Consider the following 62,484-nt stretch of genomic DNA (forward strand, 5'->3'; position numbering starts at 1 on the left):
ACCTTCACCTCCTGGGTTCAAGCGATTCTCCTGCCTCAGCCTCCCAAATAGCTGGGATTATAGGCACGTGTCACCATGCCCAGCTAATTTTTGTATTTTCAGTAGGGACGGGGTTTCACCATGTTGGCCAGGCTGGTCTCAAACTCCTGACCTCAAATGATCTGCCCACCTCAGCCTCCCAAAATGCTGGGATTACAGGCATGGGGCACTGCACCCTGCCCAGATGTGATTAACTTCTAACCCCTGGTATCTTTGCATGTGACTTTATTTGGAAATAAGGTGGGTTTTTTCTTGTTTTTTGTTTTTGTTTTTGTTTTTGAGACAGTTTCACTTTGTCGCTCAGGCTGGAGTTCAGTTGCACAATCTCAGCTCACTGAAACCTCTGCCTCCGAGGCTCAAGCGATCCTCCCACCTCAGTCTCCCGAGTCACTGGGACTACGGGCAAGCGCCACCACACCCGGCTAATTGTTGCAGTTTTTGTAGAGATGGGGTTTTGCCATGTTGCCCAGGCGGTCTCCAATTGCCACCCTCAAGCAATTCATCCGCCTCGGCCTCCCAGAGTGCTGGAATTATAGGTGTGAGCCATGGCGCCCGGCCAGAAAGTCTTTGCAGATTTAGTTGAATTAATGACTAAATGTTTCCATGCTGAGTTACAGTGGGCTCTAAATCCAATGACTGATATGGGGTTATAAGGAGAGATATTTGGAGACATAGCCACAGTCCCAGGGAAGGTGGACATTGGAAGACAGAGGTAGGGATTAGAGTGATGCAGCTACAAGCCAAGGAATGGCAAAGATTGCTGGCAGTCCCTCAGAAGCAAAGGAGAGGCAAGGAAGGGTTCTTCCCCCGATACTTTTTTTTTTTTTTTTTTTTTTTTTTTTGAGACTGAGTCTCACTGCTGTCAGCCTCAGCTGGAGTGCAATGGCGCAATCTCGGCTCACTGCAACCTCTGCCTCCCAGGTTCCAGCAATTCTCCTGCCTCAGCCTCCCGAGTAACTGAGATTACAGGCACCCGCCACCATGCCTGGCTAGTTTTTGCATTTTTAGTAGAGATGGGATTTCACCCTGTTGGCCAGGCTGGTCTCGAACTCCTGACCTCAGGTGATCCACCCGCCTCGGCCTCCCAAAGTGCTGGGATTACAGGTGTCAGCCCCGGAGACTTTAAAAGCATGGCTCTTCCCCTGACACTAAAAGCGTGGCTCTTCCCCTGAGACTTCAACACCTTGGTTTTGGACATTTAGCATTCAGAACTGTGAGAGAACAAGTTTCTAGTGTGTGTGTGTGTGTGTGTGTGTGTGTGTGTGTGTGTGTGTGTGTGTTTGTTTGTTTTTTAGACAGAGGCTCACTCTGTTGCCCAGGCTGGAGTGCAGTGGTTCAATCTCAGCTCACTGCAAACTCCGCTTCTCAGATTCAAGTGATTCTTATGCCTCAGCCTCCCGAGTAGCTGGGATTACAGAGGAGCGCCATCACAGCCGGCTTTTTCTTTTTTTTTTTTTTTTTGTACTTTTAGTAGAGACAGGGTTTCACCGTGTTGGCCAGGCTGGTCTCAAATTCCTGGCCTCAAGTGATACGCCTGCCTTGGCCTCCCAAAGTGCTGGGATTACAGGTGTAAGCCACCACACCTGGCCTAAGTTTCTCTGTGTGTGTGTGTGTTGTGTGTGTGTGTGTGTGTGTGTGTGTGTGTGTGTGTGTATGTGTGTTTGTTTGAGTGGAGTCTCACTCTGTTGCCCAGGCTGGAGTGCAGTGGCATGATCTCGACTCACTGCAAGCTCCGCCTCCCGGGTTCACGCCATTCTCCTGCCTCAGCCTCCCGAGTAGCTGGGACTACAGGCACCCACCACCACGCCCGGTTAATTTTTTGTATTTTTAATAGTGACGGGGTTTCATCATGTTAGCCAGGATGGTCTCGATCTCCTGACCTTGTGATCTGCCCGCCTCAGCCTCCCGAATTGCTGGGATTACAGGCATGAGCCACCGAACCCGGCCAAGTTTCTGTGGTTTTAAGCCACCTTGCTTGTAAGATTTGTGTGTGTTTTTAATTTTTTATTTTTAATTATTATGAATACATAATAGTTGTGTATATTTACAGGACATATGTAATATGGTTTTGGGTTTTAGTGTTTTTTTTTTTTTTTTTGGAGACAGAGTCTGGCTCTGTTGCCCAGGCTGGAGTACAGTGGTGGGATCATGGCTCACTGCAGCCTTGACCTCCTGGGCTCAAGGGATCCTCCTGCCTCAGCCTCCCATGTAACTAGGACCACAGGCATGCCCCACCACATCCAGCCAATTTTTTTTAATTTTTAGTGGAGATGAGGTCTCACTGTGTTGCCCAGGCTGATCTTGAACTCCTGAGCTCAAGAGATCTTCCTTTCTCACCCTCCCAAAGTGCTAGGACTACAGGCGTGAGCCACTGTGCCTGTCCTTCCATGATGTTTTGATATAGGCACACAATGTGTTAGTTTATAAAGTTTGTAATAATTTATCACAGGCAGCCCTAGGAAACTAATATAGCCAAATTTCCTGTTTCTTCTCTATATCACATCTGCTGGGGCTACATGTCCAAAGTGGCTTCTTCACCCACTTGTCTGGTGCCTGGGCTGAAATGGCTGAAACATCTGGGGCTCTATCTCCACATGGCATTTATACATGAGTAGCTTGGGCTTCCTCACAGCATGGTGGTCTCAGGGCAGTAGTACTTTTACAGGGCAACCAGCTTCCCCAGAGTGAGCGTTCTAAGATTCAGAAAGTGAAAAATGAAAGTTTCTTAAAGCTTGGTTCCAGAACATAGCACAGCAAAACTTCCACCACATTCTACTGGTCAAAGCAGTCACAGAGTCACTCATATTCAAGAGGCAGAAGTACAGACCTCACTTCTTTAAGCCACCACAGTGACAGGTGGTGATATGTCATTAGAGAAAGCCCTAAACAAGAACCTTGTCCCTCACCTGCCCCCAAATACCATGGAAGATGTCTTTTTTTTTTTTGGGGGGGGGGGGATAGTCTCGCCGTGTCATGCAGTGGTGTGATCTTGGCTCACTACAACCTCCTCCTCCTGGGTTCAAGCGATTCTCCTGCCTCAGCCTTCCAAGTAGCTGGAGTTACAGGCACCCACCACCTTACCCGGTTAATTTTTGTAATTTTAGTAGAGACGGGGTTTTGCCAAATTGGCCAGGCTGGTCTCAAACTCCTGGCCTCAAGTGATCTGCCCACCTCGGCCTCCCAAAGTGCTGGGATTACAGGCGTGAACCACCACAGCCGGCCGAAGATATCTTATTTTTTCTTCATTAGCCACAAGATTTTATGGGGAATGTAATTTTTGTCTCCATGGGTTGCCTTAGCAAATGATGAGAAGAACATGAATTTTTCAATATTGTGCTCCTAGAGTGCCATTGAAATGGTAGTTCTGTCTCTTTTTCTGACAGTCCTGAGGCATCCCGGGAAATAGAGCCCAGCCTTTATCCCCTGTCCCCAGCACATCAGGGGAAGTGCACTCCTGTCCTTATTCCTCACTGCAGTGCATGCAGGGAGTTCTGGCCATCAGGTTATCTTCTATCCGTCTCCTTTCCCAAAGCATACTGGGAAATGTGGGGATGTCTCCTTAGAACAACAAAAGAGTTGCAACCTTTGAAGTTTAGGAGAAGACTAGAAGGTTAGTGTTCAGTGTGTGATCTGGAAGCTTGCATTTGTAAGAATTAAAGAAAGAGGAGGCCAGGCACGGTGGCTCATGCCTGTAATCCTAGCACTTTGGGAGGCCAAGGTGGGCAGATCACCTGAGGTTGGGAGTTTGAGACCAGCCTGACCAACATGGAGAAACCCTGTCTCTACTAAAAATACAAAATTAGCCGGGTGTGGTGGTGCATGCCTGTAATCCCAGCTACTTGGGAGGCTGAGGCAGGAGAATCCCTTGAACTAGGAGGTGGAGGTTGTGGTGAGCTGAGATTGTGTCATTGCACTCCAGCCTGGGCAACAAGAGTGAAACTCCATCTCAAAAAAAGAAAAGAAAAGAAAAGAAAAGAAAAAGAAAAAGGAAAGAAACATGAAATGTGGCTTGACAGTGAAGGACAGGTTTATTTTAGAGAAAACCAACCTGAGGGGGGCTTTTGGCTGAGTTAGGTTAGAGAGCCCTTTTTTTTTTTTTTTTTAACAGACTAAGGATATTTAAGAGTTTTGGAAGGGGGTGCTTATCTAGGTTCAGAATGTTTTCATGTGAGGAAAAGTTTATTGTGGGGTTGGAAAGTCTCTGGTCAGAGGGGAGGCTATCTGGGGGTTGGCATGTTTCTGGTCAGAGAGGGGTTTATCTTAGGGTTGGAATGTTTCTGGTTATGCTGATGGTAGCCATTAGGCTGATGTTTTGGGGCTGGATTTAGCCGATTTTTTTTTGAGACAGAGTCTTGCTCTGTCGCCCAGGCTGGAGTGCAGTGGTGCAATCTCGGCTCACTGCAAGCTCTGCCTCCCGGATTCACGCCATTCTCCTGCCTCAGCCTCCTGAGTAGCTGGGACTACAGGCGCCCGCCACCACGTCCAGATTTAGCCGATTTTTAATCAAGAGGCGCTAAGAATGGTGGTGTTTGTTCAAGATGGCAGTGCTCCTGCTCTGTCAGCATTTGGAGTCAGTCAGATGTGGAGGCAGCCCCCAGAAGGACTTCCAACCTAGGCAGGGGCCTCAAACATGACCCCTGATTCCAGGAGCCTGTGAAAAGGTGTCCCCCACCATTTATCCTCCCAAAGATAGACACTACAAAGAAGGGCATACCTGGCCTTGTCCACTGGTACAAAATCTTTATGTAAGTATAAAATAAATAATATGAATATTAATTAATAACAACAACAACACAACAGTGGCAACAATATTAATAATAACAAGAGCTCTCCCATTGGCCCACGGCCTTCCTCCAGCTTTTCTCTTCTGCTTCACACAACTTTGTGAGATAGCTGTTTTCATAGCTGGGAAAACTGAGGCCCAGAGAGGTTGGCACACTGGCCTGAGGTCACACAGCAAGTCTGTAGGGCTGGGAGCCGAGGGAAGGGCAAAGGGGTCCCCTGGATCCAGCCAGGGCAGAGAGGGGGATTTCAGGTTTAGGTCCAGAGGAGAGTGCCTCCCCACAGTCTGGCGGTCATTAGCAGGGTGATGGTGAGGCTGAGATGGGCAGGGCCAGGCTGGGGAGCAGCCCCCCTGCGGTACTGGACATCCAGGTCTGGGTGGTTACAGCCACTTTTAGTACAGCAGGAGACATCAATGTGGTTCATGCTGAAGGCGTCACCCAGGTGGGCATGTTGGCACATTGAGGCGGTTGCACAGCCTCTTACCATATAGCTTTGGTTTTTCAGTTCTGAGGAAAGAGAAGATGGAGTGAGACTTCCAGCTCCTGGGCCCAGGACTGGAATTCTCCAGTAGGTGACCTGCCACCTTGCAGTGGGTGCCACCTTCACTACCACCTAGAGAAAGAAAGCAGCAGTTCTCAGGGCCAGGTGTGGTGGCTCATGCCTGTAATCTCAACACCTTGGGAAGCCAAGGAGAGAGGATAGCTTGAGCCCAGGAGTTCCAGACCAGCCTGGACAACATAACAAAACTCTGTTTCTACAAACATAAAAAAGAAAAAAAAAGCTGTAGTCCCAGCTACTTGGGAGGCTGAGATGAGAGGATCACTTGAGCTCAGGAGATGGAGGCTGTGGTGAGTTATGATCACGCCACTGCACTCCAGCCTGGGTAACAGAGTGAGACCCTGTTTCAAAAAACAAACAAAAAGAAAGAAAGAAAGGAAGGAAGGGAGGGAGGGAGGGAGGGAAGAAGGAAGGGAGGAAAGGAAAGAAAAGAAAGAGAGAGAGAGGGAGGAAGGAAGGAAGGAGAAGGGAAAGAAGGAAGGAAGGGAGGAAGGAAGGAAGAAAGAAAGAGGGAAAGAGAGACAGAGAAAGAAAAGGAAAGAAAAAGAAAGAAAGAAAGGAAGCGAGCAGCGGTTCTTAAAGTGTGGCTCAGGGACCCCAGAGACCCTTTCAGGAGATCTGTGATTTCACATGGCTTTTTCACTCTCATAAGTGTACAATGGGCTTTTCCAAAAACTCCAGGACATGTGATATTGCAACAGACTGAAAGCAGAAGCTTCCATGAGGACCCAGCTGTCTTCTATTAAGCTGGACATTAAAGAGATGTGCAACACAGCAAAATAATGCCAGTTTTCTCATTACGTTTTTTTTTTTTTTTTTTTTTTTTTTGAGATGGAGTCTCACTCTGTCACCCAGGCTGGAGTGCAGTGGCACGATCTCGGCTCACTGAAACCTCTGCCTCCCGGGTTCAAGCAATTCTTCTGCCTCAGCCTCCCAAGTAGCTGGGACTACAGGTGCGCACCACCATGCCTGGCTAATTTTTGTATTTCTAGTAGAGATGGGGTTTCACCATATTGGCCAGGCTGGTCTCGAACTCCTGACCTTGTGATCTGCCCGCCTTGGCCTCCCAAAGTGCTGGTACTACAGGCATGAGCCACCGCGCCTGGCTGGTTTTTTTTTGTTGTTTCTTTGTTTGTTTTTTTAAGACAGGGTCTCGCTCTGTTGCCCAGGCTGCAGTGCAGTGGTGTAATCTCGGTTCACTGCAACCTCCACCTCCCAGGCTCAAGCGACCCTCCCACCTCAGCCTCCCAAGCAGCTGGGACTACAGGCATGCACCACCATGCCCAGCTAACTTCTGTATTTTCTGTAGAGACAGGATCTTGCTATGTTGCCCAGGCTGGTCTCAAATCCCTAGGCTTAAGTGACCCGCCCACCTTGGCCTCCCAAAGTATTGGGATTATAGGCATGAGCCACCATGCCTGGCTGTCATTACATTTTTTCTTTGGAAACTATAGTTATTTTTCATTAAAATGTTATTTATCTTAATGTGTAATGAGTTTTTATTGTTATAAGATGAATTCATAAATAAACCTTTAAAGATTTCTCAGTTTTGGCTGGGCACGGTGGCTCACATCTGTAATCCCAGCACTTTGGGAGGCCGAGGCAGGCAGATCATGAGGTCAGGAGATCGAGACCATCCTGGCCAACATGGTGAAACCCCGTCTCTACTAAAATTACAAAAATAAGCTGGGCATGGTGGCTCATGCCTGTAATCCCAGCTATTCAGGAAGCTGAGGCAGGAGGATTGCTTGAACCCAGGAGGGGGAGGTTGCAGTGAGCTGAGACCATGCCACTGCACTCTAGCCTGGCGACAGAGCAAGACTCCATTTCAAAAAAAAAAAAAAAAAGGATTTCTCAGTTTTAATTTTAATTTAATTTAATTTTATTTTTGGGGACGGAGTTTCACTCTTGTTGCCCAGGCTGGAGTGCAATGGCACAATCTTGGCTCACAGCAACCTCTGCCTCCCGGGTTCAAGTGATTCTCCTGCCTCAGCCTCCTGAGTAGCTGGGATTATAGGCATGTGCCACCACGGCCGACTAATTTGTATTTTTAGTAGAGATGGGGTTTCACCATGTTGGTCAGGCTGGTCTTGAACTCCCGACCTCAGGTGATCTACCCACCTCGGCCTCCCAAAGTGCTAGGATTACAGGCGTGAGCCACCACTCCTGGTCCTCAGTTTTAATTTTAATGTGGCATTTATCTATAGAAATCACTGATATAAACAATAAACAGTTTTGTTTTTTTTTTTTGAGACAAAGTCTCCCTCTGTCATCCAGGCTGGAGTGCAGTGGGGTGATCCCCACTCACTGCAACCTCCTCCTCCTGGGTTCAAGTGATTCTTGTGCTTCAGCCCCCTGAGTAGCTGGGGTTATAGGTGCACGCCACCACACCCAGCTAATTTTTGTAATTTTTTGTAGAGACAGGGTTTCACCATGGTGGCCAGGCTGCTCTCATACTCCTGACCTCAAGTGGTTCTCCGCCTTGCCCTCCCAAAGTGTTGCGATTACAGGCGTGAGCCACCACACCTGGCCAAATATAATTTTTAAAAGCATGAAGAAGTTGAGACCAAAAAGTTTGAGAACCACTGGAATACAGAGACCTTTCCAGGACGCCACAGGATGAAAGCCCAAGATGTCTTCAGCAAATCCCCACAACCCACGAGAAATCCACCAAAGAATTCCATTTTTCTTTTTGTAGAGATGGGGGTCTTGCTATGTTGCCCAGGCTGGTCTCAAACTCCTGGCCTCAAGAGATCCTCCGGCCTCAGCCTCCCAAAGTACTGAGAGTACAGGCTTCAGCCACCGCACCCAGCCGGAATTCCACTTTTCTATGGCAAAAATGTCCACATCCTGATGGACAAGTCCTAATTCCTTACAATAATATTCACCCACCTGAAGGAAATCCCACCTTTTCCACAGGGAGACCCACCACGGTTAACTCCAGCTTAACTGGAAGTCAATCTCTTGCGGAACTCTCCACCCCCAATAAGTGTTCCCTCCCAGCCTCGGAGAGGGCCTCACCGTGAGTGCCGGTGGCCACCAGACATTGATTCATGGGGCCTCGGCAGTCAATGAGGAAAGTCTCTTCAGAGGAGCATCCATGGGTGCTGTTCCCCTTGCAGCTGTAACACTGGCGGCCATTCTGCGGCAGATTTTCAAGCTCCAGGACTTAGGAGAAGACCAGAGACACAGAGACCAAAAAAATTAGTGCTTGGATCTCCACTTCCTTGAATGACCTCCCCAGGACTTCCACTCCGAGCCAGAGATGTCATGGAGCCACCTTGTGGTCAGGCGTCTGAATGGCATTTGGAGGGGGATGATTTTCGAGGGCTTGAGAGAAACCCCAACTTTCAACTCCCCATGAGTCCCATTTCTGGCCAGGCACCGTGCTGGGTGCTGGGTAAAACTATGTAAGATGAAACCATCCTTGCTCTCACAGAAGTTACAACTTATTTATTTATTTTTGATACAGGGTCTCACTTTGTTGCCCAGGCTGGAGTGCAGTGGCGCAATTGTAGCTCACTGCAGTCTCAACCACCCCGGCTCAAGAGATTCTTCCACATCAGCCTCCAGAGTAGCTGGGGCTACAGGCGTGCACCATCATGCCTAGCCAATTTTTCAGTTTTTTGTAGAGATGGGGTTTTGACACATTACTCAGGCTGGTCTCAAACTCCTGGGATCAAGCAATCTGCCTGCCTCAGCCTCCCAATGTTCTTGGATTACAGGTGTGAGCCACTGTACCTGGCCAGAACTTACAAGTTATTACTATTATTATTACTAAAAAATTTTTTTTGAGACGGGGTCTTGCTATGTTGCCTAGGCTTATCTCAAACTCCTGGCCTCAGGCGACCCTCCCGCCTCCGCCTCCAAAAGTGCTGGGATTACAGATGTGAGCCACTGTGCCCAGCCAGAATTTACAATTTAGAGCTACACTACCCAATCTGGTAGCCACTGGCCACATGTGGTTGTTTACATTTAAATAAATTAATATTAAATTGCATCTTAAAATTCAGTTCACATTTCAAGTGCTCACTGACCACATACAGTGGTGGCTGTAATACTGGACAGCACAGATAGGGAACATTTCTATCTGTTGACAGTGCTGGGTAATAGAGACAGGGATCTAGATTACACTGGAGGGGAGGGACAGTGAAAGCATCCCTGAAGATGATACATTAAAGCTGAGGCCTAATGGATGAGAAGTTGCCAGCAGGGTGAATTCTTGGGGAAGATGTGTTCTAAGGGAGGATACTGCACGTGCAAGGGCCATGAGACCAGATGGGCTTTGGTGATTATAGAAACCAAATGAACGTCAGCACAGCGGCTCATGCCTGTAATCCCAGCACTTTGGGAGGCCGAGGCAGGAGAATCGCTTGAACCTGGGAGGCGGAGGTTGCAGTGAGCCAAGATCACGCCACTGCACTCCAGCCTGACTGACAGAGCGAGACTCCATCTAAAAAAAGAAAGAAAGGAAGAAAGAAAGAAACTAAATGAAGGCCAGGCGCAGCGGCTCATGCCTATAATCCCAGCACTTTGGGAGGTCAAGGCAGAAGGATTGCTTGAGCCTGGGAGTTTGATACCAGCCCCGGCAACATAGTGAGACCCCATCTCTACAAAAGTTTTAAAAATTTAGCTGGGTGCAGCCGGGCGTGGTGGCTCACGCCTGTAATCCCAGCACTTTGGGAGGCTGAGTCAGGCGGATCATGAGGTCAGGAGATCGAGATCATCCTGGCTAACACAGTGAAATCCTGTCTCTACTAAAAATACAAAAATTAGCCAGGCATGGTGGTGGGTGCCTGTAGTCCCAGCCACTCGGGAGGCTGAGGCAGGAGAATGGCGTGAACCCGGGAGGCAGAGCTTGCAGTGAGCCAAGATCGCGCCACTGCACTCCAGCCTGGGCGACAGCACAAGACTCCATCTCAGAAAAAAAAAAAAAAAAAACGTAGCTGGGTGCAATGATGCGCATCTGTAGTCCCAGCTACTTGGGAAGCTGAGGTGGGAGGATCACTGGAGCCCAGGAGTTTGAGGTGGCAGTGAGCCGTGATTGTGCCACTGCACCCCAGCCTGGGCGGCAGAGCAAGACCCTGTGTCTAAAGAAAACACAAAACCCCAAAAACGAATCTAAACAAAGACTGTGAGGCAGACAGTTGCCAGATTACATAGGCCAACAGAATAAGGTCTTTGGATCTTATTCTAAGAGGAAGGGGAAGTCATTGAAGTGCCTGAGAAAGGAGGGTGACATGATCTGATTTACATTAAAAAATAAAAAATTGGTGGTGCATGGTGGCTCAGCCTGTAATCCTAACACTTTGGGAGGCCAAGCCCAGGAGTTCGAGACCAGCCTGGGCAACAAAGCAAGACCCCATCTCTACCAAAAATACAAAATTAGCTGGGTACGGTGGCATGCACCTGTAGTCGCAGCTACTCCAGTAGCTTAGGTGGGAGGAATTCCTGAGCCCAGGAGTTTGAGGCTGCAGTGAGCCATGATCATGCCAGTGCACTCCAGCCTGGGTGACAGAGCGAGACCCTGTCCCCCCAATACCCCCCAAAAAATCACTCGCTGCTGGGTTGAGTCTTGGCTGTAGGGTGGCAGGAGTGGAAGCAGGGAGACCAGAGAGGAGGTCATTGCAACAACCTGGGCAAGAAATCAGCGTGGCTCAGCCCAGGTGGTGGCAGTGGAGCAGGGGAGGAGTGGGAAAATTTGAGAGAGACAAAAGAGACAGGAAGCACAGGTCTTGGTGAGGGCTGATAGTATCATTGAATCCTTACAAAGTTCTTCTTTGAAGAAAGGCCTGGCTGGGTGCAGTGGCTCACGCCTGTTACCCCAGCACTTTGTGAGGCTGAGGCAGACAGATCACTTGAGGTCAGGAGTTCGAGACCAGCCTGGCCAACATGGTGAAACCCCCCCATCTCTACTAAAAATAGAAAAATTAGCCAGGCGTGATGGTGGGCACCTGTAATCCCAGCTACTCAGGAGGCTGAAGCAGGAGAATCGCTTGAACTCGTGAGGCGAAGGTTGCAGTGAGCGGAGATCACACCATTGCACTCCAGCCTGGGCAACAGAGTGAGACTCCATCTCAAAAAAAAAAAAAAAAAAAAAGGCCTGATACTCCCATTTTTCAGAAAAGCAAACAGAGGCCCAGGGAGGACTCGATTGCCGGAGAGTGACTGCGCAGCTGTCTGCCTGAGTGCATGCCCCTGCCCGACCCCAGGCCTTGCCTGTGTCTCCTGTTCCTTACTTGGGCCCTCGTTGCATTTGGTGGTGTTGCAGCATTTCAGGAAGTGGAAGGTGTCGTTGCTGTGGAAACCATTGGAGCCCGGGCAGCCGGGAAGGTAGCCACAGCCACGGAGGTGGCGGTCATCCTTTGGACGCCCTGTGGGGGCCAGGGGACAGAGGTCAGATGTCAGATTGTGAATGAGGGACTAATGGGATTTGCCCGAAATAGCAGGCATTCAACCATTCTGTACTTCACCCTTCATCATAAGACCCTCATTTTATCTAGAACAGTCATAGATCTTGTCGAAAACTACATATTCCAGCCTCTCCAGGTAGTCATGTGATGAAGTTCGGACTAATGTGATATAAATAGAAGTGCTTTATGGGACTTCCAGAAAGGAGAACCCTTACAAAAGGAGGAGTGCCCCCTTTTTTGTCCCTTCTTTCCTTCTTCCTCCTTCCTGGAACTTAGATGTGAGACCCGGAGCTCTGGCAGCCATTTTAGACTATGAGGCATTTTGAGAATAGAAGTAATGTGTAAGAAACAAGAGGGTGGCTGGGCGTGGTGGCTCACACTTGTAATCCCAGCACTTTGGGAGGCTGAGGCGGGTGGATCACAAGGTCAGGAGTTCGAGACCAGCCTGACCAACATGGTGAAACCCCATCTCTACTAAAAATACAAAAATTAGCAAGGCGTGGTGATGCACACCTGTAATTCCAGCTATTCAGGAGGCTGAGGCAGGAGAATCACTTGAACCTGGGAGGTGGAGGTTGCAGCCAGCCAAGATCACGCCATTGCACTCCAGCCTGGGTGACAGAGAGCAAGAAGACTCTGTCTCAAAAAAAAAAGAAAAAAAGAAAGAAAGAAATGAGAAGGCATCTGGGTTCCTGGTGACTCTGGACCTGTCCTTGTGGCCCTGGACTTCCTATCACTGGACCTCTTGTGTATGAGAGAACTTAGTCCCTTGCTGACATCCCTGTTACTTGGGGGTTGTTTGTTAAGTGCAGTCTTGGGGAGGAGCAGAGCAGGGAGGAGGAGTTGCCAGCAGGTTGGGGCTCACCTTCTTCACCTTCCTGCATCCAGTGGGTCACCACATCCAGGCACTGTTCTTCAGGGCTGCGGCACTGCAGGCTCTGGTGCCGGCCCCTCTCACAGCTCATGTCTGATGAGCCACAGGAAATGCATTCGAGGTAACGGCTTCGGGAATAGGTGACAGCCCGGCCTGTTTGGAAGAGGGGGAGGGCAGTGAGACTCCATGGGGACAGTCCTGGAGCCCCAGCTCTGCAAGGACTCACTCGAAATCAATTCCTCCTTATCCCACTCTGCAGCCAGTCATTGAGCCCTGCCTATTCTGCCTGCTGAATCTTTCTAGAATCCACCCCCTCCTTTCCAGCCCCATGGACCAATCCAGCTCAGACCTCCTTCAACTCCAGCTACCTCCCTAGCCTCTGGGTTTCCATTCTTGTCACCCCCTACTCACCCCAGTGCAGCATCTCCACATGGCCCTAGATACATTTCTTTCCTTTTTTTTTTTTTTTTCCCGAGACAGAGTCTCACTCCGTCACCCAGGCTGGAACGCAGTGGCACCATCTTGGCTCACTGCAACCTCCACTCCCCGGGTTCAAGTGATTCTCCTGCCTCAGCCTCCCGAGTAGCTGGGACTACAGGCGTGCACCATCACGCTGGGCTAATTTTTGTATTTTTAGTAGATACAGGGTTTCACCATGTTGGCCAGGCTGGTCTCGAACTCCTAACCTCAAGTGATCTACATGCCTTGGCCTCCCAAAGTGCTGGGATTACAGGCATGAGCCACCGCACTCGGGCCCTTAGAAGGATATTTCTAATACTCATATCTGACCCTGTCTCTCCTCTGCTCAAGACTCTTCCATAGCTCCCTACTGCCCTGAAAATAAAATCCAAGATCCTCAGCATGGGATTCAAAGCCTATCAAATACTGGGGCCTGAGCACCTCTCCTGCCTCATCTCCCTCCACTACACCCTCAGACTCTGCTCCACACTGACTTCCCACAGTCTGCGACGACACATGTTCCCTGGCGTCCAGGCCTTTGCATATGCCGTTGTTTCTGTCTAGAACACCTTTCCTTTGCTCTCTGCCTTCCCTAACTCCTACTCATTCTTCAGGTGTCAGCTCTGATTTAACCTCCTCTAGGAAGCCCTTCCTGATCCACCAGGCTGGAGTAGCTCCCACACACCCCTGCACTCCCCCATCCCACTCTGGGTGGTCACTGTCTGGTGACAGGTATGTCTCCTCTACTGGACTGTGAGCCCCCAGGAGGGCAGGGCCGGGGGCTGTCTTGATCACTACTGTGTCCCGACACCACCTGGCACATGGCCAGGGACAGATAAGATATTCAATGCATATTTGTTAAATGAATGAATGAATGAATGAGCAATTACTTAAAACCCTTCTATTGTTCCCTGTGGTAGCCTGTCTCCAAAATGGCCCCCAATAATCTCTGCTCCCTGGTATTCATGCCCTTAAAGAATAGGGCTGGCTGGGTGCAGCGGCCCATGCCTGTAATCCCAGCACTTTGGGAGGCCGAGGTGGGAGGATTGCTTGAGTCCGGGAGTTTGAGACTAGGCTGGGCAACATAGCAAGACTCTGTCTTTAAATTTAAAAAAAAAAAAGAAGAAAAGAGTAAGGATGCCCTATGTAGTCAACCGGATATTATGGAAATGATGGTGTATGCCTTCTGTGGCTAGATCATAGAACACGTGGCAATTTCTGCCTGGCTCTCTCCCTTTGATCACTTTTTCTGGGGCAAGCAGCAGCCATGTTGTGAGGACACTCAAGTAGCACCATGGGAAAGTTCACGTGGCAGAACTGAGGCCTGTGCCAAAGCCATGGGAGGGAAGCATTCATGTGAGTGAAGCTACCTTAGGAGGCTTCAGATGACTGCAGCCCCAGCTGACATCTCGACTGCAGGCTCATGAAGGATCCTGAGCCAGAACCACCTAGCTAAGCCACTCCAGGGTTTTTGACCTTCAGAAACTTTGTGAAATAACACATACTTATTTTATTGCTGCAATCTGTAATGCAGCAATAGATAATAGATAAGCAATAGATAATACACTACCTAATTGTCCCAGGGATCAAAGACTCACTTGACTGATTCCTGATCACTTTGCCTTTTGCACGAACCTTGTGGTGTTGGCCAACTGGATCCGTTACTTTTCCCTGGAAACACCAGAGTCATTCCTCTACCCAGCCCTTGGCTCACACCATTTCCTATGCTTGGCATGCCCTCCCCGTCCTGACCCAAGACACATCTAAGCTGAGTCCAGGCCAAGTCTTAAAAAAGTGAGAGGACCATGTCAGCCAAGGCTCTCAACTGGCAGGCCGCTAGCTGTAATTAGGCGAATCATTTACATCCAGTGCCCAATCGTCCCCCTCAAAGAAAAATAACTACAAGGCCACCCACGTCTTCTCACACAAACTTCCATGAAAATGAAAACACAAATTCTCACCATTGCCAACATAGCTGTTCACACCTAGAACACCTTTTCCTTGAGCCCTACTTTCTCTAACTCCTACTCATTCTTCAGCTGTCATCTTCAATTTCACCTCCTCTAGGAAGCCCTCCCTGACCCATCAGCCTGGAACGGGTACCTGCTCTGAACTCCCACTGCCCCTTGAATTCCCCATTTCTAGTTCTGCCCACTCTGGGTGGTCACTCATGGGTCTCCGGTGTGAACTCTTGTAAATGCCAATGATCCTTAGGGCTATTTTCCTTTTTCTTTTCTTTTCTTTTCTTTCTTTTTTTTTTTTTTTTTTTGAGATAGGGTCTTGCTCTGTCCCAAGGCTGGAGTGCAGTGGCTCACTGCCACCTCGACCTCCCTGAGCTCAGGTGATTCTCCCATCTCAGCCTACTGAGTAGCTGAGACTACAGGCATGTGCCAGTTCACCTGGCTAATTCTTGTATTTTTGTAGAGACAAGGTCTTGCTATGTTACCCAGGCTAGTCTCGAACTCCTGGACTCAAATGATCCTGCCGCTTTGGCCTCCTAAAGTGCTGGGATTACAGACGTGAGTACGGCACCTGGCCAGGGCTCTGTTTTAAGCCCTTTTTATCTCTCACAGTATAGACTCTCTCATGGGGTAAATATTGACATGACTTCATTTCCATCTATCTGCTCATCACTCACAAATCTCTCTCTAGTCTAGACTTCTCTCTGAGCTCCAGACACGCAGCTGTCTCTTCGAGGCCCCATGGCTATACCTCAAACACCTGTCCTAAACAAAACTCCCCATCTTCTCCCACAACTGCTCTTTTTCTTGAAGTCCACGCATCCAAGGCGGCCCCATCCAGTCCCCGGGGCAGAAACCTGGCAGACCCCTTTATCTTCCACATCTGTGCATCAGCCCACATGCTTCTACTGTTCTGTCTTCTAGCTCTTTAATCCTTTTGCTCTGCTGTTTCTGACCTCTATCAAGCATAACTGCCGCATTCTTCATTTGAGTCACTGTTCTATATTTTCTGTTGGACTCTTTTAAAAAATGGATTCCAGGTGCTAAAACATAACCTTTCTTCTGTTTTCCTGAATATATCGATTGTAGCAATTTCCATGTTTCCTGTCCTATAATCCAATATCTGAGTTACTACAATTCTGTTTCTACAGTTGGATTTTTCTCTTGGTTTCTGGTCAATTGGTCCTTTTTATTTTCTTCAGGATACCTTGTAAGGTTTTTTGTTATTGTTTTTTATTTTTTGTTTTTTGTTTTGTTTTGTTTTGAGACAGAGTCTTGCGTTTTGTTTTGTTTTGTTTTGAGACAGAGTCTTGCCCTCTCGCTCAGGCTGGAGTGCAATGGTGTGATCTCGGCTCACTGCAACCTCCACCTCCCTGGTTCAAGCGATTCTTCTGCCTCAGCCTCCCAAGTAGCTGGTATTACAGGTGTGTGCCACCATACCCGGCTAATTTTTTTTTTGTATCTTTAGTAGAGAAGGGGTTTCACCATGTTGGCCAGTGTGGTCATGAATTCCCGACCTCGTAATCCTCCCACCTCGGCCTCCCAAAGTGCTGGGATTACAGGCTTGAGCCACCATGCCCGGCCTGGTTTTTTTTTTTTTTTTTAAAGATGGGGTCTTGCTATGTTGTCCAGGCTGGTTTGCAGTGGCTATTCATAGGCATAATCCTGCTACTGATCATCACAGGAGTTTTGACCTGCTCCATTTCTGACCTGGGCTGCTTCAACCCCTCCTTAGACAACCTGGTGGTCCCCTGCTCCTGGGAGATCACCATATTGATGCCAAACTTAGTGCAGACACCCGGTTGATATAGCACACTACAGCCCAGAACTCTCAGGCTCAAGAAATCCTTCCAAGTAGTTGGGACTACAGACGCATGCCACCATGCCTAGCTATCTTGTAAATTTTGATCAGATGCCACACATTCTAGATAAAAATCTGTCAAGGGCCTAAATGATGTTTTCTTCTTCCACAGAGAGTCAGGTTTTCATTCCTGTCAAGGACTGGACCTAGGCTTGTTTAGGGCTGGTCTATTTCACTTTGGCCCTTACCCCTAGGGTGGTCTTAGGGGGAAAGCCTGAGATGCTTACCAAGGCCTCTTCAGCTTGGCAACCTGTGTCCCCAGCATCACATGTCTGCTGGAAGCCTTGTTCGCTTTTGTAGCTTCCCAGTTGCTATTTTTCTCTTCCAAGTTTCTTGGACTCTCACCCTGTGCATGTAGAGCTTGCCAATGACTTGAGGGAGATTTGTTTGCAGGTTGGGAACTCCCTTTTCTGTGGTCCCATCCATTCCAGGATTTTAACTCTCATCTTCCAGACATTCTGGCAGCCCCAAACTCCAACCTCCGTCTTCTCAGTCTAGCGACTCTCTTTCCGTCTGGGCTCTATTTCCCTTCCACAGCAGCAGATTGGCAAGTGCACTCCAGGAAAAAGCCAGGTTGTCTGTGGAACCCAAATTCTACACTTCTGTTATTTCAGAGGTTGTAGCGCCTCAAGTTTCTCCTTTCTTTCTTTTTTCTTTTTTTTTTTTTGAAACGGAGTCTCGTGCTGTCGCCCAGGCTGGAGTGCAGTCGTGTGATCTTGGCTCACTGTAACCTCTACCTCCCGGGTTCAAGCAATTCTTGTGCCTCAGCCACCCAAGTAGCTGGGACCACAGGCATGTGCCACCACGCCTGGCTAACTTTTGTATTTTTAGTAGAGACGGGGTTTCGCCATGTTGCCCAGGCTGCTCTTGAACTCATGAGCTCAAGCAATTCACCTGTCTTGGCCTCCCAAAGTGCTGGGATTACAGGCATGAGCCACTTCGCCCAGCCAAGTTTCTCCTTTCATTTGCTGCTCTCCAGTGACTTCCAATAACTGTTTATTATTTGTCCAGCATTTGCAACTGTCATTGGCAGAAGGGTTGGTCTGATACAAGTGACTCCATCATGACCAGAATTTCAGGTCCCCTCCCACATCTAATCCACCACTAAGGCCTGCTTCTAAATAGCTCTTGTTTGGCTTTTGTTGAGACAGGGTTTTGCTCTGCCGCCTAGGCTGGAGTGCAGTGGCGTGATCACTGCAGCCTCCAACTCCTGGGATCAAGCTGTCCTCCTGCCTTGGCCTTCCAAAGTGCTGGGATTACAGGCGTGAGCCACTGTGCCTAGCCTGAATAGCTCTTAAATCTATCCACTTCTCTTCCTCTGCACACCTGACACCCTAGTCCTGCTGCCCTCTTCTCCACCTGGACAACCTCGCCCACCCCCAAGTTGGTTTCCCCTCATCTACTCTTGCTTCCTTTCAGTCTATCTTCTGTCCTGAGGTCAGAATAATTTGTTAAAAATATAAATGGGGGCCGGGCACGGTGGCTCACGTCTGTAATCCCAGCACTTTGGGAGGCCGAGGTGGGCGGATCACGAGGTCAAGAGTTCGAGACCAGCCTGGCCAACATGGTGAAACCCCATCTCTACTAAAAATTCAAAAAAATTAGCCGGGCATGGTGGCGGGTGCCTGTAATCTCAGTTTCTTGGGAGGCTGAGGAAGGAGAATCACTTGAACCTAGGAGGCGGAGGTTGCAGTGAGCTGAGATCGCACCATTGCACTCCAGCCTGGGCAAAAAGAGCGAAACTCCATCTCAAAAATAAATAAATAAATAATTGCGATCATGACATTCGCTGTTTAAAATCTTCTGTGATGCCCCAGTGCTCCCAGGACAATGTCTAGAAGCCCCTGTGTAACATGCCCCTGCCAAGCTTTCCAGCTCATCTCGCCCCACTGTACTGTTTGCTTTGTCCAGCCACACTGCTTTTGGCCACCTTTGCATCTGCTGCTCCCTCTGCTGGAAAACCCTTTCCATTGCTTTTTTTTTTTTTTTACAGGATCTCGCTCTGTCACCCAGGCTGGGGTACAGTGGTGCGATCATAGCTCACTGCAGCCTCCACCACCTGGGCTATAGTGATCCTCCCGCCTCAACCTCCCAAGGAGCTGGGATCACAGGCATGTACCATCACATCTGGCTAATTTTTTAATTTTTTTGTAGAGTCATGTTGCCTAGGCTGGTCTGAAACAATCCTCCCACCTGGGCCTCCCAAAGTGTTGGGATTACAGGCGTGAGCCACTGCACCCAGCCTCCATTAGCTGTTTAATAGTCTGATTCCTACTCATCCTTCAAGATCCAGCTTAGCTGTTGCTTCCCCTAGGAAACCTTCCCTGACCTGAGTCAGGTATCTCCTTTGGGGTCCCACAGCTCCTACTCTTCCCTCATCCCAGCCCTGACCCCTCTGCCTGTGTTTCCCCCTTCATAGCCTAGACTAATCTATTAGGTTGGTGCAAAAGTAATTGTGGTTTCTGCCATTGCTTTTAATGGCAAAAGCCACAATTACTTTTGCATTAACCTAATAATCAGTCACTGTCTGGTGATGGATGGGTCTGTCACCCCTACACACACACACACACACACACACACACACACACACACACACACACACACACTGGACTGTGAGTCCCATGGAGTCAGGCAGGGCACAAGGCTGTCTTGATCCCTGCTGTGTTCCCAGCATCATGTAAGTACTGAGTGCAGTTTAACCAACTATTCAAGTTGCCACAAGCAGGGTACAATGGCATTAGAAATGGGGAGGATGAGGCCGGGCCCGGTGGCTCACGCCTGTAATCCCAGCACTTTGGGAGGCTGAGGCGGGCAGATCACCTGAGGTCAGGAGTTCAAGATCAGCTTGACCAACATGGAGAAACCTCATCTCTACTAAAAATACAAAATTAGCTGGGCGTGGTGGCGCATGCCTGTAATCCCAGCTACTTGGGAGGCTGAGGCAGAAGAATCGCTCGAGCCTAGGAGGCGGAGGTTGCAGAGAGCCGAGATCGTGGCATTGCACTCCAGCCTGGGCAAGAAGAGTGAAACTCCATCTCAAACAAACAAACAAACAAAAACAAAAGGAAACCAAAAAAAAAAGAAAGAAAAAAGAAAAGAAAAAGGGATGATATAGGTATCTCAGTTATTAGATTACTGAATTGATAGCTGCTGCTCTAAGCTCCTGGTGGATCCCTGACCACTGCCAACTCTCTCCCCAGGACCCTTCATGTCCCTGTGACCCATCATGGAAAGGGGCAACACCAAGCCCAGCAGCGGACTCCAGGAGTTTGTCCCGGCACTGACCAATATTGTTAAATATTTTCGCTATCATCTCTGATTGAATGCACTACTTAGACCCAAGTATTGGTGCTTTCCTTAAGCACATCTCACCGAGACAGGAAGCCCACATCCTCTCGTCACTTCCTCAAAACAAACATCTGATTTGGCCCCACCAGCGGATTAGTGTTTGAGGTCAGGATGGATGAAAACCAGGCAGAATCAGGATGAATGAAGAACAAAGAAAACCCAGTGCAAACGCAGCACTCTGCTCACTGATGCCACCAACCATGACTAGACTGGCCTTACCCTATTTCCTTCCTCACCAGGTCCAGAAAGAGGAATCTCTTTCACGGATGGATCCATGCACCATGGACCCATTCCTTCCCCACCCTTCCTCTCCTGTGGGAATTTAGGAAAATTTGACCTTTTCTAAGTCTTTTTCTTAAAATGATCAGAGCCTGAAGCCATGAAATTCGACAAAGGGACTTATGGATGTTTCTCTTTTTCTTTCTTTTCTTTCTTTCTTTTCTTTTCTTTTCTTTCCTTTCTTTCTTTCTTTCCTTTCCTTTCTTTCTTTCCTTTCTTTCTTTCGACAGGGCTTATGTCTCTTTCTCTGTTTCTCTTTCTTTCTCCTTCCTTCTTTCCTTCCTTCCTATTTTTCTTTCTTCTTTCTTTCTTCTCTTTCTTTCTCTCTCTTCTTTCTTTCTCTTTCTTTCTTTCTCCCTCCCTTTTTCTTTCCTTCTTTATGTCCCTTCCTTCCCTTCTCTTTCTTTCTTTTTCTTTCTATCTATCCTTTCTTTCTTTCTTTCTTTCTGTCTTTCTTTCTTTCTCTTTCTCTCTCTTTCTTTCTCTCTCTCGCTCTCTCTCTCCTTTCCTTTCTGATAGGGTCTCACTCTATTGCCCAGGCTGGAGTGCAATGGCATGATCACAGCTCACTGCAGCCTTGATCTGCCAGGCTCAAGTAATCCTCCCACCTTAGCCTCCTGAATAGTTAGGACTACAAGTGTGCACCCCCACGTCCGGCTACTGTTTGTTTATTTTTTGCAGAAACCAGGTCTCGCTATGTTGCCCAGGCTGGTCTTAAACTATTGGGCTCAAGCGGTTCTCCCGCCTTGGTCTCCCAAAGTGCTTGGATTACAGGCATGAGCCACCACACCCAGCCTATTATGGACATTTCCTCACATTTGTTTTTTCACTGCCCAAGTCAGAGACCATCTATTGCAGAGGATTCTCCCAGCCTACTGCGGCCCATTTAATCTTCCCCTCTTTCGACTTCCCTTAAGAACGTCAAGTCTTTGCTTGAATCCTGGCCCCTCAGTATCTATTGCTTGGACCATCTCCCGTCCCAATGGATTGGGCAGGACCATCTCCTGCCCAGTCAGATGGACAAACATCACTGAGACATCTCATCTATGTCTCATGCATGCGTGTGAACTTGTTAAGGGCAGAGTTGCAAGTTATACATAACAACCATACATACAAACATGCAGGATGGGGATTGGGTTAAGGATGAAAGTAATTGTGTTGTTGGGGTGGGGATTTGGGTAGTCTGAGATAAGGATGGGGTTGATTTGGGGATGGGGTTGGAACTGTGCTTGGAACAGGGCTGGGTTTGAGTTGGGAACAGTGTTAGGGTAACATGAAGTTGAGCATAGGATTGGAGGTGAAGTTGAGTTGGGGTTGGATATGGGGTCAAGAATGAGTTGGGGATGGGGCTGAGCTAGAGATGGGTTGGGTTGGAGTTGGGACTTGGATAAGGCATGGAGTTGGGGTTCAGCTGATGTAAAGTTAAGAATAGGATTGGGATGATGATGAGGTTGAGCTGGGGATGGCTTGGGGTTGGGGATGGCAAGGGCTGCTCTACTCACCAGAGTTGCCCTGGTTGCACAAGTCTAACCCACACACAACCTCGGTAAGGCTGGTGATCTTCAAGCCAGTCCGATAGCTCAGGGTCCTATTGGTCTTCTCTGAGTGGGTACAGCTTTTCTCCACCAGCTCCAGCTCTTCTCCTTCTGCAAGGAGGGGATCTTCATTACCCCAGAGGCTCCTCTCAGCTCAACCAGCCTCTGACACTCCTGGTCTCAAGGTCATCCACTCCCAGGGCTGACCTCTGCTAGGCCTCTTCTGTTATTTGAGTCCAACTCTGTCTTTTTCTAGAGTTAACCTTGCCTCCACCCCCACCCCAACAAGGAGCCTGCTCTCTTTTATTTTAATTAATTAATTAATTTTTTTTTTTCCCGGGAGACAGGGTCTTGCTCTGTCACCCAGGCTGGAGTGGAGTGGCACTATCTCAGCTCACTACAACCGCTGCCTCATGGGTTCAGGTGATTCTCCTGCCTCAGCCTCCCAAGCAGCTGGGACTACAGGCACATGCCATCACACTTGGCTAATAATTAATTAATGTTTTAAGAGACAAGGTATTGGCTGGGTGCGGTGGCTCACGCCTGTAATCCCAGCACTGGGAGGCCAAGGCAGGCAGATCATGAGGTCAGGAGCTCGAGATCATCCTGGCTAACACGGTGAAACCCAGTCTTTACTAAAAGTACAAAAAAATCACTGGGTGTGGTGGCATGCGCCTGTAGTCCCAACTACTCAGGAGGCTGAGGCAGGAGAATCACTTGAACCTGGGAGGCAGAGGTTGCAGTGGGCTGAGATTGTACCACTGTACTCCAGCCTGGGCGACAGAGCAAGACTCCATCTCAAAAAAAAAAAAAGAAAAGAAAAAAAAAAAAGAGACAGGGTATCACTCTGTCACTCAGGCTGGAGTGGTGCAATCATAGCTCACTGCAGCCTTGACCTCCCAGGCTCAAGCAGTCCTGCTTTGGCCTCCCGAGTAGCTGGAACCACAGGCTTACATCACCACACCCTGCTAATTTTTAAATTTTTTATACAGATGGCATCTCACTATGTTGCCCAGGCTGATCTCAAACTCCTGGCCTCAAGTGATCCTCCCACCTTGGCCTCCTAAAGTGCTGGAATTACAGGTGTGAGCCACTGTGTCCCACTCCTGCTCTTGTAGTGACAGCACTACAACTGGGACTTTCTGGATCCATCTATCCCTCCCCCACACCCTCAGCTTAGTGATCTCAGTACTGAGATGCCTCAAATGTAACTTTATTTTATTTATTTATTTATTAGAAACAGGGTCTCTGTTGTCCCAGCTGGGGCAATCATAGCTCACCGCAACCTCGAACTTCTGGGCTCAAGGAATCCTTCTGCCTTAGCCTCCTGAGTAGCTAGGGGTACAAATGTGAGCTACTGTGCTTGGCTTCATATACTGTTGTTTCATGTGTTCTTAAAGCTTATAAAAAACGTATCATATTCTGCAACATTTTTTTCCCTCTCAACCTTAGGTTTCTGAGATGTGTCCACATTGGTATCTGCAGCTCTATTTCCTTCTTTAAGCTGCAGTAGAGCGCTCCATTATGTAATTATTACCACAGTGTTTCTCTTCTGCTGCTGACTTGCTGACTGACTTAAAGTCGTTTCCATTTTCTTCTTTTCTTTCTTTCTCCCCTTCCTTCCTCCTTCCTCCCTCCCTCCCTCCCTGCCTCTCTCCATCCCTCCCTCCCTTCCTCTCTCTCTTTCTGTCTCTCTCTCTTCCTTTCCTTTCTTTCTTTCTTTTTTTCTTGAGATGGAGTTTTGCTCTTGTCGCCCAGGCTGGAGTGCAATGGCACAATCTCAGCTCACTGCAACCTCCGCCTCCCGGGTTCAAGCAATTCTCCTGTCTCAGCCTCCCGAGTAGCTGGGATAACTGGTGCCTGCCACCAAGCCCGGCTAATTTTTGTATTTTTTAGTAGAGACAGGGTTTCACCATGTTGGCCAGGCTGGTCCTGAACTCCTGACCTCAGGTAATCCACCTGCCTCAGCCTCCCAAAGTGCTGGGATTACAGGTGTGAGCCACCACGCCCGGCCCACCTTTCTCTCTTTCGTTCATTTTTTTGACAGGATCTCGCTCTGTTGCCCAGGCCGGAGTGCAGTAGCATGATCTCAGCTCACTGCAACCTCCACCTCCCAGGTTCAAGCAATTCTCCTGCCTCAGCCTCCCAAGTAGCTGAGATTACAGGTGCGTGCCACCACACTCGGCTAATTTTTCCTTTTTCTTTTTTTTTTTTTTTTGTGGAGACGGGTGTTTCACCATGTTGGCCAGCCTGGTCTTGAACTCCTGACCTCAAGCAATTCATCTGCCTCTGCCTCCCAAAGTGCTGGAAATACAGGTGTGAGCCAGTGCCCAGCCTGTTTCCAATTTTCTATGTCACAAACATTGCAGCTAAGAACATTCTTATACATGTGTCCCTGGGTATATGTGGCCAAGGTTCTTTGGCATTTCTGCATGGCGAGGAGTTGAGCTGTAGCATATGTTAATCTTCATCTGGACTAGATATTGCCGAATAGCTCTAAGTGGTTGATGTGCCAATTTACTCCCCCACGACAGACACGGTCTGCAACTCCACATCCTTACTAACCCGGGTATTGTCAGATTTTTAAATGCTTGCCAATCTGGTGGGTGTGAAATGGGCTCTCCTTGTTTGTTTGTTTTTAGTTTGCACGTCCCAGTTACTGGTGAGGAAGGTTTCTCAATCACTCGCGTTCCATGCTGCGCTGGAGGGGTGTGTGTGCTGGGGGAAAGCTCACCTTCCCACATGCGCACGATCGTGGTCCTGCAGAGGTCCTGTCCCAGGGCGCACTCTTCCACACGGCAATCCCCGTTGGTCTTACACTGCATGCACCGCAGGCCCCAAGAGGCTGGGGGAAGGAGGGAGAGGAGAGGAGAGGTTAACTACGCTTAGCTCCAAGACCCCCGCTCACCCCTGCATGTCCCAATACCAACACCAAGTCTCCAGGCCCCGTCCATTCAGATTCGTGTTCCATGTTCTGCTGGGTTCCGGCCGGCGGTACTTCCAGTCTGTCCGTTGTCCACGTTCTGCCTCCACCCCACTAACTGAACGTTCTATCCCTGCCCACAAGTCCTTTCCCAAAGTCCTGCCTTGGCCCGTTTTTCCTTTCATTCTGTTCTCGTGAGGCGTATATCCTGACAGTCGTATCCCCGCCCTCTCTATCAGTACGTTCTATTCCTGCTCCTATTAGGTCCTTCTCACCGCACCGGCCCTCGGTCGATTACGCCTCTCCAGTTCTGCTGGGGACGTTCTAGCCTCGCCCCACCCGCGTCGATCTTTATGTTATACCGTCACTCCCAGTGCCCTAATGGAACTATCCCTCCACTCACTCCCCCTGGTTCTACCCGGCTCCAGAGCCTCTCCCGGCCCACTAATTTATTCCCAAATTCTAGCCCCGGCCCCATCAGCCCTCCGGAGTTTCCATTGTTAGATACTCTAGTTTCCCGCGAAGTTCTGTCTCCGCCCTCCAGCTCTCCAGCTAGGTTTTGGCCCCGCCCCAGACTCATCGTCAAGGTTCTAGCCCCGCCCTCTAGCTCTTCCTGACCTTATCTTCCCGCCCCCTAGCTCCTCCCCGATGCCATAACCCCGCCCCTAGCTCCTCCTCGAGGCTTTAGTCCCGCCCTCTAGCTCCTCCTTGAGGTTCTAACTTCGCCCTTTAGCTCTCCCCGCCCCTAGTTTTTCCCTGAGGTCATAACTCCGCCCCAGTCCCTCCTTGAGGTTTCAGCCCCACCCTGTAGCTCCTCCCCGAGGCCGTAACCCCCGCCCCTTGGCCCCTTGAGGTCCTAGTCCAGCCCCGTAGCTCCTCCCCAAGCTTATAACCCCGCCCCCAGCTCCTTCCCAAGCTTATAACCCCACCCCTAGCCCCCTCCTTGAGGTTCCAGCCCCGCCCTCTAGCTCCTCCCCGAGGTTATAATCCTGCACCTCAAGAGTCTAGTCCCACCTTCTAGCTCCTCCCGAGGTTATAACTCCGCCCTCTGGTTACGCCTCGAGGTTATAACCCCGCCCTCTGGCTCCGCCTCGAGGTTCTAGCCCCGCTCCTAGCTCTTCCTCGGTCTATAACCTCTCCCGTAGCTCTTCCTTGTGGTTCCAGCCCCGCCCTCTGGCTCCTCCCCGACACTCTCTCCCCGCCCCAGGCTCCGCCCCGAGATTGTAGCCCAGTTCCTAGGCCCGGTCCCCGACCTCCGGGTCTTCCCGGACATCCCTTTCCAGCTGCGCGTTCGGAGTATCCCGGAGCTGTTACTCATTCCCGGCCTCCCGCGGTCTCGAGCGCTTTCCGGGTTATTCATCGCGGCCCCAACACCCTGTGGCCACCCGCCCTGACTCAGTTCCTTCTCTAATTTCTCGACCCAGAGCCCCCCACATTTTCCGGGGAAGTAAGTGAGAGTCGCCTCAGTGAGAGGGAAAGGTCCTGAGGGACAGTCCCGGGTCTCCAGCACTGGCTCTGCGCCGCTCAGTCAGCCTCCCTTTGGGCCTTTTGTAAAAGGGGGTCCTGTCCCCCCGTTTCTCAGAGGGGGAGACCCAGCAGCGTGGAGAGCGCTGAGGGGCGCTGCAGGGTCAGATCCTGCGTATTCAAGCACTGGCTGTGTGATTTTAGGCCAGTTATCTAACCTCTCTGTGCCCTAGTTTCCTCTGCGAAACGAAATTAATAAAGTCCCATCGCCTAGTTTGAAATTGCAAGGAAGAGGCTTCGAAGAACTCCATTAAAAAAAGAACACTTGGGCCGGGCGCGGTGGCTCACGCCTGTAATCCCAGCAGTTTGGGAGGCCGAGGCAGGTGGATCATCTGAGGTCAGGAGATTGAGACCATCCTGGCTAACAGAGTGAAACCCGGTCTCCACTAAAAATACAGAAATTAGCCGGGCGCGATGGCAGGCGCCTGTAATCCCAGCTACCCAGGAGGCTGAGGCAGGAGAATCGCTTGAACCTGGGCGGCAGAGGTTGCAGTGAGCCGAGATCGCGCCACTGCACTCCAGCCTGGGCGACAGAGTGAGACTCCGTCAAAAAAAAAAAAAAAAAAAAAAAAAAAAAGCACTCACTAAATTATGTAAAGCTAAATGCCTTTGCTCCACTAATATTTCCTTAGCTACTGAGTGCCAGGTACTGCGCCGCGTGGCGTTGCACAAAGCACGAGAATTACTATTATTTGATTAGGGAGGATGCTGAGGACTGAACCCCATTCCTCCAACTCATCCTCTGACAACCCCCAACCCCCTCAATTAGACCCTGTTCCAGGCGCAGGCGTTCGGGACCCAGCCCCTACCTGGGACGCAGGTGTGGAGCAGCAGCAGCAGCAGCAGCAGCGGCGGGTGACCCATGTCGCGGGGGCAGCTCCTGTGCGCGGGGTCCCTGCACGTCTTCTCTCCTTCTGGCCTCAGGAAGGAGGCAGTTTTGTGGCCCCAGGGACTCCTCCCAGACGTTTTGCGAAAGAGCGAGTCAGCCCCAGATGCGTGGGCGCCTCCCCCTCCTCCCGTACGAACCTCCTCCGCCACAAACTTCCCTTCCCGGGGCGCGGCCGGCTGGTGGTGAAGGGGCTGGCTCGGCCCTGACTCATGGAGTTGTGATCACAGCTCTGTCCCCAGACTGCCTGGGTGCAAATCCCAGTTCTCTCTCTTCCTAACGTGGGACCCGGGGCAATCGCTCTCCACTGCTGTAAAATGAGGATAAAAACTTTGACGGTAAATATGAATGTGGCTGATTATTAGCTAACAGGATTTTTGTTAGTTTTGTCAGGAGGGATACTGGTATTTTGGAAAATGTCCTTATCTAGAGATGCATCCTGAAATATGCATCTCTTAAACACTTAAAACACTTAACCCTTGCTTTGCTTCCTGCTGTGCCCCCAGCTCCTGGACCAGTGCCCAGCACGAAGTAGGTCCTTGGTAAATGTTAAAGGAATGTGTTGAGCCCTCCATTTTGGCCAGCAGCTATTCCAGGCATTGCACCTACATTAAAATACTTAACGGTGAAACCCCGTCTCTACCAAAAATACAAAAATTAGCCGGGCGTAGTGGCGTGTGCTGTAATCCTAGTTACTTAGGAGGCTGAGGCAGGAGAATCGCTTGAACCCGGGAGGCGGAGGTTGGGTTGCAGTGAGCCGAGATCGTGCCACTGCACTCCAGCCTGGCAACAGAACAAGACTCCGTCTCACAAAAAAAAAAAAAAAAAAAGACACTTCAGCCAAAAAAAGTAGATATCACTGTTACGACAATGGCTGTATGCTTAGGTGGGATTCTGGTTTTTGTTTGTTTGTTTTTGCAGATGCTTACTATTTAGTGGTGAATGTTATTGATATCTGCATTTTTTGTTGTTGTTGTTTTGGGGATTTTTGTTTTGTTTTTTCTTTTTCTTTTGTTTTCATTTTGATGTCTGTATTTATTTTATAATATTTTAGAAGAGGTCAGATGAGGTGGCTCATGCCTGTAACACCAATGCTTTGAGAAGCCAAGGCAGGAGGATCACTTGGGGCCAGGAGTTCAAGATCAGCTTGGGAAACATAAAGAGACCTCATCTTTCCAAAAGAAATTAAAAATAAAATAAAATTAGCTGGGTGCAGTGGCCCGTACTGTACTTGTAGTCCTAGGTAGTTGGGAGGCTAAGGTGGGAGGACCGCTTGAACCTGGGAACTGGAAGCTGCAGTGAGCTATGATTGCACCACTGCACTCCAACCTGGGCAACAAAGCGAGACCCTGTCTCAAAAAAATAATAAATAAATAAATACTTGAGTAGAAAATAAAGGCAAAATAGCCAAATGATTGTATCAATTATATAAAGGTAATCGGTATATAAGGGCATATTATGCCATTCTGTCTTCTTTTCTGTGGGTTTGAAAAGGCTTATAATAAGTTTTTTCTTTCTTTTTATTATTTATTTATTTATTTATTGAGACGAAGTCTCACTCTGTCACCCAGGCTGGAGTGCAGTGGTGCAATCTCGGCTCACTGCAATCTCCACCTCCTGGGTTCATGCAATTCTCCTGCCTCAGCCTCCTGAGTAGCTGGGATTACAGACGCACGCCAGCACACCCGGCTAATTTTTGTATTTTTAGTAGAGATGGGGTTTCACCATGTTGGTCAGGGTGGTCTCGAACTCCTGACCTCAGGTGATCCACCTGCCTTGTCCTTCCAAAGTGCTGGGATTACAGGCATGAGCCACTGCACCTGGCCAAGTGTTTTTTTTTTTTTTTTAAGTAAAATAAAATACTAAAGATAAAATTGTCTCCCCGTCTTAGGATGCATCTAACTAAACAGAACAATTTAATGTAGGTGCAATGCCTGGAATAGCTGCTGGCCGAAATGGAGGGCTCAACACATTCCTTTAACATCTACCAAGGACCTACTTTGTGCTGGGCACTGGTCCAGGAGCTGGGGGCACAGCAGGAAGCAAAGCAAAGTTCCCACCTTTTGTGGTGTTGACAGTGGGGAGCAGATATGTGTTATCTAATCTTTCACTGTCTGAGAGGGATAAGCAAACTGGAGAAAACAAAGCAGGCTGAAGGAAGTATCTGGGTGCAAGTGAGGTGTGAGCTGTTTTAGGTGGGTGATCCAGGAGGGGTTCCCTAAGCAAGCGGCATTCAAGCAGAGGCTGAATGCAGTGAGGGAAGAAGTAGGGCAGATTGGCAGGGAACCTTTCCAAGGAGCAGGAACAACCAGTGCAAAGGCCTTGAGGTGGAAGCCTGATGAGATTCTAGGAACAGAAGAGATGTCAGTGTGGCTGGAACAGAGTAGGAGAGGAAGAGAGTCGTAGGGGATGAGTAAGTGGTAGCTACTTCTACTGCTGTAATAATGATTATACTATGTGATTTGTTGTCGTTGTTGTTGTTGTTTTTGAGACAGAGTCTCACTTTGTCTCCCAGGCTGGATGCAATGGCGTGGTCTCGGCTCACTGCAACTTCCACCTCCCGGCTTCAAGGGATTCTCATGCATCAGCTTCCTGAGTAGTTGGGATTACAGGCATGCCTGGCTATTTTTTTTTTTTCTCTTTTTGAGTCGGAGTTTCTTTCTTGTTACCCAGGCTGGAGTGCAATGGCACGGTCTCGGCTCACTGCAACTTCTGCCTCCCAGGTTCAAGAGGTTCTCCTGCCTCAGCCTCCTGAGTAGCTGAGATTACAGGCATTCTCCACCATGTCTGGCGAATTTTTTGCATTTTTAGTAGAGATGGGGTTTCACCATGCTGGCCAGACTGGTCTTGAACTCCTGACTTCAGGTGATCCACCCGCCTCAGCCTCCCAAAATGCTGGGATTACAGGCTTGAACTACTGCACCCAGCCCTAATTTTTGTATTCTTAGTAGAGATGGGGTTTCGCCATGTCAGCTAGGCTGGTCTCGAACTCCTGACTTCAGATGATCAACCTGCCTCAGCCTCCCAAAGTGCTGGGATTACAGGGGTGAGCACCCGGTCCTAATTTTTGTATTGTTAGTAGAGATGGGGTTTCACCATGTCTGCCAGGCTGGTCTCTAACTCCTGACTACAGGTGATCCACCCACCTTGGCCTCCCAAATTGCTGAAATTACAGACATGAGCTACCACTTCCAGCCTGTACTATGTGATTCTTACTAACTCATTGAAGCTGTAAGCTAATGATTTTAAGATAAGGTTAGAAAACAAAAAACAAAAAAACTCCCAATGGTGAGCACGGTGGTTCACGTCTGTAATCTCAGCACTTTGGGAGGCGAAGGCTGGAGGATTGCTTGAGCTCAGGGGTTCGAGACCACCCTGGGCAACATAGTAAGAACTTGTCTCTATAAAAAAATAAAATTACAGCCTGGACAACATAGCGAGACCTTGTCTCTATGAAAAATAGAAAAATTAGCCAGGTGCCGTGGTGCACACTTGTGGTCTCAGCTACTCAGAAGGTTGAGGTGGGAGGATCACTTGAGCCCCAGGGGTTTGAGGCTGCAGTGAGCCAAAATCGAGCTACTGAACTCGAGCCTGGGCAACAAAAGCGAGACTGAAAAAAAAAAAAAAAGAACTCCCAAAGAATTTCCTAAGAGGTAGTATAGCCCAGTGGTTAAGAGTGTGGGACCTGGTCTCGGATTGTGAAAATCTAAATTTCATCTACATATTGGCTGTGTCACCTCTAGCAGGTTACTTAATCTCTCTCTGTGCCCAAGCCCCTTAACTGGAAAGTAGAGATAGCAAGTATCACCCTCCCAGGGCTGGTGTACTGCGGAGGTAAAAGAATCCACCTAAAATGACTGAGCATGGTGGCTCACGTCTATAATACCAGTGCTTTGGGAGACCAAGGCAGGTGGATCACTTGAGGTCAGGAGTTCAAGACCAGCCTGGCAAAACCCTCTCTCTACTAAAAAATACAAAAAAATTAGCTAGATGTGGTGGCATGCACCTGTAGTCCCAGCTACTCAGGAGGCTGAGGCACGAGAGTTGCTTGAACCTGGGAGACAGAGATTGCAGTGAGCCGAGATCGCACCAGTCCACTCCGGCCTGTGCAACAGAGCTAGACTCCATCTAAAACAAACAAACAAAAAGAATGCTCCTAAGATGCTTGCCACAGTGCCTGGTACATAGTATGTGCTCAATAAAAGCGATAACTGCCAGTATTATCGTTGTTGCAACTCTGGACTTTCACCTCTTCCTGGAGTAGGAAGGGAGATGGAGGCCTGTCATTGAGTCTGACGTCAACAGTTATCACGCATCAGCTGCTGAGGTGGGCACTTCCCTGGCTGGGTCACCCTGGACCAACGACGTTCTTCTTTCTGAGCCTCAGTTTTCTCAACTGGAGAAGGGGATCCCTCTTGGGCTGGTGTGAAAACTAAACTAGATCGGACTGTACATGAGGTGGGGAAATAGACAGTTGGGGTGTTGGTCCAAGCAGGCTTGAGACCCAGCTCAGCCACTTGCTTCTGGGTGACCCTGGGCAGATGGCTTCACTCCATTGATCCCCGGCTTTCCCACCTACGAAATGGGTCTGGGGTGGGGGCGGGGGCGTCTCTCAGTGAAGAGAAAACTCAGGTTCGAGGGTCATGCGGAGCTGTGTGCTGTGCTGCTACCACTTCCTGGTGGGATGACCTCACTTCTCTAAGCCACGATTTCCCAATTTCCCTTTTTTTTTTTTTTTTTGACAGAGGCATGATCATAGCTCACTGCTGCCTTGAACTCCTGGGCTCAAGCGAAACTCCCACTTCAGCCTCCTGAGTAGTTGGGACCTAGGGGTGTGCACCACCATGCCTGGCTATTTTCTCATATTTCGTGGTTTTTGTAGAGATGGGGTCTTGGTCTGTTCCCCAGGCTGGTCTTGAACTGCTGGGTTCGAGTGATCCTCCCGCCTTGGCCTCCCAAAGTGGTGGGATCACAGGTGTGAGCCACTATGCTCAGTCAATTTCCTCTTTAACGAATGAGAGGTATTTCAGAGCCCACTCATCCCTGCCCAAGGCTGCCCTCGCCTCCTGAAATTTCTGTCTCTCCCTGTGTCTGTCTTTGTCTTTTTCTATCTCTCTGTTTTGTCATTTTCTTTGTCTCTGTCCCTCTTTCTCTCTCTCAATGCCTATCTCTCTCTCTCTCCAACTCTATCACTTTCTCTCTCTGTACCTTGATCTCTGTATCTGTTTGTCTCTCTCTTCATGTCTTTTTATCTCTGCTTCTCCCTTTTCTCTGTCTCTCCCCATGGCTCTCTTTCTCTTTCTGTGTCATTGTTTCTGTTTCTCTTTCTGATTCTTTCTCTCTGTCTCTCCCTCAAGTGACACACACACACCTGTAAGGTTCTGCTGACGTGTGAAGGGAAGGGAAATGCAGGGATCAGGACCTGGACACTCTCCAGAAACACGGCAGGGATGTCGGCTCCTTCCTCCTCGTGACTCACCTGGGCCTCACCCAGCTCTTGCCTGCCTGCGGGATCATGGGTGAGGCCCATGGGTTTCGGGGGCTTCCCCAGCCTGTGGCGAGGAGAATTTCAGGCAGAGACAGAGAGGGTGATAGAGGAGGAGGCAAAGAGAGGGAGAGACAGAGAGAGAGAGAGCTGGGGATAGAGATGGAGGTGGGGAAACGAGGGAGAGGGAGAGAGAAGAGACCCACAGACAGACTGGCTCAGGGGAAATCTGAGATGGGGGTGTGGGGGCAGTGAGAGAGACAGAAAACAGCAACCGAAGAACAAGGACAGGGAGAAAGAAAAGTGGGCAAGCAGGGAGAGAGAGAAGATAAGAGACTGACAGAGGAGTTAGAGAAAACAACACACAGTTGCCTTCAGAGAACACAAAATAGACACAGAGATACAGGGACACTGTGTGTGTGCGTGTGTGCATGTGTGCGCATGTGTGCATGTGTGTGCATGTGTGTGTGAATGTACATGCATGCTTGTGTGTGCGCACGTGTTTGTGTGCGTGTGTGTGAGTGTGTGTGCATATGTGCATGTGTGTGCATGTGTGAGTGTGTGTATGCATGCATGTGTGTGAGCGTGCCTGCATGCATGCGTGTGTGTGTGTGTGTGTGTGTGTGTGCGCGCACCTGTTTGGGGCTCCCTCATCCTCTTGCCACCTGCCATGATCAAGTGACTGCCCTCTGGCCTGGCCACTGGGAAGGTCCTTCTCTGGTTGGGGAGAGGGGGTGGGGGATGGGGGGGTGGCTGAGTTGATGGTAGGGAAAGGGCCATCGCTCATAACCTCCCCTTTCTGGGACGCCTAACAGGCCACACTGATGTGGCTTTCAGATCCTGGCCTGGCCACCTCTTAGATGCAGGGGACCTCTCCACTCAGGGCCTCCCTAGGGAGTGGAAGAGCTGGTAAACCCTCGAGTCCAATAACCCTCTTCCCCCGTTTTCCAGGCAGAGAAACTGAGGTCCAAAGGGAAGACTTTATTTTTTTGAGATAAGGTCTGGCTTTATCGTCCATGCTGGATCGCAGTGGTGAGATTTCAGCTCACTGCAACCTCCACCTCCTGGGCTCAAGCCATCCTCCCACCTCAGCTGCCCAAGCAGGTGGGATGACAGGTGTGCATTACCACGCCTGGCTAATTTTTGTATTTTTTGTAGAGACAACATTTCACCATGTTCTCCAGGCCGGTCTTGAATTCCTGAGCTCAAGCGATCTGCCCACCTCGACCTCCCAAAGTCCTGGGATTACAGGCATGAGCCACGGCGCCCGGCCTAAAACAGGAGACTTTAAATGAGTTTCTCCCCCTCTCAAGTTTATTGTGTTTGTGTTACAGTGGGTACTGTTTTGAGAGTATTATCTATATTATTGGTGAATCTGTAAATATCCTATTTCATACACACACACGGAAACTGAGGATTAGAGAGGTGTGGTGGGCTGAGAGATGGTCCCCCAAAATATCCAGGTCCTAAGCCCTGGAGCCTATGGGTGTTACCTTAAAGGAAAAAAGGGTCTTTGCAGATATGATTAAGTTAAGGAACTTAATCAGGAACATTTTCCTAATTATCCAGATGGGCCCTAAGTGTAATCAGAAGTGCCCCTAGAGGAAGGAGGGACAGGGACATTTGACTGTAGACAGAAGAAAAGTAAGTCATGGGAGAGAAGCAGAGGAAAACAGGGTGGGAGACAGAAGGTATTTGCTGCGGGCTTTGATGATGGAGAAATGGCCAAGAACCAAGAAATGTAAGAAATGCAGCTCCTGCTGGAAAATGACAAGGAAATCATTCACCCCGAACGTCTCTTGACCAGGGCACTGCTCTGCTGACACCTTGATTTTGATTACATGAGACACATTTTGTACTTCTGACCTCCAGTCTGTGAGAGAATAAATTTCTGTTGTTTTAAGCCACTAGATCTAAGCTAATTTGTTACAGCAAAATAGGACACCAATACAAGAGGTTAACTCACTTGCCTAAATTGAGCTGATATTTTTTGTTTTTTGAGACACGGTCTTGCTCTGTTGCCTAGGCTGGAGTGCAACGGCAGGATCATAGCTGATTGCGGCCTCCAGTTCCTGGCCTCAAGTGATCCTCCTGCCTCAGCCTCCTGAGTAACTGGAACTACAGGCCCATGTGACCAAGTCTGGCTGATTTTAGAGAGCTTTTTTGTTTGTTTGTTTTTTTGAGGTGGATTCTGGCTCTGTTGCCCAGGCTGGAGTACAGTGGTGCAATCTCAGCTCACTGCAACCTCCACATCCCAGGTTCAAGCAATTCTCCTGCCTCAGCCTCCTGAGTAGCTGGGATTACAGATGCCTGTCATCATGCTCCGCTAATTTTTGTATTTTAGTAGAGACGGGGTTTCACTATGTTGGCCAGGCTGGGCTTGAACTCCTGTCCTCAGTTGATCCACTCACCTTGGCCTCCCGAAGTGCTGGGATTACAGGCGTGAGCCATCATGTCTGGCTGCCTGGCTGATTTAATTTTTTTTTTTTAATAAAGACAGCGTGGGGGGAGGGGTGGGGGGGTCTCACTATGTTGCCCAGGCTGGTCTTGAACTCGTGGCCTCCATCAATCCTCCAGTGTTGGTCTCCCAAAGTGTTCAAATTAATAGGCTTGAACTACCACATCTGGCTTCTAAACTGACTTGTTAGGCCAGGTGTGGTGCCTCATGCTTGTAATCCCAGAACTTTGGGAGGCCGAGGCGGAAGGATCACTTGAGGTCAGGATTTCAAGATCAGCCTGGCCGACATGGTGAAACCCCGTCTCTACTTAAAAAAAAATATAAAAATTAGCCCGGTATGGTGGCAGGTGCCTGTAATCCCAGCTACTCAGGAGGCTGAGGCATGAGAATCACTTGAACCCGGGAGGTGGAGGTTGCAGTGAGCCGAGAACGCGCCACTGCACTCCAGCCTAGACAACAGGGCGAGACTCTGTCTCAAAAATAAATAAATAAATAAAATAAGATAAACTGACTTGCTAAGTGTAGTGTCAGGATTTGAACCCCTGCAGTCTGGCTCTGCTTCCTACACTTACACCCACCATGCTGAGGGGTGCTGCCCTGGAGTGGGGCAGGCAAAGACTAGGAGCTATTAATAGAAGTTTCATCCTGTTCTCTCCCAGCTCCCGCCTCTTTCCATCTCGTCCTTCAGCAGCCTTCTTTGCTATGCCTCTCTCTGGCTTCATGGTATTAGGGGTGACTTGGAGAGAAGCGGGGACCAGAGGAATAATATTCACTGAGTTTGTGTAAAGAAAAAAGCTTTCCTTGCCTCTAGCACCTTGCAGCTCTTTTATTCCACCGCCTAGATGCAACAGCAGAAATCATCTTTGCAATTCAAGGCCTAATATTCTGAATATATAAGGAGCTCCTGTTATGGGTTGAATTGCTTCCCCTCCACACCAAAAAAACATAGGTTGAAGTCCTAACCCCCAGTACTCAGAATGTGACCTTATTTGGAAATAGGGCTGTTGCAGATATAATTAGTTAAGTTGCAGTCATACTGAAGTAGGTTGGGCCCCAAATCACTATGACTGGTGTCCTTATAAGAACGTGGCCCTAGGCCGGGCACGGTGGCTCACGCCTATAATCCCAGCACTTTGGGAGGCTGAGGTGGGTGCATCACCTGAGGTCAGGAGTTTGAGACCAGCCTGGCCAATATGATGAAACCCCATCTCTACTAAAAATACAAAAATGAGCCAGGCGTGGTGGCGTGCGCCTGTAGTCCCAGCTACTTGCGAGGCTGAGGCAGGAGAATTGCCAGAACCCATGAGGCGGAGGCTGCAGTGAGCCGAGATTGTGCCACTGCACTCCAGCCTGGGCAATAGAGTGAGACTCTGTCTCAAAAAAAAAAAAAAAAAAGAAGGTGATCGTGTGATGACAGAGAGACACAGGAATAATGCCATGTAAAGGCAAAGGAAGAGACCAGAGCTAGGCAGCTGCAAGCCAAGGACCACTAAAGATTGCCAGAAAGCCACTGCTGCTGGGAAGAGGCAGGAAGGATTCCTTTATGGGTTTATGGCCCTGCTGACACCTTGATCTTGGACTTCTGGACTCTGGACTGTGAGACAATACATTTGTCCTTCTGACCCACCCAGTCTGTAGTACTTTGTTACAGCAGCCATAGGAGGCTAACAGAGCTTCTATGAATCAACCGGGTGGAGCACAGTGGCTCACGCCTGTAATCCCAGCACTTTGGGAGGCCAAGATGGGTGGATTGCCTGAGCTCAGGAGTTCGAGACCAGCCTGGGCAACACCATGAAACCCCGTCTCCACTAAAATACAAAAAATTAGCTGGGCGTGGTGGAGTGCACCTGTAGTCCCAGCTACTTGGGAGGCTGAAGCAAGAGAATTGCTTGAACCTGGGAGGCGGAGGTTGCAGTGAGCCGAGATTGCACCACTGCACTCCAGCCTGGGGGACAGAGTGAGACTCGTCTCAAAAATAATAATAATAATATAATAATAATAATAATAATTAATAGAGGACAGGAAAAGAAGCACAAATGACCCCTATAAAAATGACACTAACCAGTCACAGTGGCTCACGCCTGTAATCCCAGCACTTTGGGAGGCTGAGGCACGAGGATCGCTTGAGCCCAGGAGTTCCAGACCAGCCTAGGCAACAAAGGGAGACCTTGTCTCTATAAAATAAAAAAAGGTTAGCCAGGCATGGTAGGACATGCCCATCTTCCCAGCTACTCAGGAGGTTAAGGAAGGAGGATCTCTTGAGCCCAAGAGTTCAAGACTGCAATGCGCTATGGTTGTGCCACTGCACTCCAGCATGGGTGACAGAGTGAGACTATGCTCTAAAAAAAATTAGTCAATAAGAGAGACCCCGGAGATCTGTTTTGTCCCTTCTAACAGATGAGGATGCAGCAAGAAAATGCCTTCCATGAACCAGAGAGCGGGATCTTGCCAGACACTAAATCTACTGGTGCCTTGACCTAGGACTTCCCAGCCTCCAGCACTGTGAGAAATAAATGTCTATTGTTTATAGGTATTCAGTTTGACAGATGGTCTTATTTATATGTATAGACTCTCAACCGTGATGTTTGGGGTGCTGGGAGCCTCTCTCCTCAAGATTTCTCACCCTGCAAGAGGTAAGCCTGGGCTCCTTCATCCAGTGTCAAAGGGTTTTTGGCAGCAAGAAAGTGAGAACAGCAGTGACAAGTTCTTTTTGTTTAAATTTTTTAAACTAATTATTAATTTTATTTATTTATTTATTTATTTATTTATTTATTTATTTTGAGATAGGATCTCTCTCTGTCACCCAGGCTAGAGTGTAGAGGTGAGATGTCGGCTCACTGCAACCTCCATCCCCTGGGCTCAAGCAATTCTCCCACCTCAGCCTCCCGAATAGCTGCGAATACAGGTGCACACCACCATGCCTGGCTATTTTTTTGTATTTTCAGTAGAGACAGGGTCTTGCTATGTTGCCCAGACTGATCTTGACCTCCTGAGCTCAAGCAATTCACCCGCCTTGGCCTCCCAAAGTGCTGGGATTACAGGGGTGAGCCACTGCACCCGGCCTAATTATTAATTATTATTACTATTATCATTATTATTTTGAGACACAGTCTTGCTCACACTCCACCAGGCTGGAGTGCAGTGGTGTGATCTCGGCTCACTGCAACCTCCACTTCCTGGGTTCAAGCGATTCTCCTGCCTCAGCCTCCTGAGTAGCTGTGATTATAGGCACCCGCCATCATGACCAGATAATTTTTGTATTTGTAGTAGAGGTGAGGTTTCACCATGTTGACCAGGCTGGTCTCGAACTCCTGGCCTTAAATAATCCACTCACCTCGGCCTCCCAAAATGTTGGGATTATAGGCGTGAGCCACTGCACCCGGCCTAATTATTCTTTTTTGGAGACGGGGTCTCATTGTGTTGCCTACGCTGGTCTTGATCTCCTGGGCTCAAGTGATCCTCCTACCATGCAGCCTCCCAAAGCACTGGGATTACAGAGGTGAGCCATCGTGCCCTGACAAAGCTGCAAGTTCTTGAGGCCAGGAGCTCAAGGCCCAGGCTCAGAACTCATGGGACATCAATATGTCTCATTCTATCGGCCAAACCAAGTTACAAGACCAGCTCAGATTTGAAAGGAGGAGGATCGACGCTATCTCTTGATGGAAGGAGCTGCACAGAACTCGTGGCCACTTGTATTCGACCACACACCTTTTCACCTCTCAGGCTGGCAAAAATAAAACAGTTTGATAATGCATGGAGTTGATGAGGCTGTGGGAAAACAGATACTCCCCATTGTTTCTCCTGGGGGTGTAAACTGGTACAGCCCTGCAAGAGGTAATTTTGCAATTGCTCTCAAAATCACAAGTGTGGCAAAACCTTCGTCATTTTGCAAAACCACTCACCACGTCCAGGAACTTGGTGCATGCGTGAAATGATATGGTCACAGGGCTCTTCATTGTAGCATAGTTTGTAACGTCAGATGGGAAAATACTAATGCTACAAGAGGTGCGCTTATCCAGCGGAAAAAGAAAGAAGAAACTCTTCATGCAATTCAGGTTACATTATTGCCAAGTTCAAAAATCTAGGGGCAGAACAGTGCAGGGAATACCCCACTGTGCATTAAAGGAGAGAGGCCTGCCCTGGCCAATATGACAAAACCCTGTCTCTACTGAAAATACAAGAATTAGCCAGGCATGGTGGCGGGCTCCTGTAATCCCTGCTACTCGGGAGGCTGAGGCAGGAGAAACACTTGAACCTGGGAGGTGGAGGTTGCAGTGAGCTGAGATCGCGCCACTGCACTCCAGCCTGGGCAACAGAGCGAGAGTCTGTCTCAAAATAATAATAATAATAATAATAATAATAATAATAATAATAATAATGAAAAGAAAAAGAAAAGAAAAGAAAAAGGAGAAGGGCATGTGTCTATATTTGCTTGTAGAGTATATGCATTAAATAACTTGTCTGGGCTGGATGTGCTGGCTCATGCCTGTAATCCTAACACTTTGGGAGGCCAAGGTAGGAGGATTGCTTGAGCCCATGAGTTTGAGACCAGCTTAGGCAACACAGGAAGACTCTGTCCCAACAACAACAACAAAAAAATAGCTGGGTGTAGTGCTGCGTGCTTGTAGTCCCAGCTACTCAGGAGGCTGAGGTGGGAGGATTGCTTAAGCATGGGAAGTTGAGGCTGCAGTGAACCGAGATTGTGCCACTGCACTCCAGCCTGGGTGACAGAGCTAAACTCTGTCTCAAAATAAAAAGTAAAATACAAAACAACTTGTCTGATGCCCCCCTGCCACCACATTTCAAGTGAAGTACAGGGAAATGTCCCTTCCCTGCGTGCCTGCTCTTCATTCTTCAGTCCACAAGCCTCGTGTTTGTGCAGCTCCTGGCCTGTCACCCAGCCCGAGTTATCGGTGATGATAACATCTAGAGAGACTGGCTTCCTCTAGTCATGAAGTGCCAGGCGCTGCTCCCTCCTCCCCAAACTCCAGACTTGGCTGAGGGACTCTCTGTCCCATCATCTCACCTCTCCTGCACCAAAGGGTTCTTGGTTTACCTGGGAAGGATGTGAGCCAAGTCCCCAGACTTCTCCCTGCCCTAGCACCCCATTAAGAAAAGCCATCTCCCATCCCCAGGCTGCTATCTTTCCTCCTTAGGGTTGGCACCTTCCAGAGTCACCTCCTTGATTGTACACACTGATTGAGGGGCCCCACCTGGGATTCTGGGAAGCCTGGCAGGCCTGTGGGTGACCTTGAACTCGTCCTTTCTCTCGCTTGAGATCTCCCCTCTGAGCCAAGAGGGGAGGTCAACCTCAACTTGTCCCCTTAGCAGCCTTATTTATGATGATGATGATGATGATGATGACGACAATGACACAGCAGCTACTGCCCACTGTTCTGAGTGCTCTACATAAATCAACTCAATCCTCACAGCAGCCCCTCGATGGAGGTCCTCCTAGTTGCCCTGTTTTACAAATGAGGAAACTGAGGCCCAGTAGGTAAAATGCCTTGCCCAAGGCCACTTAACTTGGAAGTGGCAGAACTGGAATTTGAACTCGGGTTGTCTGGTTCTAAAGCGTTCATCACCCCTCTGGACGGGTGTGTGGTTTTCTTAAAGCTCACTACTACAAAAACCTCCAATCCTAACAGAGCCACCATTAGCATTAGTAAAGAGGCAGGCTGGGTGCCATGGCTCAAGCCTGTAATCCCAGCACTTTGGGAGGTCGAGGCGGGTGGATCACTTGAGGTCAGGAGTTCGAGACTGCCACCAACATGGTGAAACCCTGTCTCTACTAAAAAAATACAAAAAATTAGCTGGGCATGGTGGCGGGCACCTGTAGTCCTAGCTACTTGGGAGGCTGAGGCAGGAGAATCACTTGAACCTGGGAGGTGGAGGTTGCAGTGAACTGAGATCCTGCCACTGCACTCCACCGTGGGCATCAGAGTGAGAATCCATCTCAAAAAAAAAAAGGAGGGCACTTACAGCAATCCAGGCCCTGGGCTACACCCATTTAGCAGATAAACACACTGAGGCCTGAAATAGGGGAAGGGACATCCCCAGAGTTACACCTCATAGGAGGAGCAGGTGGGGTGTCAAAGCCCATGAAGGGTGGACTTGCCAGGCACCAGGCTGGAAGGCCCCTCATGGGGTGGTTGAAATTGATCTTATTCCCACTGAACAAGTGTGAAAATCAAGGTGGCCCAGGGAGGAGCAGGAGGAGAATGACACGGGTCTCATCCAGAGAGGGCAGATCAATTTCCCTCTTGGTGCAGCCCTGTGCTCAAGCCAGAGACATTTGGGTTCAAATCCTGGTTGTGCTGATTTTCTTATTATGTGCCCCTGGACAAGGCCTTGACTGCTGTGAGCCCTGGTTCCCTTTTTTGTAAAAGAGGGAACCCCAGGGCTGATTTCAGTTGTACTGGTTGTTAAAATATTGAGGTATGTCCAGATTTGGTTGATAAAATTCCCCTGCCTGGAGGCCTTGAGTGCCCTGATGGCATCTCTGGGTCCTCCCAGACATCTTCGTATTCTAGAAAGATGAGGGAAAGACCGGGTCCCTGGAGGCCAACAGGCTGCTACTCTAGCAAGTGGGCAGGATTGTTACTACCAATACCCTGGCCTGTATTGACAGGTGGTCAAATATTTTGAGTATCCTCCATGGGTGGGGTTAATGATAATGGCTGGTAGGATTACTGTAAGGATTTAGTGAGCTAATGTCTGTAATGAGTGATGAGGCAACCCATTATTATTTTATATTATTATTATTATTTCTTTTTTAGAGGAGAGTCTCACTGTCACCAAAGCTGGAGTGCAGTGGCGACATCACAGCTCACTGCAACCTTGAATTCCTGGGCTCAGGCGATTCTCCCACCTCAGCCTCCCTAGTAGCTGGGACTGTAGGTGTGCACCACCACGCCTGGCTAATTTTTATTTTTATTTTTATTTTTTATTTTGAGACAGAGTCCCACTCTGTCGCCCAGGCTGGAGTGCAGTGGTGCAATCTTGGCTCACTGCAACCTCTGCCTCCCAGGTTAAAGAGATCCTTGTGCCTCAGCCTCCCAAGTAGCTGGGATTATAGGCATGTGCCACCACACCAGGCTAACTTTTTTTTTTTTTTTGAGACGGAGTCTTGCTCTGTCACTGGGCTGGAGTGCAGTGGTGTGATCCCGGCTCACTGAAACCTCCGCCTCCCGGGTTCTAGCAATTCTATTCTCCTGCCTCAGCCTCCCGAGTAGCTGGGACTATAGGCATGCACCACCACGCCCAGCGAATTTTTTGTATTTTTAGTAGAGACAGGGTTTCACCGTATTGGCCAGGATGGTCTTGATCTCTTGACCTTGTGATCTGCCTGCCTCGGCTTCCCAATGTGCTGGGATTACAGTCGTGAGCCACCGCGCCAGGCCCTAATTGGCTTTTGCCATCCAGTGTTGGGCCTGGCCTTCTCCCGCAAGTGTGCAAAACAAGTTGGTAAAGATCAGAGAAGCTGGATGGGTAAGCCTGAACTGTGAAGTTAGATTTATCGGCAAAATGATGGGGCTCTTCAGTAACCTCAGGAAATGCCTTGGATATAGCACAGAGTGCAGCTTTAGTTCCAGAGACATAAGAAATCTGAGGACCTCAGTGTCGTTAGACAGCCTGGTCTTAAGGGGATAAGTTTTTATAGGTTGAGGTTGTGAAGCAGAAAGGAAAGGGGTGTTAGTGGGGAAAGACATCAGAAAAGAAAGAAAGAGAAGGGTTAAGAACCAGTAGATAAGGCCTGAGAGAGAAAGATTTGGGGCTTCAAATGCCTTTTTTTTTTTTTTTTTGGAGACAGAGTCTCGCTCTGTTGCCCAGGCTGGAGTGCAGTGGTGTGATGTCGGCTCACTGCAACCTCCGCCTCCCAGGTTCAAGTGATTCTCCTGCCTCAGCCTCCCGAGTAGCTGGGATTACAGGCGCATGCCACCATGCCTGGCTAATTTTTTTTTTTTTTTTTAGTAGAGACAGGGTCTCACCATGTTGGCCAGGCTGGTCTCGAACTCCTGGCCTCAAGTGATCTGCCCATCTTGGCCTCCCGAAGTGCTAAGATTCCAGGTATGAGCCACGGCGCCTGGCCCACCTGTGTAATTCTTAAATTTTTTTAAGACGCTGGGTCTCACTATGTTGTTCAGGCTGGTCTTTAACTCCTAGGCTCAAGCGATCCTCCCACCTTGGCCTCACAAAGTGCTGGGATTACAGGTACGAGCCCCTGCACCTGGCCACAACCTATTAATAGTAATAATAATAATAACAACATGTCCCCCTGTCCTTCTCTGGCCTCACTGAGTAGTCCCAGGCTTTCCCCACATGCCTCTCAGGACTTAGTTTCCCCATCTCGATGCTCTCTCAGTCCCCTCTCTTGCTGGGTGTCCCAGTGGCCAGGATGGTGGGTGGGGCCGCTATCTTCCCGGCCTATTTGCTCTCCCTCTTCCGGGGCTGCTACCCTGGCCAAGGCCCTTGAATAAAAGGCAAGGGCACCTGTGTCCTGCTTCCTTCTCTCCTGCCTGGATCATGCTCTGGCTCCTCTCTGCCCTGTTGCTCCTGGGAGCACTGGCTGCCCCAGCAGGTAAGCGCATCATGGTCCATCAGAAAGGGAGAGGGTCGGCTCAAGGTCACATGTGGTGTTGGGAGTCTGGCTTCAGAGTCTGGGCCCCAGGTCCTTCCAACTGGGCTCACTGTCTAGCAGGCAGAAGAACAGGGCGGCTGAGAACCTAGTTCTGGAACCAGGCTGCCTGGGTTCAAATCCTGACTCTGCCACTTCTTAGCTGTGTGACTCCAGACAAACCACATAACCTCTCTGTGCCTCATTTTTTCCATGTGTGAAGTGGTGACAATGCCCCTGCCTCAGACAGTTGTTGAGGCATTGGTTGAATCCACACGTTTGAGGAGCTCAGAACAGTGCCAGCCTGGCAGTGGCTCTGTTTGAGGGTGAGCTCTGCTGGATTATCCAGGAGCAGTTACTGTTACTCTTTTACCTCACCTGCCTGTCTCCCCTTTGGCTCTAATTCTGCCACCTTTGCCTGAGTTGGGAATTAAGTGGTTTGGATCCTAGCCAGGACCTCACTGTGTGATCTTGAATTGAAACCCTAAACCCAGCAGCTCTCACTTAGAGATTCTGTGATTCTCATCTCCAAACCTTTGTCTGCGTTGTTTCATCAACTTGGAATGCCATTCGCACTCCTCACAACAAAGAAGGTTGCTGGTCTCCCAAAGGCCCTCCCACCTCAGCCCTTAGTCCTATTCTTTTTTTTTTTTTTTTTTTTTGAGACAGGATCTCACTCTGTTGCCCAGGCTGGAGTGCAGTGGTGCAATCTTAGCTCACTGCAGCCTGAACTTTTGGGCTCAAGTCATCCTCAGCTTCCTAAATAGCTGGGATTACAGGCATGAGCCACCATGCCTGATTAGTCCTATTCTTGAATCGTGTGTGTGTGTGTGTGTATGTGTGTGTGTGTGTTCTTTGTCCTTCTCAAACTGCAGAGTCTGATCACTGTTTTCTTCCTTGCAGGAAGCTCTAAGACATGTCCAGCCTGCTCTTTGCTGTGAACCTGCATTGAAATAACTTGTCCTTCTGCCCAGGACTTCTGCTTGTTTAGCCAGATGCAGCTGGGTGGGGGACCGGGCTGGGGACTGGACAGGGGCTGGGTGGAGAGAATGGACAAAGGCGGTGGGTGGAAGGGGGGCATGGATGAGCCATCCTGGGACTGGAGATTGCCAGCCCTGCCTCATAGCTCAGCCTGGTGCTGCTGGGGTAAAGGGCAGAGGGCAGCTGAACAGCAGAAGAGGCCCTGGATTGGCCAGGGGGATTGCTATAGAGTGGGCAGAGGTCCTGGAGGGCTTGGAAAGCAGGGGCCTAATCTCCCTTCCTCAAACTCTATCCCTAGAAAATGGGACTCTCATTGAGAAGGGGTCACGTGTGGCCCCCGGAGAATGCCAAGAAGGTGTCTACGCCCTGACCTATGGCCCCCATGCAAGCCTCTGGGTCAGCACAGCCTGTTGTGAAAACAACTGCAGCCGCCTTCCCCAGTAAGGTTTGTTGGGAGGACCTCAGGCTCACACACCAGGGTAGGGTGTCATGGGGACCCAGCCTCAATTTCCTGCCTCACAGCTTTGTGTCTGGCTAATTGGAGCAAGAAGGAGACTCTCAGTTTTCTCATCTGGAAAATGGGTGTGATGTAGGTTTTAAAGGGTGTTCATCCCCTAGGCTGGCACGTGGTAGACACTCCTTTTGTTGCCATGCTTATTGAATACTGGGAGGCTAAAGAGAACTCCAAGCTCTTTTCTGTTTCTCTCTCTCTCTCTCTCTCTCTCTCTTTGAGACAGAGTCTCACTCTGTTGCCCAGGCTGGAGTACAATAGCGCAATCTTGGCCTACTGCAACCTCCACCTCCTGGGTTCAAACGATTCTCGTGGCTCAGCCTCACGAGTAGCTGGGATTACAGATGTACACAACCACGTCCGGCTAATTTTTGTATTTTTAGTAGAGTCAGGGTTTCACCATGCTGGCCAGTCTGGTCTCAAACTCTTGACCTTCAGTGACCTGCCCACCTGGGCCTCTCAAAGTGCTGGGATTACAGGCATGAATCTCTGTGCCCCGCCTCTCTTTTTGTCTTTAATAGAGGGGCTCCCCTTGAAGGCTAGTCAAACAGAACAAGAAACCTCACAAGTGGTGACAGGCCCAGGTCTAGGGCAGCCCAGCCAGGAGCCCAGGATGCAAAAATGTTTATTCTTTATTTTTTATTTTTATTTTTTTTGACAGAGTCTCACTCTGTCACCCAGGCTGGAGTGCAGTGGTGCGATCTTGGCTCGCTACAACCTCTGCCTCCTGGGTTCAAGCAATTCTCCTCCCTCAGCCACCTGAGTAGCTGGGATTACAAGTGCATGCTACCATACCAGGCTGATTTTTTTTGTATTTTTAGCAGATATGGGGTTTCCCCATGTTGACCAGGCTGGTCTCCAACTCCTGGCCTCAAGCAATCCACCCACTTTGGCCTCCCAAAGTTCTGGGATTACAAGTGTGAGCCCTCATGCACAGCCCCAGGGTGCAAAATTTAAGGAGATGCTCACGCTGAGGGGATAGCCCTCTACCTGCATAACCCTGAAAAGTTGTGCCTCCTTAAATTTTGGGCCCCTGGTTTCACCCTAGATCTGGCCCTGGGTGGTGACAAAGATCACTTTTCGTTGCTTGGTTATTTCTTCTAAGAAGGAATTTGTACTTGGCAGATGTAGCAATGGGGAGAGGTAGCCATCCTTTCAAACAAGTGCGATTTCCCTCCTCCTAATTTGTGTCTAATATCCCTCTTAAATTGTGTCTCTCAGCAAAATAAAACCCCCAGGTTCAAGTTACGAGGTGGGCATGCTATTCAGTATATAAAATGCCAGGTATGATTATAACTGCATTAATTTTTTTTTTAGACAGTCTTGCTCTGTCGCCCAGGCTGGAGTGCAGTGGTACAATCTTGGCTCACTGCAACCTTCGCCTCCTGGGCTTGAGCAAACCTCACACCTCAGCCTCCTGAGTACCATGGCTACAGACATGTGCCACCATGACTGGCTAATTTTTTTTGCATTTTGTAGAGATGGAGTTTCGCCATGTTGCCCAGGCTGGTCTGGAACTCCTGGGCTCAAGTCTTCCACCTGCCTCGGCCTCCCAAAGTGCTGGGATTACAGGCATAAGCCATTGTGCCCAGCCTCGGTCTCAAACACTCCTTGCAGCCCCTGAAAACTTATTCTGGGGCCAGGCGCAGAATCACTTTGGAGGGAAATGATCTGGATTGTGGGAGTAGAGGCAGTGAGAGAGGGAGGGCAGGAGAACAGAGGCCTAGTGAGGAAGGATGGCTGTAGGGGTGTTCCTCAGCCCCCACCCCGCCCTGACTTTGTCCACTCCCACCAGAGGCAGGGCCCAAGGCCAAGCCCAACACTGTGAAATGTCACTACTGTTCCAGGAATAAGTCGGCTCCATGAACTGCACTGGGAAACAGACTGCATGTGTCACCCTCCACGGGACCTGGAGTAGAGGTAAGGGCCCCTTCACAGGAGGTGATTTTTGTGGCAGGTTTCTTCCCACCTGCACAAATAAGGCTTGAGCTTCATTTGCACGCGTGTCCTAGTTATGTATTGCCGTTTAACAAATCACCCACAGGCCAGGAGCAGTGGCTCACACCTGTAATCCCAGTACTTTGGGGGGCTAAGGTGGGAGGATTACTTGAGCCCAGGAGTTCAAGACCAACCTGGGCTACATAGCAAGTTCCCATCTCGAAAACAAAAACAAAAACAAAAAAAAACCCAAATCACTCACAAGGTGGGTGGCTAAAAATGACAATCATTTAATGATCTCTTCCAGTTTCTTTGGTTTGGGAATTCAGGAAGAGCTCCTCTGGAGAGCTCTGAGTCTCTCGTATGTTGTAGTCAGAGGGTGTTAAGAGCTGGAACTGCTGGGGTAGGAACAACCAGGGGCTTTCTGAGCATCTCTTGCATATATGTAAGCACAGGGCCTTTCTATGTCGCCTCTCCACATTGGTTAGATTGAGCTTCCTCCCATCATGGCTACCTCAAGGCTCTTTACATGGTGGCTAACGATTTCATTCAGCAAACAAAGTTACAGCTGCTTGGTCTTTATGGCTCAGCCTTGGAAGTCACATAATGTAACTTCTATTCTGCTTTATTGATCAAAATGGTCACAAAAGTTCCATCTGGTTTCAAGATGAAAGAGGCATGGACCCCACCTGTTGATGTGTCATAGATTTGCAAAGGTATTTTTAAATCACCAGTATGATTTGCAAACAGTTGGAGGAGAGGCCTTTTCAGCAAAAGATTTATAATATAACCACAGTAGCCAGAGGATAGACTAATTATGAAGCCAATCAAAGGATCAAGAGCAGTAGCCTGGGCTTCTGCTTTTGGCAGTATGGTGGACTCAATCCTCTAAAAGGTCTTCTGCTCCAAACAGTGGCATACTGGGAAGGTGGAGGACTGAGACAGTGAAATAGAGGAAGTGGCCCATCATGGTTGGGAGGAGCAGTTTATCACTCACATTGCTTAGAATTGCTGGTACTACCTGGTGATAATAAAAAGCAAACTGATTTTTAGTTGGTTTTATGATTTAAAAAAATTCTCTATAGGCTGGGCACGGTGGTTCATGCCTGTGATCCCAGCACTTTGGGAAACTGAGGCGGGTGGATCACTTGAGCACAGGAGTTCGAGACCAGCCTGGCCAACATGGTGAAACCCCATCTCTGTTAAAAATACAAAAATTACCTGAGTATGGTGGCACACACCTGTAATCTCAGCTACTTGGGAGGCTCAGGTAGGAGTGAGCCGAGATTGTGCCACTGCACTCCAGCCTGGGTGACAGAGTGAGACTCTGTCTCAAAAAAAAAAAAATTCTCTATAGACACTAAGCCCCTTGTAGCCTGTTCCCAGGCTGGACTGCTCCCACTCCCTTCCCCTGCTTGGTATGCCACTGTTTACAGATAAACAAGATCCTGTACAGAAATATTTTTCCACACTTTTTGGGGTTGCAGAAAGTTAAGAAAATTTCCACGTGTCCCTAAGCAAAACAAAAATGTGAACAGAAATCATAATGGGAGCAGTGAGAAAACATGGAAGGCATGGTGGCCTGGGAGCAAATGCTGATAATAACCTGCTTTAGGTAAACAGGTCTTGGGCTGGCAGCATGCTTCTGGAATTTAGATTCCCACATAAGCAAGGGACCTCAGACAGAAGCCAAAATGATCCCTGGTCAGTAGCACCTCCTGGCACTCAGTAGAATCAAAAGCAATTCCTTCCCAGGGAAAAGCTCCCAGGATTCCCACAGATGAATATCAACCAAATATGAGCTCACAATCATAGTTCATGAAACGCACAAGGAAACAAGCCACCATGAGTGATAGCAGAAATAACAAATCACAGATACAGACCTGTGAGGAGCTCAGCTATTGTAATTATCAGCTGTAGAACATAGCGTAACGGCATGTGATATGTCTGAAGGAATAAACTTAGAATCACAAATGTGAGCAGGCAACAAGAGGTTGTAAAAACTGACCAGGTAGATTTGAAACTGAATCATATAGAACTACTAAGATGGCAACTTTCAGATAGCGAAAGATAGACATCAAGTTGGAAGGCTTGGACTCTGAGCCTCTTGTTGCAATCTCATCTCATTTCCACAGGGGGTCCCCAAATTCTGAAGGGCTGTGCTACACCAGAGGTCTGCAACTTACATGAGAATGCCACCCTGGGTCCAGAAGACTCTGGATTTCATCTCACCACTAAGCCTGAATGCAACTGCCTTACTCCTCCTACACATCCAGGTGCTTTGACCCCTGCCTTCCTAAAAACCCAACCTTTCTTACCTCCCTGGATCCCCTATGCTCTTTTCAAACCTATGTGTTCCCAGGGTGTCCACATTTCCTACGATAATGCTCCCAATGAGTACAGTTACCCATACACACACACACACCACCTGACACACTCAGAAGCAGAACATCTATTGGCACATATCCACAAACATCCACATTTACATCCTAGCACCCAAAACAAATATGCAGAGGCACACAAATTTCTAAACATGAACGTACTCTGAACATATTATGTGAGTGAGGTTAAAGATCCACGTTCTGTTTAAATGGATCTGAGCCTGGGCAGCATGGCAAAACACCATCTCAACAAAACAACAACAACAACAAAACAAAGCCAGGCATGGTGGCATGCACCTGTGGTCCCACCTACTTGGGAGGCTGAGGTGGGAGGATGGCTTGAGCCCGGGAGGCGGAGGTCGCAGTGAGCTGAGATTGTGTCACTATACTCCAGCCTGGGTGATAGGGCAAGACCCCTTCTCAAAAAAAAAAAAAAAAAAAGGGAGAAAAGAAAAGATAAATCTGATGGTGTTTTCCCTCTTTTCTTCACTTCCTTGCTTGTGAAAGAAGACAGATTTGCCAATAGTCTTCTTTTGGCTTAACAAAGAACAGTCACAAGAAGTTTTGTCTTCCGCAAAAGTGATATGCTAATTGAAATAGTATTTACTGGGGCCACAGTTTATTAAGCAATTCAACCAACTGAACAGAGGGATAGACGTTTTAGAGGTGAGAAAGGCAATTTTCTCTGGATACAGCTGCATTCCCTCAGCTCCAGAGATGTAGAGGAAACTTTGTCGGAAACTTTGTCAGAAACTACACCAGAAAGGACCATTCTCTCTCTCTCTCTCTCTCTCTCTCTCTCTCTCTCTCTCTCTCTCTCTCTGTGTGTGTGTGTGTGTGTGTGTGTGTGTATGTGTGTTTAGAGACAGAGTCGCCGTCCATTACCCAGGCTGAAGTGCAGTGGCACGATCATGGTTCAATGCAGCCTTGACTTTCCAAGCTCAAGCAATCTTCCCGCCTCAGCCTCCTGAGCAGCTAGCACCACAGGCACACACTGCTACACCCAGCTGATTTTTCAATTTTTTTTTTAGAGGTGAGGTCCTCCCTACGTTGCCAAAGCTGAAGGACCATTCTGTGATGCAAAAGAGAGTGTGTTTACTGGCCGGGCGCGGTGGCTCATGATTGTAATCCCAGCACTTTGGGAGGCTGAGATGGGCGGATCACGAGGTCAGGAGATCGAGACCATCCTGGCTAATACGACGAAAGCCTGTCTCTACTAAAAATACAAAAAATTAGCTGGGCGTGGTGGCTGGCGCCTGTAGTCCCAGCTACTCAGGAGGCTGAGGCAGGAGAACGGTGTGAACCCGGGAGGTGGAGCTTGCAGTGAGCCGAGATTGCGCCACCGCACTCCAGCCTGGGTGACAGAGAGAGACTCTGTCTCAAAAAAAAAAAAAAAAAGGCTGATAGGAGAGTGTAGTTACTGAATTTGCAGGCAAAGCCGAAACATTCTCACCTTAGCTTCTTCAAATCTCCAGCTGCCAGGAGTTTTCCTTTTTTAAACTAAGCAATGGATTTTTTTTTTTTTTTTTTTTTTTTTTGTGAGACAGAGTCTCTCTCTGTCGGCCAGGCTGGAGTGCAATGGTGCGATCTTGGCTCACTGCAACCTCTGCCTCCTGGGTTCAAGCGATTTTCCCTGCCTCAGCTTCCCAGGTAGCTGGGATTGCAGGTACCCACCACCAAGCCTGGTGAATTTTTGTATTTTTAGTAGAGATGGGGTTTTGCCATGTTGGCCAGGCTGGTCTCGAACTCCTGACCTCAGGTGATCCACCTGCCTAGGCCCCCCAAAGTGCTGGGATTACAGGTGTGAGTCACTGTGACCAGCCCTGAGCAGCGGATTTAATTAATTATCACAATGAAGAAAAAAGGCTGACTTGGGAGCTCGAAATTTACAATATGGAAAGAAAAAGGGCAAAACAGGAGGACTAACAACAGAAATGTGGGACGCGGAATTTTTGCACACATGATCCCTGTGGACACAGACACAGAACATATCTATGCATGGACACACAGGCTTTCATACATATGACATGGGAAAGAGACAGGCATAAACACCCACAAACATACAAAAGCACAAAATATACACAGGCAAGCTGAAATACATTACCAACATCCATGAACGTTCACATCTGTATACCAACATATATATATACAAGCACCCCCACACCTCGATGGAAACACAGACACACCCAGCCACAGAAACACACACATACCCATAAAACCAGCCTTATACACATACACATAAACACACACCTTTGTTTATACAGACACGCAGGTAAACACCTACTCACACAGTGTCCTGCAGAGCTACACACACACACATCCCTGACCTCCTGCAGACAGTTTCAGAAACACACAGACAATTCAACACAGGAAGGCACAGCCAGATGTGCACACAGACTTAACAGGCCTGCAAACTTGCACACACAAATGGCATTCTTGCAGAAGTGCGCACAAAAGGCACTTTTGCGCACTCATGGGCACATACTGATGTGCCTGGAAACTCAGCTCCGTGCACGTGCAGGCACACTGGTTGTCTTCCATCCAGTTCATCTTCCTCTGTCCCCAGGTCCTCATGCAACTGTGACCCACACCAAAGCTGAGACCACCGTCTGCTTCACCTGCTGAGACCTCCACAGCTGTGGCCCCCTTCCATGCCCAGAGGATAATAACTACTGCCTTCAGATGGCAGGCATCACAGGTGAGTGCCCATGGGGACAGAAATAGGGCTTGGGGTACAGCAAGACCTATCCTCGCTCTCCCACTTTGCTGCCTAGCTTCAGCCATTGTAGCCTTTTCCTGGACATGCAGGGCAGAGGCTAGGGTGCAGTGGAGGGTGTGAGTTTAAAATCTGCTGCCATAGTTGTTTAAGTTACTGCTGAATAACAAATTGGCCAGAACTTAGTGGCTTAACCAGTCATAAAAAGACAAATACTGTATGATTTCACTGAGTTATCTAGAGTAGTCAAAATCATTGAAACAGAAGACAGAATGGTGGTTGCCAGAGGTTGGGGGACAGGGGAATGGGAGTTGTTCAATGGGTACAGAGTTTCAGTTGTGCAAAATGAGTTCTAGAGAGCTGTTACACTCAACAATGTGAATATAGTTAACATTACTGAATTGTGCACTTAAAAATTGTTAAGAAGGCCAGCCGGGCGCGATGGTTCACGCCTTTAATCCCAGCACTTTGGGAGGCCAAGGCCGGCGGATCATCTGAGGTCAGGAGTTCAAGGCCAGCCTGGCCAACATGCTGAAACCTTGTCTCTACTAAAAATACAAAAATTAGCCGGGCCTGGTGGTATGCGCCTGTAGTTCCAGCTACTTGGGAGGCTGAGGCAGGAGAATTGCTTGAACTCGGGAGGCAGAGGTTGCGGTGAGCCAAGATCACGCCACTTCACTCCAGCCTGGGTGACAGAGTGAGACTCTGTCTCAAAAAAAAAAAAAATTGTTAAGAAAGCCACACATGATGGTTTATGCCTGTAATCCCAGCACTTTGGGAGGCCAAGGCAGGAGAATCACTTGAGGCCAGAAGTTCAAGACCAGCCTGGGCAACATATTGAGACTCCCCCCATCTCTATTTTTTTTTAAAAAAACGTTAAGAGGGTATATTTTATACAGTGTGATTTTCAAAAAAAAAAATCACAATTGAAAAAAAACTTCTTGGATTAGACAAGTATTTGTTATTTCTCACAATTCTGCAGCTGACTGGGCTCAGCTGGGCAGTTCTTCTGCTCTAAGTGGTAAAGGCTGAGGTCACTTATGTGATTGCATTCAGCTGGGAGCTTGACCGCACCTGGAATGTTTAAGACAGCTGGGGAGAGCCTCTCTCCTCTGAGCTCTCACTAGTCAGTTTCCTAGCTTGAGCTTCCTTATAGTACGGTGGCTGGCTTCTGAGAAGGAAGAAGTGGGAACAACCAGGCCTTCTAAGGGATAGACCCAGAACTGTCACAGTGTCACTTCTGCCACAGTCTATTGGTCAGAGCAAATCCCAAGGCAGGCTCAGATTTAAGGGGTGACGTAACAGATTCCACCTCTTGATGAGAGAGTGGCAAGATTATGTTGCACAAGAGCATGCAGGATGGGAGATACAGTTGTGGCCATCTTGGTATCTACTACAACACTCTGGGCAGGCAGCCCCACTTAAGGCTTCTGTCACTCTCTCCCCATAGAAGGAAAAAGTGGACTCTTCTGTAAATGGGAAGAGGAGTTGAACTTGAAACCGGCTCTTTGCTATCTTTTTACAGCATAAAGAGACATAGTAAAGATAGTGTTCCAGGCTCCAGTTCTGGACATTTCTGGGATCTTAGAGAAGTTTCTTACTAAGTCCATGAGGTGCTCATAGACAGGGTGGGGAGACCTCACAGATACAGAGCCACCCTATTAATTGAAACCCTAAGGAGAGAAGGCAGGGGATCATGGAAGGCTTTCTGAACTATGTGATTTTTAACTGTTGTTGTTTTGAGACAAGGTCTCACTCTGTCACCCAGGGTGGAGTGCAGTGGCACAACCTTGGATCACTGCAGCCTTGACCTCCTGGGCTCAAGCGACCCTCCCAAGTAGGTGGGACTGCATCACTATGCCTGGCTAATTTTATTTTATTTTTTGTAGAGGCGGGGGTCCCACTATATTGGCCAGGCTGGTCTTGAACTCCTGGGCTCAAGTGATCCTCCTGTCCCAAAGTGCTGGGATTATAGGCATGAACAATTGCCCCAAGCCTGAACTTAATGTGTCTTAATGAACAATGACCAGCTTTGGATGTATTATGGGGAGATCTCAGGCAGAGTGAATGCCATCAGAGAAATACTCAGAGAGATTTGGGGAGTTCGGTTGGGTAGTGGGTTGTGATTGCCTTTCCTCACTAGCCTGGCCTCCATCTCTCTCCAGGCTTTGGGGAAGGTAACCCTGTCTCCTGGAGAAACGGTTTCTGCGTGACCTCCAAGGACTGTAAATTTGGCAACTCCATCTATGCCCTGACCTATGGTGTTGGCTTTGGCTTCTGCATCAACACCACCTGTTGCCAAGGCAACTACCAGGAGCCCACCCCTCTCGGTATGCTGTCACCAGAAAGCAGTCAGATGGGTGGCCAAGGAGGTGGTGGGTGACTCTGGAGGCAGAGTTGAGGAAGGAATGCAGGAAGGAACATCACTCAACCCCAACCAGGCTGCCCTCAGGAACCCTGATCCCAGCTTGGGAGGAAATCCCATCAAGGTCATGACAATATTAAGTTTGTGACAATGTGGTAGAGCCTAGGAGTGCACTCGGGGCCCCGGGAGGTCCTGAGATTCCTTCTGACTGACCTTCATCCTCTTCTACCCAGCAGCTCATCTGGCCTCACACACCCTGAGTGAGATATTGTGTCCTACATGTCCTGGGAGCTACTTGGAGCCCTGCAATTCCTCCTTCTACATGCAGTGTCCCAGTGGGGAATCTGAGTGTATCCAGCTGGACCTAACGTCTGAAGAAGGTAATGGGGACAGCACATGTGTGTGTGTGTGTGAAGGTAATGGGGACAGCATGTGTGTGTGTGTGTGTGCACATGTGTGTGCACGAGTGAGCCTGAGCACGTTAGATTTGGATACTGGTGTGCTTGAGTTTGGAGTCTCCCCTCCACCCTTTACTCTGTGTAGCTCGAGGCAAGTGCCTTTATCTCTTTGAGCCTCTGTTTTCTCTTCTGGTAATTGGGGATGGTAGACACACACCTTGAAGGGCGTTGTGAGGACAAAGTGAACTCATGAGGGAGGTGACAGAGTAAAGGGCATAAGAACAGGACTCTAGGGCCAGGCTGCCTGGGTTCAAATGCTGAATCCACCACCTGAGCTGGGTGACCTTGACCAGGTGACTTTGCCTCTCTGTGCCTCAATTTCTCCATCTGTAAAAGGGGATAACTTGGTATGCAACAAGTTCTTTAAAAAACAGGGGAGGGCCGGACGTGGTGGCTCAACCTGTAATCCCAGCACTTTGGGAGGACAAGGCGGGCGGATCATGAGGTCAGGAGATCGAGACCATCCTGGCTAACATGGTGAAACCCCATCTCTACTAAAAATACAAAAAATTGGCCGGGCGTGGTGGCAGGTGCCTGTAGCCCCAGCTACTCAGGAGGCTGAGGAAGGAGAATGGCGTGAACCTGGGAGGCGGAGCTTGCAGTAAGCCGAGATCGCGCCACTGCACTCCAGCCTGGGCGACAAAGCGAGATCCCGTCTCAGAAAAAAAAATAAATAAATAAAATTTAAAAACTGAAAAAAATAAAAGATCTTTGGACTCAAACAGACCTGGGTTTGTGGTGTGGATTCACAATTTATCTGCAGTGTAGTCTTGGACAAGTTTCATAACCTCGTCTCAAAAAAAAAAAAAAAAAAGAAAAAACAACAACAACAAAACGGGAATAACAACAGTCGCTAAGTCCTAAGACTGTTGTGAGAATTGAATAAGATAATCCACTAAACTATATCAGTGCTTTCTGAAAGAAATGTAATGTAAGACACGTGTGTAATTTAAAATTTTCTGGGCCAGGTGTGGTAGCTCACACCTGTAATCCCAGCTCTCTAGGAGGCCAGGATCGCTTGAGCCTGGAAGTTTGAGACCAGCCTGGGCAACAGAGGCAGCCCCTATCTCTACAAAAAATTTTCAGAATAATTAGCTGGGCCTGGTGCTACCGCCTGTAGTCGCAGCTACTCAGGAGGCTGGGGCGGGAGGATCACCAGAGCCCAGGAGGTCGAGGCTGCAGTGAGCTGTGATTGCGCCACTGCACTCCAGCCTGGGTGACAGAGCGAGACTCTGTCTCATTTTTTTTAAAAAAAAGTTTTTAAAAAAGGAAACAAACATTGCACACGAGTGAAAACACACCTGTAACATACGTGTAAGGTAGAAAGAGTGACAACGAGAGAGAGAGCCGTGACCAGCTCCCAGCTCAAAGAAAAGAACATTCCTGATGAGCTTTCACGAAGGACATGGACTCGAGGGGCTCGCGGGCCCTGTGCGTGTGCAAGGCGCGCGCGTGTGCGCTTGGGTGCGCGCGGGGGTGGCCTTCTGCCTGCGCGCGCCCCCACGTCCCCTCCTTGCACCCTGTCTCCGTCTCGGCAGGCGGCCGGAACGTGAGCGTACGCGGCTGCGGCTCCCGAGACCTGTGCAGCGCCCTGGACAGGACCCACGGGCTCTCTGTGCTCCCAAGACACTGGCTGTCGAGCCACTGCAGCGCGCACCGCCGCGCCGTCCTAGAGTCCCACTGCCGCTCGGGCGCCGCGCCCGGCCTCCGCCTCTCCCTCCCGGTTCTGGTGGTAGTCCTGGCGACCGCGACGCTGTGCTAAGGAATCCCGCCTGGACCACCCCGCCGCCCGGGAGGCCCCCTCCACCTGTTTGTTCGGCACGTCGCTAGATGGTGCCCTGGCTCCCCTCTGCTGGGGCAATACGGAGACCTGGAAGCTTCTGGTGAGAAACTGAGGAAGCAGGGATGAGCTTCCTCCCTCAGACTAGCGTTTCCCAAAGCCAGACCTTCTGCTCCAGACTCAGGGCTTACTCAAGGCTAAGTCCTCTTTCCTCACACCACGGTCCCAAAGGCCATGCCTCCATCAGCCTAGGGTGTGTCTTCCCCCCTCAGACTAAGGCCACTCACCTGCTGCTGAGATCAGGCGTCTGCTCAACTAAGTTGGGGCGGGGCGCTATACCTCCCCCCTCAGATTAGCACCTTCCCCAAGGCCAAACCTCCTCCCTCAGAAGAGGGCTGTTCTTCTTCCTCAAGTTACTAAGCCTCCTTCTTCAAACGAGGGGGTACCCAATATCCGGCTGCTCCCAGACACCAGGGATGTGTCTCTTCTCCCACACATTGACAAGCAACTTCTCTTTTGTTCTCCCTCTTTGGGGTCTAGCAAAATCCTGGGCAGCCAAGGCGGGGCTTGAGGATCCAATACACCCTCTTCCAAGGTTTTCAGAGCAGCCTCCTCCACCCCCACCGTGGGCCAAGACGGGGCAGGGGGCATGGGTGGGGTGAGGAGCCCCTCTTCTGTGTGGGCCCAATCTCCCAGCTGTAACCAGATCTGAATGAATCACATCTCACAATGCCAAGTGGTTTGAGTTTCCTTTTTCTGAAGTTTTAGCCTCAAAGAGGGCCCTGATGTGGTCCTCTCTCCTCTGAGGCCAGGGGAGGTTAAGTTACTTCAACTGGTGAACCTGGAGGTGACAAACCGACAACAGTGTCTGGCCAGGGTGGGCATAAGACCAAACGCTGCATCTAGAACTGAACTCAGAGGATTGAGCGGAGAAGTGAAACTGGGTTGCTCACCACAGGCAGAATGCCAGGAACCATTTGCTTTCTGCTGAAAGTGGCTGAGCGCAGTGGTTCACGCCTGTAATCCCAGTGCCTGGGGGCTATGACAGTGGGAGGGAGGGCTACCTAAGAAAGCACTCCAGGCCATGCACCAGACAGATTAGGCGGCGTGGCTCTAGGGGGCTTGAAAGAGACCGCCCCCGCCAGGCGCAGTGGCTCCCGCCTGTAATCCCAGCACTTTGGGAGGCCGAGGCCGGCAGATTACTTGAGGTCAGGAGTTTGAGACCAGCCTGGCCAATATGACGAAACCTGTCTCTACTAAAAATACAAAAACTTAGCCAGGCGTGGTGGCGAGTGCCCGTGTTCCCAGTCACTCAGGAAGCTGAGGCAGGAGAATCACTTGAACCTGGGAGGCGGAGGTTGCAGTGAGCTGAGATTGCGCCACTGCACTCCAGCCTGGGCAACAAAGCGAGACTCCGTCTCAAAAACAAAAACTGAAAGTAACAGAAAGCCCAACCGAAAGAATAGAAACAATTCATTTAACATTCATCTAACAAATCTTTATCAGTCACAAGCTATGTATTCTTTTGTAAATGAGACACTGGCAATATAGACAAAATTCTCCGCTCTTATGGAAGTGGTATTTTAGTGGAGGAGACACATAATAAATAAATATCACATATCATACATCACATATCAGTGAGTACTAGGAAGGAAACAGTGCGGGGAAGGAGAATGGGGAATGCTGCCAAAGAGATATGATCTTATACATGGTGAGTAAGAGCCTCAGTAAGGTGACGTAAGTAAAGACCTAATTGAGGAAGTAAAGACCTACGTGGGGCAAGGGAGAAGGCCACGCAGTTGTCTGAGGTGGGGGAGGAGGACATTCCAGGCAGAGGGAACTGGAAAGGTAAAGGCTCCAAGGCAGATGCAGTAAGAAACAGTTAATGTGGGTCAGACGCAGTGGTTCACGCCTGTAATCACAGTGTGATTTTGGGAGGCTAAGGTAGGAGGATTGCTTGAGGCCAGGAGTTCAAGACCAGCCTGGGCAATATAGCAAGATCCCATCTCTACAAAACATTGAAAAGTTAGCCTAGCATGGCGGTGGACTACAGGTATAGCTGTAGTCCCAGCTGGTCAGGAGATCAAGACCATCCTGGCTAACATGGTGAAACCCCGTCTCTACTAAAAATACAAAAAAAAAAATATTAGCCAGGCGTGGTGGTGGGCACCTGTAGTCCCAGCTACTCGGGAGGCTGAGGCAGGAGAATGGCGTGAACCTGGGAGGCGGAGCTTGCAGTGAGCCAAGATCGCGCCAATGCACTACAGCCTGGGCGACAGAGTGAGACTCCGTCTCAGGAAAAAAAAAAATTAAAATAAAAAAATTGAAAGAAATAAAAGATCTTTAGACTCAAACAGACCTGGGTTTGTGGTGTGGATTCACAATTTATCTGCAGTGTAGTCTTGGACAAGTTTCACAACATCTCTGAGCCTTGTGTTCCCATATTGTAAGGTGTTATTGTAAGGTACATTAAGCACAAGGCTTGGCCCACCCTAAGCTTTCAACCAATTGAAATAGTCATGTCTTCAGGTTGTTAATCATGAGGACTGTGCTATTATTTATCCACATTGTACAGAGGAAGAAACTGAAGCTGAAGGAGGCTAAGAGACTGCTAGTATGTAGAACACTGGGGCTGAACACACATCTGTCTGACTCTAGAAGATAAAATTTCCCCCCCTTAAACATTAAGAAAATGTCCAAATATACACAAAAGTAGAGAAAATAGTATAATATCTATGACAGACTGATACCCCAATCTATGATGGGACCAAAATGTGACTGAGCCCAGAGCCCATAGCAGGCGCCCAGGAAATGTTTGCAGCTGGAAGCAGTCATTAAATGACCCTTCAGTATCAATCTCTCAGTGTCCAAAATTATGCACATTTTGCAAAATTATCTCTCTCTTCCTTCCCCCTTCCCTGCCTCCTCCTTTCCTACACCTTCCCCTCTTCCTCCCTCCTCACCTCTCTCTTTTGCTTTTTTTTTTTTTTTTTTTTTTTGAGATGGAGTCTCTTGCTCTGTTGCCCATGCTGGAGTGCGGTGGCGTGATCTCGGCTCCCTGCAACCTCCGCCACCCAGGTTCCAGCGATTCTCCTGCCTCAGCCTCCAGAGTAGCTGGGATTACAGGCACGCATTACCGTGCCCAGCTAATTTTTGTATTTTTAGTAGAGACGGGGTTTCACCTTGTTGGCTAGGCCTGTCTCGAATTCCTGACCTCAAGTGACCCGCCCGCCTTGGCCTCCCAAAGTGCTGGGATTACAACGTGAGCCACTACTCCTGGCCTTTCCTTTGCTTTTACCCTCCCTCCTTTGCTCTTTCTGTCTCCCTCCTTCCTTTCTGCCTTCTTTCCTCCTCTCTTTCTCCCTCCTCTCCTTCATACCTTCTTTCTTCCTTTCTCCCTTCTTGCCTTCCTATATTCCCTCCCTCTTCCCTTCTTTCCTTTTTGTGCTGAGACATTTAAAGCAAATCCCAGATATCATATTTCACCCATAAATACTTCCGTGTGCATCAGAGCCCATGCTTTCGACTCTTGTAGGATGGACACATCCTTTCTGGGAGGGAGGATGGAATAAAATAAAGCATATTGAGAGCTTAGCATAACCCACACGCATCCCTGCCTGTTTGCAGAAGGCCTAGAATATCCTAATCCTTCAGGGGAGAGCTCCCTTCACCCATGGATCTGTGACATTCTTCTAAATCCTTCATAGAAAGCTCATATCAAAAGTGACTAGTTCACCTGTCTCTACAAAAAAATCAAAAATTAGCCTGGGTGTGGGGGCACACACCAGTGGTCCCAGCTACTCAGGAGGCTGAGGTGGGAGGATCACTTGAGCCTGGGAGGTTGAGGCTGCCGTGAGCTGCGATCGCGCCACTGCACTCCAGCCTGGGCGACAGAGCGAGACCCTGACTCAAAAAAAAAAAAGTGACTAGTTGAATATGCGTACAAGAGACATAGCCACAGAGCTCAGCATAGTGGTTCAGAGGATGTACTCAGGTTCCAGTCTGTCTGGGTTCGAAAGCCAACACTTTGCCAGTTACTAGTTGTCTTTTGTTTGTTTGTTTGTTTTTTACCTTTGGAAACAGAGTCTCACTCTGTCACTCAGGCTGGAGTGAAGTGGCGCAAACTCAGCTCACTGCAGCCTCTGCCTCCCAGGTTCAAGTGATTCTCCTCCCTCAGCCTCCCCAATAGCTGGGATTACAGGCACACCACCACGCCCAGCTAATTTTTGTATATTTAGTAGAGATGGAGTTTTGCCATGTTGCCCAGGCTGGTCTCCAACTCCTGAGCTCCGGCAATCCGCCTGCCTCGGCCTCCCAAAATGCTGGGATTACCACCATTTTGTGAGCCACTGAGCCCAGTCACTAGTTCAGTTACTAGTGGCCTCAGGTGAGTACCTTGACCTCAGCTTTCCCATTTGTGAAATGGGACAATAATGGTTCCTGCTCATAGAGTGGACACAAAGGTTGAGAGAGTCCACACATACACAGAACTCAGAACAGCGCCTGGAATTCAGAGTTCAACACAGGTAAATGGTGGCCCTTACTGTCATTATTGGGGAGGGGGAGTGCCCTTTGGGTCATGGGTCCCGTTTCTGTCTGTTACCCAACATGGCCTCCTGTTGTGAAGGTTGCCTACCCCAAGGTATGGGTGTGAAGGAACCTGGGGGTGGTGAGGAAGGAAGGCAACATCTCTGCCAGACTGGAGTCTCAGGGGGATGGGTCCCGGATATGACTCGTCCTGGCTGAGTCCAGAGTCCATAGCAGGTGGTCAGGAAACGTTTGTGGAAAACAGTCATTTAATGGTCCTGGAATCTGCAGGGGTAAAAAGGACTTTGGGGATGGGGTGGGGCTAACCTGGGTGAAGAATCTGATGTTATTGTACACTACTAATTTTCCATAGGGCATACGTGTAGGCATATTATTCAAGTTTTAAAATTTTACTATAAATTATTTAAAACAAACAAAAACAAATAAAGAATAAGTGGAGTCTCTTGGCACTCAGTTGAAAGACAAAGAACATCAAAACATTTGAAATACATACCCAGTGGCCATAGCTGTCCCTGGCCACAGCTCCTTTCCTCTCTCCTCACCTGAGATCACCTCTATCCTGAACATGGTATTTCCAATTTTGCCACCTACAGGCATGCTTTTGATTTTTTTTTTTTCAGACAAGGTCTCACTCTGTTGCCCAGGCTGGAGGGCAATGGTGCTATCAATAGCTCACTGCAGCCTCAACCTCCTGGGCTCAAGTGATCCTCCTGCCTCAGTCTCCTGAGTAGCTGGGACCACAGACATGTGCCACCATACCCAGCTCTTCCTTCCTTCCTTCTTCCTTTCCTTTCCTTCTCC

General features: G+C 49.1%; 2 protein-coding genes across 5 annotated transcripts; one reads left to right on the top strand and one right to left on the bottom strand.

Annotated features, from left to right (window-relative positions):
- Positions 1–2,455: 2,455 nt before the first annotated feature.
- Positions 2,456–34,803, bottom strand: PLAUR (plasminogen activator, urokinase receptor). 4 transcript variants are annotated; one of them, XM_031004499.3, is made up of 8 exons: positions 34,718–34,803; positions 27,369–27,755; positions 24,847–24,957; positions 22,080–22,223; positions 12,661–12,822; positions 11,622–11,756; positions 8,404–8,550; positions 4,760–5,330 (listed from the first exon to the last, which is right to left on the bottom strand). In XM_031004499.3, the coding sequence occupies exons 2-8, from the start codon at positions 27,421–27,423 to the stop codon at positions 5,077–5,079; spliced, it is 1,008 nt and encodes a 335-aa protein (XP_030860359.2). In that variant the 5' UTR covers positions 27,424–27,755; positions 34,718–34,803; the 3' UTR covers positions 4,760–5,076. The 4 variants fall into 4 exon arrangements, with proteins under 4 accessions (XP_030860361.1, XP_055225585.1, XP_030860359.2 ...); XM_031004501.3 differs by lacking the exons at positions 4,760–5,330; positions 34,718–34,803 and adding an exon at positions 2,456–2,732 and having other exon boundaries at positions 27,369–27,548; XM_055369610.2 differs by lacking the exons at positions 4,760–5,330; positions 27,369–27,755; positions 34,718–34,803 and adding exons at positions 2,456–2,732; positions 25,043–25,549.
- A 9,878-nt stretch (positions 34,804–44,681) lies between these two features.
- Positions 44,682–57,871, top strand: LOC129528556 (phospholipase A2 inhibitor and Ly6/PLAUR domain-containing protein-like). The gene is made up of 7 exons (XM_055369611.1): positions 44,682–45,431; positions 47,345–47,417; positions 49,571–49,711; positions 52,383–52,514; positions 54,698–54,862; positions 55,131–55,277; positions 56,894–57,871. The coding sequence occupies exons 4-7, from the start codon at positions 52,499–52,501 to the stop codon at positions 57,115–57,117; spliced, it is 552 nt and encodes a 183-aa protein (XP_055225586.1). The 5' UTR covers positions 44,682–45,431; positions 47,345–47,417; positions 49,571–49,711; positions 52,383–52,498; the 3' UTR covers positions 57,118–57,871.
- The last annotated feature ends 4,613 nt before the right edge of the window (positions 57,872–62,484 follow it).

Source organism: Gorilla gorilla, chromosome 20, assembly GCF_029281585.2.
Source record: "Gorilla gorilla gorilla isolate KB3781 chromosome 20, NHGRI_mGorGor1-v2.1_pri, whole genome shotgun sequence".
NCBI lineage: Eukaryota > Metazoa > Chordata > Mammalia > Primates > Hominidae > Gorilla > Gorilla gorilla.

What these genes read in the sequence shown, in the direction of transcription:
- PLAUR (XM_031004497.3), bottom strand. Translation starts at nt 25,220, where the DNA reads ATGAAAGGAAAAACGGGCCAAGGCAGGACTTTGGGAAAGGACTTGTGG. An exon ending in CAAATGCAACGAGGGCCCAA is followed by an intron (nt 8,551 to 11,621) that starts GTAAGGAACAGG and finishes TCTTCTCCTAAG; the next exon opens with TCCTGGAGCTTGAAAATCTG. An exon ending in GGTGGCCACCGGCACTCACG is followed by an intron (nt 5,331 to 8,403) that starts GTGAGGCCCTCT and finishes CTCTTTCCTCAG; the next exon opens with AACTGAAAAACCAAAGCTAT.
- LOC129528556 (XM_055369611.1), top strand. An exon ending in CCAGGAGCCCACCCCTCTCG is followed by an intron (nt 54,863 to 55,130) that starts GTATGCTGTCAC and finishes TCTTCTACCCAG; the next exon opens with CAGCTCATCTGGCCTCACAC. An exon ending in GGACCTAACGTCTGAAGAAG is followed by an intron (nt 55,278 to 56,893) that starts GTAATGGGGACA and finishes CCGTCTCGGCAG; the next exon opens with GCGGCCGGAACGTGAGCGTA.